The sequence below is a fragment of the Monomorium pharaonis genome, chromosome 1, assembly GCF_013373865.1.
Source record: "Monomorium pharaonis isolate MP-MQ-018 chromosome 1, ASM1337386v2, whole genome shotgun sequence".
NCBI classification, from domain to species: domain Eukaryota; kingdom Metazoa; phylum Arthropoda; class Insecta; order Hymenoptera; family Formicidae; genus Monomorium; species Monomorium pharaonis.
This window is the reverse complement of record NC_050467.1, coordinates 27,700,274-27,772,362: the sequence shown is the minus strand read 5'-3', so window position 1 is coordinate 27,772,362 and position 72,089 is coordinate 27,700,274. Positions and strand designations below refer to the sequence as shown.

The 72,089-nt window shown below is 35.4% G+C and overlaps 3 protein-coding genes across 3 annotated transcripts; 2 read left to right on the top strand and 1 right to left on the bottom strand.

Annotated features, from left to right (window-relative positions):
• Positions 1-35,969: 35,969 nt before the first annotated feature.
• Positions 35,970-41,183, bottom strand: LOC105840637. The gene is made up of 5 exons (XM_036290052.1): positions 40,383-41,183; positions 39,446-39,508; positions 39,160-39,363; positions 38,273-38,594; positions 35,970-36,205 (listed from the first exon to the last, which is right to left on the bottom strand). The coding sequence occupies exons 1-5, from the start codon at positions 40,929-40,931 to the stop codon at positions 35,970-35,972; spliced, it is 1,374 nt and encodes a 457-aa protein (XP_036145945.1). The 5' UTR covers positions 40,932-41,183.
• A 3,935-nt stretch (positions 41,184-45,118) lies between these two features.
• Positions 45,119-53,633, top strand: LOC105828196. Its single transcript, XM_036295377.1, has 5 exons — positions 45,119-46,059; positions 46,186-46,248; positions 47,881-48,084; positions 48,463-48,784; positions 49,536-53,633. The coding sequence occupies exons 1-5, from the start codon at positions 45,511-45,513 to the stop codon at positions 49,847-49,849; spliced, it is 1,452 nt and encodes a 483-aa protein (XP_036151270.1). The 5' UTR covers positions 45,119-45,510; the 3' UTR covers positions 49,850-53,633.
• A 4,559-nt stretch (positions 53,634-58,192) lies between these two features.
• Positions 58,193-63,759, top strand: LOC118647611. Its single transcript, XM_036292850.1, has one exon. The coding sequence runs from the start codon at positions 58,574-58,576 to the stop codon at positions 62,651-62,653; it is 4,080 nt and encodes a 1,359-aa protein (XP_036148743.1). The 5' UTR covers positions 58,193-58,573; the 3' UTR covers positions 62,654-63,759.
• The last annotated feature ends 8,330 nt before the right edge of the window (positions 63,760-72,089 follow it).

Genomic DNA, 72,089 nt, shown 5'->3' with positions numbered 1-72,089 from the left:
CTGGGCCTTCCGACCACGGGCGGCTCGGATTCCTGGATGGCTCTTTATGAAGATTTTCCACTTCCTCGCAACAAAAAAAAAAAGGTTAGGTTGTAGCCGGACGGTTCGCGTGAGGTAACGAAATCTTAGGAAAACTTGAGTTCTCGCGTGATTTCTTAAGTTACTCACTCGTGCTGTCTTGGTCGCCAGGTCGGTTTCACCTGAATAACCGCCAAGGTTATTGCTGGTCAGCTTGGCTGCTTATCCTTTCGCGCTGCCCGCCGGCGTCGTATCCCGCGTCTCTTTGTGCATCGGATGCCGCCTCGGCGTGGGAGGTGGGGAGAATGGTAGTGGTGGCGTGAATAATCACTCAAGCGTTGTATATAATTAACAACGAGTATATATTTCCCACTGTTTACAACACTTTGCTTCTCTTTGCGAGAAGACGCTCGCTCACACTCAATCACTCACACTCACTCTCGCTCGCGCTATTCGGAATTTGTAACGTTTCGTTACATGTCCTTCTCGAAGGACAAACGCGTTTTGCGTATCGCGTCGCGTTATTCTAATAATCGCGTAATAATCACGATTTCGGTGGATAACGGGATTACGAATTAATCGATCTTCTCACTCGCGTACGTCGCTATCGCGTTGTTGTCCGTAATCAACGAATGGAATGTTCCCGGAGATTCAAGCGTTGTTACTGAGACACGTCCGCCGCGTTCGCTGTCTCCACCCGAACTCTCATTGCGATGCGCTCGCCGCACCCGGTAACCCCACTCTTCGCGCAGTCGCGCTCTCCGGAATGCACCGCCCACTTTGCTCGCGTCGCTGCAGTGCTCGGGACGCTGCGCGCTCGCGCTCGGAACCGCCACTGTTACCTCCGCCGAACTTAGCGCTCGCGCGGACGCGGTCGATACCTCCGCGGGACTTAGCCGCTGACTCGAGTCGATCGTCGGTATCTCCGGTGGACTTAGTCTCCCGCGCGTCTCGGTCGACACCTCCGGTGTGTATAAGTACGCGGTCGTGACCTCCGCCGGACTTAGTTTTTCGGTCGCTCGTCGCGGTTACGGTCACGGTCGTTATCTCCGCGGGACTTAGCCTTTTTGCCGGCGCGCTTCGGTCGATACCTCCGACTCGATTACGGTTTTTCTCGTCAGACTTACGGTCAATCTTTACGCGCTCTCTGCGGTCGTCACCTCCGACTGAAGTTACGGACTTTCTCGTCGAATTACGGTTCTTTTTCGGAGTTTTTACACGGGCTTTCACGGGATGGTCGCGCATGCAATCTCTCGCGTTTCCGTCGCGTATTCATTCATATTATTGAGAAAATGACATGATTCGAACCCTTTGCAACGACATAGAAGATGTTGGTTGCAATCTCCTCGCCATTTAGCGAGTTTTTAGTACTGTAAGTGCTCAAAATGAGCTAAATGAAAAAAAAATAAGAAGGGTTGGAATTGTGTCGTTTTCGTACTCATTCGTACTTTTACAACTATCTTACGATCTATTCGCTTATTTACAGGTATCTATGCTACGCTGCTTAAATCCTATGTTCTATATCTATGCGTGGTTACAATATCTTAAAGGTAAGTATATATTTATATATGTATGTTTTATATTTGATAACTAATGTTAGTTTCTTTTTATTTACAGGTTTTTTACGCTGTGTTATATAAGGTAAGTATATCTATATGTGTATCTTAGTGATGATTAATAATATTTGTTCTTATTTACAGGTTTTGTACGCTGTGTACTTTATCTACATTAAGTATGTGTTGTGGTGTCTTTTGACTACTAAGGTAAGTATAATCTTTAATAATAATCTATATTTAGTGATATAGGGTTAATATATATGATAATATTTAATTTTTAGGTAAGTATACAAGGTAAGTATATTGGTTAATGAGTTATATGATTATAATGTTTTTAAACTACTAAGGTAAGTATTAATTTTAATAATATGTTTGTAATTTAAGGTTCATATATAATAATGTTTCATTTTTTAGGTAAGTATATTAATTTATAAGAGATTATTGTATATGTTATGTGTTATACACTATATTGATTATATGTTTACAAGTTTAATAGTAAATAAATCAAATTAAGAAATACTTGAGTATCTATATCGTTAGTTTATATGTTTGAATAAATCTAAAACTTATGTGCTATCGTTAAATGGATAATCATGTGTATTTTGTGACTATATAAGATAAGTAATATGATAAAGGTATGATATATTTTTTATTTTTAATTCTAAGTAATATAATGACTTAAATAACTTTAAGTAAGTTAAATAATAAATTGTGAGTATTATTTAATATATTTTTATAATAATAACAGTGATTTTAGGTCACGTCGGTGTTTTGTGTTATATTAATACTAATTGGTAAGTTGAATAATAAGTTGAGAATTTATCTCATGAAATATTTAATGAGTAATATATTTTTAACTAAGTTGAGTAATGTATGTCGCGAATATAACATTTAATTATGTAGGTTTTAATAATAATAGTGATTTGAGATCACGTTTGTTTTTATGTCTTACTGACAAAGTAAAATGAAAATAAAATTAAAGTTTAACGTTTGACAATGTATTATGTCAGTAATATAAGTTTTAAGAATTGATAAAATGTATCTTGGCATATTTATGCCTTTGTATCGTTAATATTTCGTGTGTAGATTTGAATAATAATATTATGCACTTAAATTTAATAAACGAATATTCTAAAAAGATTAATAATATTTTATGAGGTTAACTCTATGTTTCATTATATATATGTGTTTCTAATATTAAAATATAAAACTTAATCTAGTCTTAACTCTACATGTGTACTTATTCTATCTTAATGCTACGTGTAATATGTATATATTTACATTTGAGTGTCTTTTGATAGTGTCTTTGTCACTTGTCACTCTTGTTCTTGACCTGCCGTCGACGTGGATGGTCGTGGGTTGTTTTTACCTGACTCGTCCTCCGTCTTTGGTCGTTGTCCGGTGGTCGCTTGTGCTTCGAGCGTTCGGTCGGACTCATCCGGTGATCTTTGGGTCGGCTTGTTCATTTTATGGCTATTAATCTTAACGATTGCCACTTTTAGTTCTGGTTCTTCACTCTTTGTGGTTGACACGTTATTTTTACACGGTCGTGAGCTTGTCTAATTATTCGCTCCTCGATGATTTTCGGTTTTGACGTAAATTTTCCGCCTTTATCCCTTATATATGTTTCCGGATCGCGTATCGTACGTCCGTCAATCTTCTTTCCCTCTTCTCTTAATTGCCGCGCGCGTTCCTTTTTGGAGATGTCACCCCTGGACTTGTCGGTTCGCGTTTTATTAGGCTTCAACTCGCCTCGCGCCTTCTTCGTCTCTCGTTTATGCAATGGTGTCTCCTCGTCTGAACTCGCTGCACGTTTACTTTTTGACTTTCTTCGCGGTGGCTCGGGCGTTGATGCCTCACTCCTCGCCATTTCGTCGCTTTGCTGTATGTCAGTTTCCTCCTGCTCTTCCTCGTCATTGCGGTAAATTTGTCTTATTGTCAATCCATAGTTTGTATGTTGAATTAAAATTTCGAAATTCGTGTCTCTGGCTTCCGGATCTGGCATTATTTGGATCGTCGCCAGAATCTTTCCTTGTTTCTCTCCTGTTTTTCTTTTTAACTGCATTGCGTGCAGTTCGGATACACTCGCGCTCTGTCGGTGTTGGTTCATTAATTTGTGATATTGTTCCTTGGATTCTTGACTTACTCGTCTCATCTTCTCGATTGAAGCTGCGTCTGGTGCTTCTCTCGTTACTTTGAGAAATTGTCCTATTTAATATATACGGCATTGCATTTCCGCTATCTCCTGTTGTGCGGTCGTGACTTCCGAAACTTGCTGTCTCAGTTCACGTTCCTCGTCTATCAACTGCTCTAGTATCTCGTTCTGCATGTTGATCGTTTCGCTTAAATTTTTATCGCTCGCGAACTTTCGTTTCGACACGCTGCGCTGTGGCACGTCTGTCGCGTTTGACTGCTCGCTCGAGACTGCCTGCCGTATCGCGCGGTATTCGCGCTCAGGTGTCTCCTCGTTCTCTCTGCTGTCCTCGTTGCTCGGGCGTCGGGTCGTCTGTTTGATCCTCGCCGGTCGCTGTTGCTTCCGCCGCGTCGCTTGTCAACTGCGCCGCTCGCGTCTTCGTTGCTCTTCTCTCTCTCTCCATCCGTAGTTCACTGAATTTTTTGTGTAATTCGCCGCTGTGCGGCCTCGTTCTTTGTAAAATCGGGCTTTCGTCTACGACGATTACCTCCTCGTCTTCTTCTTCTTCCTTTATTACTTTTGTGACTTCGTCACAGTTTTGAATGTTCCATATACTTGAACACCTTTGTTGATTATCGGGATATTCGTTGTTACGAATCACCGTTTCTAACAAATGTATGGATTCGTTTGTATTATCGGTGGAGTCGGATTACGCACGGCTAAGCGTCTTATCGCGGTCGCGTGTGTACGTGCTAGAGCGTTGTACTCGAATCAAAGTTTTATTCGCTGATACTGTATTATTGATTGGCGCGTATATAAAATGAAATCTTTTTTTTTTGACAGGCGTTTTCTTTTGCGGTTAAACTTCGCGTTGCCTCGTTTTTTTTCGCGCGGTGTCAATTTTCTGCTGAATTATTATTTCTCGATCGCGTTGCCCTTCGCACGGGACATTACAAAGAGTGCGCAAATATTTGTTACAATTCTGACTTACATTAGTAGAACGGCGCGCATGGCGGTTGTCGTAGGTCAGCTCGCTGGATGGACTGGCGCGTACGGCGTTGTAGTAGGATGTGTTGCTTTTCCTCGTAGTCTACAGTTGTCTAGTCGTCGCCCCTTGTTGTGGTCCACCTCTCGTTGGCTAGTCGGCCGTTCCGTTCCCCGGCAGGGAAGCTCGTTCTTCAAGGACACTTAGCACCGTGTAGTGACGCGTTGGCACAGATCTTTGCACTCGCGCACTGAATAACACGATGGTGCTGTCTCAGCTCGTCTTACTGTCGGCTGGTCTTCTTCTCGTAGGATTGTGCTTCCTTCGAGTTTTTTGGATTTGCTGGTCCTTTGTTAGTTTCAGCTTCTTCTATCCGTTTTTCTATGTTTTTTGTCCTTGACGGCTTCTTGTATCCCACCGCTGCCACCAATTTTGTTGTGAGCGTTTGCTCGTTTTGGGAATTCTTTCCCGTCGGTAGTTGGGATCGTTCTGCCTGAAGGGTTGGGACCCAAAGGGTGATGGTTCGGCTTGGTGTATAAGAAAAGGAAGACGTTTCTTACGTGCTTGTTCGTTGTCTTTATTTCTGTTTCTTGCGCTTACAATCAGCTGTGATGGTGTTAGGTATCACTCGCGATAAGGTGTATAGTACGCGACGCGGCTCGGACGTTGTTATGTTTTCTCTCCGGCTCGGTCACGGCGTGGTCGCGTTTATATATTATGATATCTGGCGCAATTTCGGGGGCCAGTGACCGGGCGTCGGTAGCTTCCGCGAGGCTAAGCGTTTCGACATCGGAACGCGGTAGCCTTGCGGTTTGATTTTGCAGCGTAGGACCTATTTCTAGGGCGATACGAACTGCTTCCGAACGCGCTGTTGTAATCTCACGGAAGTTACTCGGGACTTCCGTGAGCGCGGCGGATTCTTGTGCGTCTTTCGAAAGAGGTGCTTCTTGCAACGTCTTTCGAAAGATGCGTGTCGCAATTTTAATAGATATAGTTGTAATCGGCTTACAACACTTTGTTAAAATTTTGTTTTATCCAACATTTAATTGTTTTAATTAAGAAACTTTTTCCAGTTCCACCTTCTCCACTAACATATAATCGTAATATTGAATTGTCCGACTTTACAGTATTAATAACTCTATCAAATACTCTTTTTTGATCTAAATTTAATTTTGCTATCATTTCAGAAACATCAATTTTCTCTATTTTATCACCAAAATCTTTAAAATCTTGCATTGCTTCACCTGCTTCTATATTTTGAATACCTATCGGATTATCAGGATCATCCTGAGACACATTTTTTTGTAATTTTTCATCTTCTTGTCGAATTAACTCTTTTGCATTTTCAAATGCTTTTTGCAATTCTTGTACCTTTTCGTGATATTGCAATGCTTCCGTAAGATGTAATTTTTCTTCTTCAAATGCTTGTGCGTAAGTATCACAACCATCTCTAAGTTCTTCTAAATTTCGCCATGGTTTAAACATAAGCAATAAGGAAAAGAAATAATCTTCCGGTCGTGTTTCAACATTGTACTTATAGTGATTAATAAGACATGCGCGTTGTCGCCGTTTAAGACAATGACTATTATTTATTTTATAATATTCAATATTGTTACTTCGTGATTCGATCGTCGTGATATCATACCATTGTACGAATTCATAAAGAGACACAGACTCCAATTCTTGCGATCTATTTGGATAATAATCATCTATTACAGATGGACAAAATATATCTGTAGATTCACCATCAAGAGTTTCAATTTCTTTACGACTTTTTAATTTCCTCTGTCGTATGCGATTAACGTTTAACCATTTAATAGTTGTATTGCGATCAGTCCCATATAAAGCGATACTTAACAATGTATCAGCAGCTTCAAGAGCTCCACATTCTCTATTAGTTAAGGATCGAAAACCAAAATTCCAAAGAACACTTGCCAATGACTTGCTTTTATTATTCTTAAAACTCTCAAGATCAAAGTCCAACAACTCACTTTTCCCTGGTTTATTCACGTATTTAGTAACATACCATGTAAGCACTGTTGACTTTTCACCAATATATTGTATATCCATATTTCCTTCCCATGCAGTAAGAAGAGCAGAATTGTAATCATTAATATCAACTTCATCAGCCGTTCGAGGAAGATCATACAATCTGCTTTGATGTTTTAATTGTTTTCTGCCTGCTATCGAAGTTGCTACATTTCTCATACGCAGTGTTTCAGTAACGGGACGAGGAAATCCAAAACGACAACAACGAATAACTTTACGTCCTACTTTTTTATTACAATAATCATTATGTTTATGTCGTTGATGCGTAGTAACACGTCTGTACAATAATGGCGAAATATTTTTATCTGGCTTTTTGCAGGTTATGTATTTTAAAATAAATTTAGAAACTTCTTCTGTAGAGGATTTACCGAAAATCGGTGCATCTTTAATCCAAACTAACAAGTGAAAATGTTGTATGCCTCTACCTTGATATTCTCGTCGCCAAAAATAGTGCGTTACTTCACCAATTGGACAATCTTTGGAACAAATAAAATCTATCATTGCTCGAAATTTATTATCAAGAAATCTCGACGTTGATACAGGATCTTTAGCAACAAGTTCACTGGTACTCAAAGAAGAGTTTTGCCATCCATTAACTTCACGAATATAATCACCTAAATCGTCCCATAACCATTCACTAGGACTTAACGTTATAAACCATGTTGCAGGTTCATAATGTCGGGTCATACAATCTAAATCATTTCTTGGTTGACGCCAATATTGCTCAGTATTTCGAAGTAAAGAAAATATAGTATTTAAATTAGATTCCAACGCATCTTTAGACATAGCATCTAAGTATTCTGCAGCCGTGTAACGACTTCGTGGATCAGTTATATTCATTTTATGATAAATTCCACGACTTAACTGACGAATATTCGCTTTATTTAACAAATAGAATAAATATTGTTGATTTAATCTAAATCGTGGATGCTTAGACGTTAAACGACATTTAATAAATTCATGCTCTTGAAGTTTGACCGGTCTTTTTTCATCACATTGTCCATTCGAACCGAATGGATATAAATTTGGAAAACACATCAAATCCAAATTCTTTTCGCGATTATCCAAAGATGAATCTTGAATTTTTAACATTTGATACAAGGCAGTCGCAGTTTTATTTTCTTTTTTTTCATACAATGGATATATAGTATATTGCTCGTAGTAACTGTCACTTTCATCTTTTTGAGTTAACATAGCCTCACGCTGATGCAATGTAACTTCCACGTGATCTGTTATCTCTTGCATTTGTAAATCTGAATTATTTAACGGTTTACATTCTTCATTAAATAAAACTTCTGTATCATTTTTTGTTTCTTGAATATAAAATTCTGCATTATTAAGATTTCCTAAATTTAATTTATTGTGAGTATTAGGCAATACAATACCAGAATATAAGAAATTATTAATTCTTAACCATTTTAAAGCTTCATATATTTTTTTAAGATTCACTAAATCTTCCCAGATGATTTTTGATTTGGTTGGAATATTTCTTACCAAAATACATAATTCATGATTTAAATTTATTGGATCAGTTTTAAAACATAATTTACCAAAAGTCTTCTGTAAAGGAAGTGGTAAATGAAAAGTTGTACCTTTAACTTTCTGTATTTTTTGTCTCTCAGGAATTTTTTTATTAAAAACTGTTCCCATTTTAACTACAGTTTGAAAAGCTTTAGCTCTCTGTATAAGCATTTTCTCAAATTGATTAAGAGACGATATTACCTCCGGTACATCATTAGCGAAGAGATTATTTAAAATGCAATAAGCAGGCAACAAACCGCTACGAAATTTTTTATCACAATAATGACATATATATTGCGGATTAATATTTTGTTGCTCTACGTATGCCATTAAATCTTTCCAAATTGGATTTTTTCTACGTGTCTGAAGTTTACTAATTTTAGAAACATTTTTTTTATAACAAAGTCTTTCACATGACACACAAATATACCGCGGTGTGTCCAATGAACGTTTTTTCAAAGCTATAAACGCATTATGATATTTAGAAATAATATCATCATCACTCAAAATTGTATCAGTTTGCTGATGCTTATACATATCTGCTTTTTCTTGTACTGAAGTTATAATTTGTTTTAATTTATCAACCTCACCAGAAGTTAACGCTTCATCTAGCTCTAACATTTTTTTATAAAAGCTGTAAAGTTGATAAAGCAAATGTCTAATATTTCTTACTTTTGGGAAATGAGGTGATAATAATTGCATTAGAATAGACATAGCTTTACAAAGATTTAAATCAATATAATAACTATGTGCATGGCCATTCTTATCATTACCTAATTTCTTATCAAAAATTGTCACAGTGCATTCATAAATTTTTTGCATCAATTCCTGTACGTTTTTCAAAGTACATTTATTTATAGTTTGTAAGAATTTTTGATATCGATCAATTAGAAACGGATTCTTAACTTTACATAAAATACTGCACGACCACGATTTTTTTGCTCGTGCTTCTATTAAAGGTAACGCATTAACAATTTGTCCTCTTGTATTTAATATTAAAGGTTCACTTATATTGACTTCGGATGAAGTTATATTATGATACATAGAATCCGTGAAATAATTCTCGGACGAAGCTGTATGTCTAGATATACCACATAACGCACTTAATTTATCATCAACTGTAGAATATTCTGCAGCAACAGTTAAACATGTTTCCGATTTATTTTTAAGCAAACTTAACGTTTTATGTATATTACGAATATAATTGTTTCTAATAATGAAACACCAGCGTACAATTTGTTCTGTTTTTAGTCGTTCTTCAATATAACCTTTACTACAATTTGTAATTTTTTGTACATGTAAAATATTTTCAACTAATGTGTCAAAAGAACCGCGAATTTTTATAAAATTTGTTGATCGAAATTTTAAGTACTTTTTATTAACATTTTTGGCAATATTGTAATTTTTCTCTGCAAATATGGACTCAGTTTTTCTTTTCTGATAATATCGCTTATTGTAAAGCCACTTATGATCAGAAGATAATTCTTTTTGTCTTTCTCGTTCACGCTCAGAATTAATAAAATAACGTATTCGTTTTTCTACACGTTGTTTTTCTAAAGTTTTTTGTAGTAACATCGTTTTTTAATACGATTATTATTTAAATCTCTTTTATAACGTTCTACTTTTTTAGCGCGATTATTTTGTAAGTCTCGTTTGTATCGTTGTACTTGTTTAGCGCGATTATTTTGTAAGTCTTGTTTGTATCGTTGTAGCTGTTTAGCGCGATTATTTTGTAAGTCTCGTTTGTATCGTTGTAGCTGTTTAGCGCGATTATTTTCTAAATCCCGTTCATATTGACATCGCTTTTTAGCACGATTATTCTCTAAATCCTGTTGATATAGTCTTCGTTTTTTAGCACGATTAGTGTCTAAATCCTGTTGATATCGGAGCCTCTTTTTAACACGATAACTTTCTATTTTTTCACCATAATGCGCTTGGTTACTGTGTTTATTGTTTTCTTGCTGATATTGTTTATTTTTATTAATATGTCCTAATTCAAAATTATATTTCAAATATTTATTTTTATTTTCTGCATTTGTATTGTAGGAAATCAAATACGCACACACTCAGTTAAAATGTAAATTTCCTTTATTACACTCGGAAGGATGTGACCTGCAGGACTTTCTCGCAAGGACTGCCCGTTCGATGCTATTCGCATGGATCGCTCGCAAAGACTGACTGTCCTTTTTTTTCTTGTCACCAGGCTCGCGAGTCCAGCTCCGCGGGCGCTATCGCATGTCCACTCGCAGGCAAAGAAAAAAGAGACGCATAAAAAAAAAATGCATCTGACCTCGCGATCGCCGTACTGACCCGTCGTGTTAGCGTCGGAAAAACTTTTTACGATCGGGCTTGTCCCGCGCCCGGCTCCACACTCGGCTATCCTGCTCTGGATATCCGCTCCGGATATCAGTCTTCTGAGCTGTCTTCATCGCTATTATAATCAGTTTCATTAGATATCCATGGTTTCATATAATCTGCTGCGGTCGAAGTTTTAAGGGGTCCCTCATGTTCCCCCTCGCGTTGTACTACATAGCGGTTGTTACGCAGGACTTGAATAATTCGATAGGGTCCGAAATATTTATTTGCGAATTTCAAACCCGGTCCTTGTTGTGTGCGTTTAATCGCCACTAAATCGCCCTCTCGGTATTTCGTCGCAGCTACTCTATTTTTATTAAAGGTACGCTTGTTATCACGCTGGATTTTGGCAATGTTTTCTTTTGCTGATTCCCTTAGTTGATCGCGTTCATCCCGATATGCTTCGATGTATTCTTTTTCTAATAATTCTCGAATTTCGAGATCGCCTCGCAGCCGCGCATGTACGCCAAACAACAAATGAAATGGATCGGTACCTATGCTTCTACTTAGTGTAGTATTAATACATTGTTGTGCAAACGCTAAGTATTTATGCCATTCTTCACGCCTCGGATTCGCAAGTTTAGTTAACAGCTGTATCAGTATACGGTTTACACGCTCGGCCTGACCGTTAGATCTAGGTATTCCAACCGTAATCAACACGTGTTCGATATCCTCTTTTTTACAATATTCAGAAAACTCTTTGGAAGTGAAGGCTGTTCCACGATCGGAAATTATTCTTCGCGGATTACCAAAGGTAAACGACTGTTTAATTAGTTTGTCTAAAACTTCGCTCGTGTTAGTAGTCTTTGTCGAGTAGAGCCACACAAATTTCGAAAACGCGTCTATAATTACAAATATATATTTATAGTTTTTCTTGGTGGAAGGAAGCGGGCCTAAATGATCGATATGGTATGTATCCAACGGGACCTCCCCCTTCGCTATTGGATTAAGAAATCCCTCCTGCTTGCCCTGCTTCCTTTCAGCAAGGATACACGCAATACAATTTTTAATAACCTTCTCTATCTTAGTTTCTATATTCGGAATCCAGTAATCGTTACGTAAAAGCGCTTTTGTCTTTGCTACGGAAAAGTGTCCTCTCTCATGTGCTTGCCGTATGATTTGCATCTGCATCGCTTTCGGCACTACTACACACAGATTACCGTTAATTTCTTTAAAGAGTAAGTCGCCTCTAACAACATAGTCACTCGAGCGTCCCGATTTCGCTTGGTCAAATACTTTCTTTACGTCGCTGTCGTTTGCCTGTGCTTTTATTAATCGCGCCGTAATTCCATTCTCCTGTTCCACGACGACATGACACTCCGCGATTGGATTGCGACTTAATGCATCCACATGACTCATATTTTTGCCTGGACGATGCTCTACTTTATAATTATACTCTTCGAGTAATAACGCCCAACGCGCAACACGCACACACGTCCTTCTTATTCATAGTTGCAACAAACGCGCGACAATCCGTTACAATTGTAAAGCGAGCGCCTATCAAATAAACTCGGAATTTCTTAAGGGCTTTAATTATTGCTAGTACCTCTAACTCGTAACTTGAATAATTTTGCTCGGCTGGTGTAGTTTTGCCGCTACTATAGTAAACCGGATGAAACATATTATCATCTGCGCTTTTCTGTAAAAGTATCGCACCGTATCCGAACATCGACGCGTCCGTATGCAGCTCGGTTTCTGCGCCTGTCACGTACAGATTCAACACCGGCTTACTAACTAACATTTCTTTTAGTTGTATAAACGCTGCATTCTCCTTTTCGCCAAATACATATTTAACATTTGTTTTTAGTAAGTCACTCAAAGGTCGCGCAATGGTGGAGTATCGTGGTATAAATTTCCTAAAATATCCGCTTAATCCTAGGAAGCTCTGCATTTGTTTTACATTAGACGGTACAGGAAATTTTCGCACCGCTTCTACTTTTTGCCCGGAAGGATATACTTTACCGTTCTCAATAACATGGCCTAAAAATTCGACACGACGCTTTAGGAAGCTAGATTTTCGCCAGTTTATTATCAGCCCGGCTTCACTCGCAACTTTTAATACAATTTCGAGATTAGTCGCGCCACTCTCATAATCTACAGATGGAATTATTAAATCATCTAAGTATGTTAATACTACTTTGGTTTGAATTAAATCTCGAAATACAATATTAATGAAACGCTGAAATACTGCCGGTGAGTTGCATAGACCGAACGGAACGCGCAAAAACTCATAGTGGCCGTCCGGCACTATAAAGGCTGTGTACTTTCGGCTCTGTACATCAATCGGAACGTGGAAAAATCCGTTTTTTAAATCAAGAGTACTAAAAACCCTTGCGTTTTGTAAAGAATCTAGCTGATCTTCTATGAGTGGTAAAGGATATCGATCTTTAATAATCTTTTTATTTAAGAGACGGTAGTCAACGCATAGCCTAACTGAATTATCTTTCTTTTTTACCAGCACTACCGGACTCGCGTACTCTGATAATGAAGGCTGCGCGATACCATCGCGTATCCACTCGCTTATTTGTGCGTTAACTAATTCTCTCTCCGACGCCGATAATCGCCTAGCTCGCTGATACACGGGTACTTCGTCTTTAAGAACTATGGACATTTTCAGATCTACATCTCGCGATTTATTCGGAGTGTAATTAGCGACTGCTTTCTGAATTCTATTTCTATATTCTACTTCCGGTATATGTGACACGTCTGTCTCGCCATTCTCCACAGAATCTATATCGATTTGAAAAATTTCAGGTATCTCCTCATCGACGCACGAAGATTCTGATACCTGCCGAATGACAATCTCACCCGCTCGCGCCGTCATCTCGATCGTGTTTAGAAAGTCCGCACCGATAATTAGCTCGTGTTTCAAAAGAGCATCCGACACTACGCGCACGAGAATGGAATATGTACTTCCGTCTATCATTAAGTTCGCATTGAATTCACCTAATGTCGTATTATCGCTCGACCCGATGCTGCGGAAGCGAATTTCTTTCGATTCTAATTTTGGAAAATCTAATTGTATATATTTATCGGATCGCAATAGACAAAAATCGCTCCCTGTATCGATAAGAGCCAGAACTCTATTACCGTTAAGTTCTACTTCTTTAGTATATCTCTTCGCACGCGCGTTAGCATGGATAGCTCTCACCGCTTTCTTTTGCTCCTCACACTTTGATGCAACATGTCCGCGTTCGCCGCACTGAAAACATTTCGGCCCTTCCGATTTCGTCGGGCAGTCTGCACTCATGTGGTCACGCAGTCCGCAGTTGTAGCAGCGTCTCACTGTTTCATCCTTCGACGCGTTCCTCCTCTCCGCTCTTCCTCCTCCGTGTTGCCGCTTATCTCCGTCGCCTTTCTGCTGCTCGTTCTTCTTCACGCTATTTGTCTGTGTTCGATCACGAAGCATCACTTTCTCAAAAGCTTGTATTAGCTCTGCTTTCGAGGAGAATCTGCTCATTCGTGCTTGGTCTCTCAAGTTTGCCGCTGGTATTCCGTCGATAAGATAGTCTATAATTTCTTCTTCGCTAATTGGCACACGATTGGCTAAAATTATTTTATCGTGAACGTACTGCTGGAACGTTCTTCCTTTTTCCACACGCGTTCCTCAAATTGCTTTCGTAGCGTCATTTTACTTGGGCGATGATCGTACATTTCTCGCATCTCGCTCACTAAAGTTTCTACTGGCAGTTCAATGTGTTGGGGCTTGGAATGCAGCCATTCTGACGCTTTTCCCTTTAGCCGCATGCCCACCAAAAGTCTCGCGTACTCGTCGTTCAAGCGATACGTTGCTCTCAGCAACCTGAATTGCTTCTCCCACGTCTCGTAGTCACCGCTGCCGTCGAAAAAACTGAGGAGGTCGGCGATGGCCGTTATACTGGGTCTCGGATAATCACGTGAAACATTCTCTCGATCCGCCGCCTGACTATGCTCTCCGATGTTTAATTGCCGCATCCCTCTGGCTAACTCTAGCTCCCTCCGCAACAACTGCAACTCTAGTTCCGCTAACTCTTTTTCGCGACGGTATAACTCGATCTCTCGCTCGTGACGGGATAATGCCCCCGCGCTAGCTTCGTTCGGGCCTCCTCGAATCGCTTCACCATCCTCCAATGTATCAGAAGCTTCCTCTGTCCACGGACCCGAAGGATCTGCCTCGGCTAATCGCGCAACTAAGTCGTTTTTATTTCCGGTCAAGGGAAGATTCAATTCTCGCAATTTTTCTTTCAACTGATTCACTGTAAAATCTGATAGATTCCTGGTACTCATCTTCACACACAATAAGTTTATTCGCTCTCACAACTACCCACAACTAGTGATAGATTTGCAAAGTATGCCTCACTATATCTTCGCTCAAACAAAATTCGCTTATTGCCTCGTTGTTCTCACTCTGCTCCTGCGGTCACTTTCACTCCGTCTCTCTTACTCAGTTTCTCGTTCGCTCAATCCCGGACGAGCCCCCAATTTGTAGGAAATCAAATACGCACACACTCAGTTAAAATGTAAATTTCCTTTATTACACTCGGAAGGATGTGACCTGCAGGACTTTCTCGCAAGGACTGCCCGTTCGATGCTATTCGCATGGATCGCTCGCAAAGACTGACTGTCCTTTTTTTTCTTGTCACCAGGCTCGCGAGTCCAGCTCCGCGGGCGCTATCGCATGTCCACTCGCAGGCAAAGAAAAAAGAGACGCATAAAAAAAAATGCATCTGACCTCGCGATCGCCGTACTGACCCGTCGTGTTAGCGTCGGAAAAACTTTTTACGATCGGGCTTGTCCCGCGCCCGGCTCCACAGTATCTTGAATGTTTATTTGTTCTTGCTTATTATCACTACATACATCATTATCAATAGTATTATTCATCTCATGATAAATATTTTCAATATACAATTCACTTTCTAATCCTTTATCAATCTTTTCAACATAAATATCATTTATTAATAATTGTACTTTTTTTCGTTTAAACTTTGCGTTTTTATTAAATCGTTATTTAATTTTTCCTTAGTTTGCCGAGAATCATTATTTTCTTGATATTGATTTAATTTTAGAGGAAAGTGCTCAATTTTATTGGATTCAAACATTTGTATTAAATGCAAACGCATTAAGCTAACGTCATATCTTACATTTTCGGGTTTAGTGTTAAAAAATAGCGAAACAGCAAATGCTATGGCAAAAACACCACAATCATGCGTATTCGGTTGTTCTTGCACAAAAAGAAATTTTACAGGACACTTAATGAAATCATATGTTGGAAATAATTTGTCCAAAAATTGTTTTTGACAGTCACTTAACATTTTTGAATTAAAAGAATCATAAATATATATATCCTTTGTATCATAATAACAACATGTCCAATGTAGTCCCAACCTCGTAACAGGTAATATCTGTATATGTTTTTTATTGGTTGGTATTGGTTGCACTCTATCTATTGTTTGTACTCGCCATGTTCCAACAGGTCTATAAGCTGAATACTTTTCTAAAAGGTAATTAAAATAATCCATATGCAAATCATTTAACCATTCATTTTGAGCAATAATATTTTTTTGTTCTGACGACAACGTCATTTCTCGTTGACATTTCTCTTTATTAACATGTTTGACTCCAAAATTGTTTTTATTTTGCTGATGATTATTAGAAAATTTATTTTCTATATCATTGTTTATGTCGTAAATTTTCACGTTATTTTTATCTTTGTTTTTACAATTGACATTTTCTACACACGATTCATTTTGAGTTTTATTAAACTGCTCAATATGTTTTGATATTGGTATGCTTGATAATTTTTTCTTAGTTTGTTGAGAATTGCAAATCTTTTGTTTATTTAATTTTTGTGATTGCGTTTTCTTACTTTGACGTTTTGCACGTAAACGAAACGCTTCAGCTTCTTTTGCTCTTATTATCGCTAATGGAAACACTGTCTGAGGCACACCATACAGTAGATCTTGAGGAAAGTGCTCAATCTTATTAAACTGAAAAAGGTTTAATAAATGCGAGCGCATTTTACTAACATCGTATCTTACTTTTTCGGGTTTAATGTTAAATAATAACGAAGTAGCAAAAGCTATTGCAAAAACACCACAATCGCTACAGTTTGGTTGTTGTTGCACAGTAGGAAATATTACATGCTTCTTATCAAATGGATAAAATGGAAATAATCGTCTTAAAACTTGTTCATGACGTTTGTGCAACTTCTTTTTATTAAACAAATCAAAAATATATATATCTTTTCTATCATAGTAAGAGCACACCCAATGTCTATTTGCATTCAATAGCTCATGTAACTTATATAAATTTAATGAACTAGGTTTATAAGTATCTAAATCAAAATCAGAACTATGTAAAATCTGTATATGTTTTTCATTTTCTGACATAGACGGTATTGTATCAGGAATATAAGTTTGCAACGTACTAACGGGTTTATAACTTGAATTACTTTTTAAAAGATGATTAAAATGCTCCATGTGCACATCTTCTAACCATCCACCTTGAACAATAATATTTTTTTCTTCTAACGAGAGCGTTACTTGTTTTGTTTTTATAGACATTTTTATATAAAATAAATAAAAAACAAAACAATTTTGTATTGGTGCACAGCAACCGTATTTATGTAGGTGCACAGCAACCTTTTTTTATAAACGCACAGCAGCCTTTTCTTATTGGCGCAAAGCAACCGGTTTTTATAGGCGCACAGTAGCCTTTTTTATTGGCGCAGAGCAGCCGTTTTTTTATAGGCGCACAGCAATCTCTTAATAAAAAAAAAGTATAACGTAGTAAAAAAAAGCCTTACCTCTCTTTTTTAAACCAATAAACACTAAGTATGTATGTGACTAAAAAACGTAAAAAAGATAATTATTACATATAAAAGCCTCATCTGCAATAGCCGTAGTAGTGAAGTTGTAAGCTCATTGCAACATAAAAATTTAAAGACGATTCAACAATTGTGTAAACGTGGTTGCAAATAAAAAATCAACTGATCACAGTTGATTATTCTTCGATCACTAAAGAAATAAATATGTGATTGATCAGTTTTTTATAATTTTACGTTTACAACTACGTTTACGCAATTGTAGATAGCCTTTATACTCATTGGCTGTCGCAAATTACAACGACCTTGCTACCTTATCACTACGGTTATTGTAAAACAAGGCTTAACATAGCGTCTCCAAAGTCTGACCCATAGACATATAGCGTTTTTGATTTGTTGACTCGACCCGACTCCGGGTCAATGGTCTGTTCCTTTTATCTTCATTTCTTGCACAGTTTATCACTTTTTTGCAGTGGAAAAGAACAAACCATTGACTCGGAGTCAGATCGGGTCAACAAAACGCTAATAGTAAGTATAAATCGAGCATCCACTGTATAAGCGTTGATGCATACGAAAAAAAAAAAGTAAGATGAGTAAGAGAGAGAAACTCATCTTATATCTTTTTGTCTTTCTTTTTGTATGCATCATCACGCTTATACAATAAATGCTTGGTCTATACTTACTATGTCTATGGTCTGACCCAAAGCTTAGAAACAGCTTTAAACATGATAAACATGTGAACTTGACTTTGAGTAACGTTGACAATCCTCCTGACCTTGGCAGCCTCCTGACCTTGGCATCCTCCTAACCTTGGCATCCTTATGACCTTGGCAACATCAAAGTCAAATTCATTTTTTTCCATAATATCCTACCTAGAATTCGTATTTAAAGCCGTTTCCGAGATTTAGGAAATAAGTCAGTCGAGACGCTCTGTTTAAAAATAAAAATATTATTGTAATATTTTTCCAATTTATTTTAGATAGAGGCAAAAGAAGATTGAAAACACAGTACTTATATACGTAAAGATACTTAGGCCGAAGGCAGAGAACAAGATATCGTCGATAACGTAGATATCGCAGTCGTAGTCGTAGGATAATAAGTCGTACATGTCGTAGTATACTATTCTAGACTCTAGAATAGTAGTATATTACGACTTACGTTGTTCTCTGCCTTACTTTACGACTACGACACCTACGTCTTGTTCTTTGCTTCGGTCTTACCCTACGACTACGACTGCGACATCTACGTCTCGTTTTCTGCCTCCGGCCTTAATAAATAAAGACTAACATAACCGTATTTTATTCTTAATGCTTTTATGTACCATTTGCTTTTATCTAAACTTTGAAAATAGTTACACATTTATCTTGATACTTACTAAAATGTTATTTTCAATGTTTTCTTCTTACCTTTGATTTAATAATCCAATTATATTGACAATTATATTGACAATCTGTAATCAATAATGATCAATATTGAAGACAAACCATAACCATAAACAATTCATCAACAATGAAGATACCATAGAAATAGTATATCTAGACCGAGCGTAATTTAAAACAATAAAGGCTGCGATCCATTTGACGCTATCGAAGAAATCCTCGATTGGTTAATACGCGATAACCAATAAGAGCTTTGCTTTTTTAAAAAAATAGAGCTCTCATTTGGACGCGTGTAAATCATTTGGATTTTATGGTTTATGGATTTTACGCTTATATGGCTCTGTGATTGGTTGATGACATCTTAAGGTAGTACTTAAGATGATCTTCTTGAATATAAGACCTGTTTATGAATACCAGCTTTAACGTAATAGCGTCAAAAGTGAAACGCAAATCAGTAAAGAGAAAAACATGGCGGCAAACGAGGAGGTCGAAGCACGGTCGCGGGTCAAAGAGATCGAAGAGATTGATGTGTAAGTATACCATGTCTCGTAAAAATAAATTAATTTAAGAATATATAAAATTAATCCATTTAATTTCAGAATGATGGATACGGATGACGAAGTTATAGCCGCTGCAGCTTCTCAGATTGAGAAGCTGCATGTGCAGGCTTCTCAATCTGAGAAGTTGCAGACTGTAAAAGATATGACGGCCCCGCCACCGTCATCGTCACCATCGATATCGGCCCCATCGCCGCCGCCGACGACATCGGCCGCACCATCGCTGCCGACAACATCGGCCGCACCACCGCTGCCGACGACATCGGTCGCACCACCGCTGCCGACGACATCGGTCGCACCATCGCTGCCGCCGACGCCATGGATCCCACCACCACCACCGCCACCGCCGGCAACGTCGGCCATCCCGCTGCCGCCACAGCCGACGATGACGTCGGCCCCTTCGCCATGGTGGTATTATCCATATTATTATCCATGGGGAGGATTTATGCCGCCTCCGCCTCCGCCATCGCCACAGACCTCAGAACTACAGCAAATAAAACGTAAGTAAAAAAAATTATAAAATAAAATATTTATTAATATTTTATTGTTTTTTTCTTTTTACAGCTCGTCGCTGGCAACGCGGTGGTAGAGGTCGCGAGCGAGGCCGCAAGCGAGGTCGCGGACGAGGCCGTGGAAAAGGCCGTGGAAGAGGACCACAGAACATTTATATAAGTTATAAATGAAAGATACGTAATGAATATAAAAATTATTGTCATGTGATAGTAGCTACGGATCATCAAGAAATTCTTTAATCCACATAAAAATTACTGTTATGTGACAGTAGCTGTGGATCATCAAGGAATTCCTTGATCCGCAGCTACTAGCACATCACAGAAATTGTTACATGTACAAAAACTGGGGAGTATCCCGTTTGGACACGTAACGATTGGACACCGCTCGATTGGACACGCACGATTGGACACGCACGATTGGACACGGCTCGATTGGACACCGCACGATTGGACACGGCACGATTGGACACCGCACGTTTGGACACCGCACGATTGGACACCGCATGATTGGACACAAACATTGCACGATTGGACACCGCATTATTGGACACCGCACGATTGGACACCACACGATTGGACACCGAACGTTTCGATACCGTATAATTGAATTACACTAATAAAACATCTATACCACACGATTGGACACTGTATTATTGGACACCGCATTATTGGACACCGCATTATTGGACACCGCATTATTGGACACCGCATTATTGGACACCGCATTATTGGAAACCGCACGATTGGACACCGCATTATTGGACACCGCACGATTGGACACCGCATTATTGGACACCGCATTATTGGACACTGCATTATTGGACACCGCATTATTGGACACCGCATTATTGGACACCGCACGATTGGACACCGCATTATTGGACACCGCATTATTGGACACCGCACAATTGGACACGAACATTGCACGATTGGACACCGCATTATTGGACACCGCATTATTGGACACCGCATTATTGGACACCGCACGATTGGACACCGCATTATTGGACACCGCATTATTGGACACTGCATTATTGGACACCGCATTATTGGACACCGCACGATTGGACACGAACATTGCACGATTGGACACCGCATTATTGGACAGCGCATTATTGGACACCGCATTATTGGACACCGCACGATTAGACACCGCATTATTGGACACCGCACGATTGGACACTATTGGATTGTTCTTTTTCGCTGCACCGCTACACTGGTGCAATAAGTTAGAGTGAGAAAAAATATTTTTGTCTTACTTTAATCTGTTGCACCAGTGCAGCAGTGCACAGCAGTGCAGCGAAAAAGAACAAGCCACGTATTATTGGACACAGCACGATTGGACACCACACGATTGGGCGTCGCACAGTCTTTTAGTGGAAAACTTTAACATATCATGACAGATTATCCAACCTTAAAAACATTACATACACGTACTTTTTTTTACCGTTTCCATGATTCTTATGGATATTTGTTTATTCCATAAACTAAAATAAGGCCTGTTCTTTTTAGCTGCACTGGTGCGATAAGTTAAAATGAGAAAAAATATATTTATCTCACTTTAACTTGTTGCACCAGTGCACCAGTGCAGCTAAAACGAAGGCCAATAGATACGTCGGTGCATGTTTAAAAATTATACAAAATCTATGACTACGTTTACACGACACCCTTAAACAACATCGATACTTCTAGAGCTGGCCAATCATAACCATTCCATTCTTCTGAGGAATGGCTGTAGTTGGCCAGTTTTATAACTCCGATGTTGTTAAACCCGACGTGTAAACGTAGTCTATGAGCTGTTTCTACCAACGTAGAATTACTTTAATCTCGGTTTAATTTACTTGTTATCTTATTCTAGTTTCAAAAATTAAAAAGAGATAAAGAATAAGTTAATCCGAGATTAAAGTTAATCTACGTTGGTAGAAATGGGCTTATAAGGGCCACCGCACAAACTCTTCCATAACGCGTTACGTTACGTTAAGTACTCCATACGAACCTAAGTTGTACTTAAAATTTAACTTAAATTAACGCACAAAGAAATCCTTAACGTAAGAACTTAAGAACTTACGTTAAAAGTTTCTTTGTGCGTTAATGTAAGTTTAATTTTAAGTACGAACTTAGGTTTATGGAGCACTTAACGTAACGTAACGTGTTACGAAAAAGCTTGTGCGATGGCTCTAAGTCGTAACATGTGTTTTGCAAGGTTAACTAATGTCACACGATTCATTTTAAGGCTGCATTCCAATATTCACTGCCAGTACTGAAAATCTATAGTTTACGTCACATACACTGTAGAATTTCAGTACTGGCAGTGAATATCGGAATGCAGCCTAAGTATATACACATGATTTATATGTTGACTGAAACGTATTTATTAATAATTAATAGAATATTTCAACTTTAGTATGTCATCTAAAAATTATTTTTATAACGGGCCATGAATAAATGCTTAAGACATGAAAAGTTCCATTAGTAGACTCGAAATGCATAACTAGTGGATAAATGAAGTAATTAGACTGTTAGAATATGTTTGCAAATTTTCTCAGAAAATCAAATTAACAGCTCATCAATCCTAAATTGAAATATGTAATCGTAGTGATTGCTTCACTAGATTTATACATTTCTGTAAATATGTTAAAAGTGTATGTAGCATTATATATTATATAAACAAAAAATTAATTATCTTACTCTATCTAACCTTAAAAAATATTACAAGTTAGCGTTTTTTTATATTTAAATATTTTTGTTCTTTGGACGTTTTTATGTAAATATTAACATTTAGAATTACAATATCACGTATGTAATTTTGATTAAGGCTTTATGTTTAATTATAATGTCTAAGTATTCACTTTGGGCACTTTTTACGTCAATATTTAAACATTTATAATTACAAAACAAAGCCTTTATTAAGTTTTATTATTCTATATCTTCTTTTTATTAAATTATATAGAATTACTTCGTAAATCTTCTTCCATCTGTAAATTTTCTTCCCAGACACTTTGTATATTATATATATTAGATATTGCACTTATATTGATGCATTTTTTTAAGAAATATTAGGCCTGTTTATTTTGGCTGAATTTTTTACACGGTTGTCTTTTCCTTCCACATTGGAGAAAAGACAATTGTGCAAGAAGTTTAGTTAAAACAAACAGACCCGTAATTGTTCTAGTTGACTAATAAAAAAAATTCAAATACTCATCAGAAGCCGAACAGCGCACTGAGAATGTGAATAAGTTACATATTCAATCGTTCAAAATTAAAACAATGTCAAAGATAACTATAAATTATGAAGTAAAAAACTATGGAGACGAACAGAGCAAAGAAACGCTACAATTGACAGCTCGAAGAACAATAAACGCTTAGAAGTGGGAGAGGAGTAAAAGATGAAACCTTACAAGGACCATAATGGACATAAATAACTTGGAATATCAAATGTTTTATTTTTTTTAGCGTTATTAATTAATTTTTATTAATATATTATCATTAATAACTTTTAAACAAGATTAATATCTTTTTGTACAATATTAAATGGTAATATTATAAACGAACAATATGAAAGACGCTAATAAAGAAATTCAGTTACATTTATCGAAAATATAATAGTTTTACATACTTAGTATATCTGAAATAATGTTGTTGCTTTTATAACACAAAGTACACTTTTATTTTATGTATCACATTACAACGAAAAATAAACGCAACGGTATGACAATACCTTTAAAAAGACAATGTCTAGCGAATTCAATTGGACGCACCAGTGCGCACTGGCGCACATTAAAGTCGTTGTACACATATTAACGGAAAGATATGTGTTTGATATATAGTGAATTTAAAAAATATTCTTACAAGAGATAATTTTTAAAACCTGATTTTTACTAATTAATGTTTGCTTAAAAAAAATAAAGTTTTAAAATTCTGCGTAAGACTAATTTTTATATTCACCATAAGTATATAAACGGGATAAATTGCAAAATCTTCAATATATCTTATTGTGCCATTTGGTAAAAGTATTTCATCATTCGAGATATTTGCATTTTACTTGCACACTTATATTAGATCAGTGTATATCGGCTTTAATGTGCACCAATGCATGCCAGTATAATTCAATCGAATTCACTATAAAAAAATTTTTCTTAATGTTTTTGCAATAAAGATAAAAAGAGAAAATGATCTGGTATTACATTACAGGAATGTAAAGCAAGACGCAGTATATGTTATAAAAATAAGTATTTATCATACAACAATACTTTAGAAAGACAAAGGCTGTAAAATTAACATTTTTGAAGTTGTGTTGTTTAAAGTTTCTATAAAACTAAGATTCTAGATTAACTAAAATTTAACTGTTTCTTTAGTTCCCTTCGAGTTGGCTTCGACTAATTTGTAATAAAACGGCCTTCATAAAAGTGAATCCAGTATTTTCTAACTACATTTTATAAAATGCTACGTGTTTCACTATGTGTAAATCTAGTGATTACGTAAATGAAATCTGGATCTAATTTGCTGTAATTTTTACGATCGCTGAGATTGTTTTAATATTAAAATTTGTATTAAAGCTCTCTTTGTAAGAGCTTGCAATACTACTATAGGGTAGATCTAACAAATCTAATGAGAAGCTGAATCTTTGAGAAACGAAAGTTTTACGACGCCGCGCTGCACAGTGGGAGGAAAACAAGATCTAGGGCGCCAAAAATACAACATGAATTCTCTTGAGAAATCAATTTGTAGAAACTTGTGAGTTTCTAAAAATTCTGTACACTCTTACATTCTTTATTTGAAACTACATATTATTTTACGCTTATTACTAAAATAATCTATCGATCATATACTATATGATTATTGACATATTTAAAATGTTGCAAATAATTTGGGAATTTCTTTACTGTTTTAATTTCAAATTAAATATATTATTTTAAAAAGTAGACATTCATTTTTTAATATGTAATGAGTAATCATAAAATAAGCTAATAAAATGAAAATTAGACTTCTACTATCTCCTACTTTTGTAATTCACTAATTTACAAATAAAATCTTCAATACCAAATTTAAAAAATATATTTAAAACATTGTAGTTTCAGATGCAAGATGTAAGGGTGTAACTCACAAGTTTCTACAAATTGAGTTTTTGCGAGAATTCATGTTCTATTGCGCGATCTTGGTTTCCTCGTACTGTGTGCCGTGTCGTTCCCTACATAAAGCTGCCACATAACTCTGCAAAAGCAAGATATTTCGCGCAACTATAGTGAAATTGACACCGATACATGGTCTTTGTCCATAATGAGAAATGGTAATGCAAATCGATTCAACGACCATCGTCACATCCACGGTCGCATCACTCTTCGTTCTTCTCGAAGTTCAAACTTCAAATTTGAAACTTTTAAAGAAATTAATTATAAAGTTAAGTTTTAAAAAGTACCTCAATCTTTCGTTTTTACTTATGATTTCGAATCTAATGCACTTATTCGAAATTTTTTGACTTTTGACGCTTTGGTATAAAATAAACATCTTCTTATTTTTCTTGTCTGTAATCAAATAGATGAACATAAATAAAAATTTATTTTAAAACTTATTGAAATAAATTTAGACAAAGATAAGTTATTTTTTTTAAATATATTAAATTAAAGTTAATGACTTATAAAATTAATTTAGTTACGTTAAGTTGCATAAACAAAACATCAACTCACAATCAGTTAAAAGTTGTGTTAAAATTAAATTAACTTAAGTTAAATTAAAGGTTAGTTTTGAAAAGTATTATTTATATTAAATTAAAATGTTGATTTTACAAAAATTAGATTACTTAAAGCAAAACAATAATATGGATCATTAAATTTAATATTTTATTTGTAAAATAAGTTTTTATAAAATAACAAAGAAATATTGTGTTTTATATAAGAATGTATAGTTTCCTTTTTTATAATTTTTTTAAAGTAGAAAAATTTGAACTTTGGAAAAAATTAATAAATTCAAATTTGTGTGTTTTAAAATAACCAGTTAAATTTATAAATTAACTCATTAAAAGTTAATCAAAGTTAAGTTAAAAGTTAACTTTAACTTAATTATTTAACTTTTAACCTTTTAATTAGTTACTACTCAATCCTAGATGTAAAAAAATTTTTTGTTTCTTGCTACTTCTATATCATTAATAAATGTTAAATAAAAATATTTATTTAATACAGATAAATAAAAGTCTTACCCAACAATTATGTTACGGTGTTATTATAAACATGTAACTATCAAATTTGTTATTGCATGCAAGACATTTTTCCTGTAATAATTTTTGTATGCAGTTTTTGCAACAACATAAATGTCCACATGGTACAAAAGCTATCTGAGATTTCTCGATTAAACATATCATACATATTCCTTCTTCATACGAATTACTTGTACTTATATTTTCCATACTTTTAATGGATAAGAATGGCGTTTCTTGTTTGTCTTCTTCTATGTTATTCCAATAACCATAATCATCATGAGGGACTTCATAAACATTTTCTGCAAAAATATTTGGTTTACTTTATGTATATGTACATTCAGGATGATTCTTAAGCGTTCTAAAAAATTTTAAAAAGTAATTTTTTACATTAATTCAAAACGAAAACTTTATATGACCATATCCGAAATTACTTAGTTTCAAAAATACAGGGTATCAAAATTGAAGGAAATATTTCGAAAATCGCTTATTTTCATGTCTAAAACATACACAAAATTTGTCAAATTGGTTTTCAAAATTTTTAGAAAATATGATTTTTCTTTCAATGTTGACATCAACATTGACATCCTGTATCTTTAAAACTAAGCTGTTTTCAAACATGGTCATATAAAGTGTTTGTCCTGAACTAATGTGAGGACTCTTCCCTTAAGACTTCTGAGTACTCGCTATAGTTGTCCTTGTTTAATCAATAAATATTACAAAATTAACTTGATATGGAACCTTCCTTTTTAACCAATCTTCGTCATGATTTTGTCAATGTTAATTCTGTAATATTTATTGATTGTTCGAGTAAAAGAAAGTATTTGGACTATTTTACAAGTGTGCTGAATTGATCTTAAATGTTATTTTCTGAATGTACCTTTTTATTTGAAAATGGTTCGCAAGAATTCTTAGCATGCGTTTTCTCGCTTTTGGCATCATTGAACAAGAACAGCTCTAGTAAGTACTCAAGAGTATTAAAATATTGTAGAACATTTAGGGACCACCCTATATATATGTATATTTGTTATGTATATATTATGAGTATTTGTGCGTACGTGTGAGTGTATGTAAAATGTAAATTTTATGTATGTCTTAATTTTAAAAATAATTATATTTAATTACCTTCATTTTCGTCACGATTTTCCTCAGTATCAATATTTTCAATTTCTACAGTTTCAGCTATTGAATAAACAATACGTTAAAGTACTATATTGTTAACAAACTTACAAAAATGTTAATCTCAAAATTCATGTAAATAATTATGACATTGGTACAAAACAATTCGATTGTTTATATTATATTATATTGTTTATATTATACGTTGAGCTTATGTAACTATAACTGAATTAAGGAATTTAGTATAAAAATGTTTGTTATTGAAAAATTATATTTTTTTCTTAGAAAATAATTCTTATCGAATTATTTTCAACAAAATATCTAACAAAATTGAGCTATATAGTCATCATTACAAAGATGTTAACTGTAATATCCAGAGTATTTGGGTAAGTTAATATTCTTTTTAACTAAATTAAGTTGAAATTAATAGCTTACAAAATTTAGTTTCGTTAAAAGTTACATAAACAAAAAACTAACTGTTAAAAGTTACGTTAAGATTTAATTAACATAAACTAAATTAATTTTGAAAAACATTATTTATATTAAATTAGAATGTCTAATTTTTTTAAGTTAGACTATTCAAAATAATTATAATATAGATTATTAAATAAGTTGAATATTTTATTTGAAAATTAAACTTATTTGAAATAACATAATTGTTTTTATGGGAATGTATTTTTTTTATAACTTTTTATAATTCTTTTAAAAAGTTAATAAGTTAAAGTTAAAATCTTTTAAAAATAACTAGTTAAAGTTAAAAATTAACTCATTAAAAATTAACTAACAAGGGAACCTCGCGAACCCAAAAATTCTGATTTTAATGAAACTTGGCATAAATGTAGAGGGGGTAAATACATGAATTTAGAAATTATAAGTTGGTGCTTATAAAGTGTTTAAAGGGTTGAAACCACTCTTCAAAAGTTTAGAGTTTTTGTCTTTTCGATATATCTCATAAACTAAACGAAATATAAAAAAATATTTCATACAAAAGTTTTACAGTATAAGTACTTCTATTTAATTATGCTATTTATTTAAAAAAAAAAACTTTTTCGAAAACATTTTTTCTTTGCAAAAATTTTTTTAGAAAAAATATATAGTTTCGTTTAGTTTATGAGATATATCGAAAAAAGGCAAAAACTCTAAATTTTTGAAGAGTGGTTTCAACCCTTTAAACACTTTATAAGCACCAACTTATAATTTCTAAATTCATGTATTTATCCCCTCTACATTTATGCCAAGTTTCATTAAAATCATAATTTTCGGGTTCGCGAGGTTCACTACTTACCATTCTGTAAATAAACAAAAATTATTTGTTTATTTAAAGAACAACTAATGATGTCTACATTAAAATAAAACTTTATATAAACAATGTTAAATACTTAAAATATTTATATTAAAAAATTCAAATTTCTGTCATTTTTAAATTTCCATTAGAGCACATTTCTACTTCTTATTGAAATAATTTTGATCCAGTCAGCAAATTGTTGCCAAATTTTCTGTATTACTTTCAAACACAAGATAGTAATTTTACACACAAAATAGTAAACAATCTGTAATTTTTCTGTATTTTGAAAATATGTGCCATACATCCTTAAAAGTTATTAATTTTTTAATTTTATTAGTTAATCATAAATATATTAAGAAATGTCTCTGAGAGTCAACACTGGATGTTCACGTGTACAATAATTTTTATTATAACAGTTTCCAAGCTCATGCGAATTGTGCGTTGCATATTTGTCTGTCTTGAAACATAGTACTTACTCTTTACAGTAGGAAGGAAAGGTGTTTGTTAACATCAAAAATTGTTAAATTGCCTGGCAATTTAATTTGTTATATCAGGATTCCGGCTTCATGTAAGTGCTGTATTTTAAAACCGACGAATATGCGGCGCACAGTTCGTATAGGCTTGGAAACTATTATAAAAATTATTGTACACGCAAACATCCAGTGTTGGTTCTCATAGGCATTTCTTAATATATTTATGATTTAATTTATCGGAGCCTGTTATTTGATTTTTTATTATTTAACTTTTAACTTTTTAACTAGTTATTAATCCTAGTAATACCTAAATTAAATGTTCTTAATCCTATATAACTCAATTATAAATACTCAAATCACTTATATCACCCCCCCCTTCTCTTCTTTACAAGCACACAAAATATTTCCCCATCTTTTTGTTACACCCTGTAAATTAATTATGTATTTTATGTATAAGTTTTTTTTATATATAAAGATAATAAAAACTATACTGAAAATTATAAATAATAATTATAAAAACAAAGAACATTTAATATAGGGAAGGCTGTTTTTAATTTTAATAATGAAAATATTACCAATTACTGTAGTTTGCTGTCAGAAATCTTATGTAAAATGTTATAGTCTTACCTGTATGTCTATTTAAATCGCTGTCATCCACACTTTCCATTGAAACATGAGAATTTTCGTTAATCTGCTCGACATTAGCTGTTACTAAAGAGTAAAATTAAATGTTATTGATAATGTAATATTAAATATATTTCATAACAAATTATTTTAAAATAAGAAATAAAAATGTTATTCTCTGTAATATTTTGGTTGTCAATAATATTTTCAAAATAAAAGATTTGATTCATATCTTCAAGAATTGTAACTAAACAAATGTATTATAATAATAACAAAGAACATTTAATATGAGGAAAGACTGTTTTTCATTTAATTAATGAAAATATTAATTAATGATACTGTACTTTGCTGTCAGAAATCTTATGTAAAATGTTATAGTTTTACCTGTATGTTTATTTAAATTGCTGTCATCCACATTTTCTATTGAAACATGAGAATTTTCGCTAATCTGCTCGACATTAGCAGTTGCTAAAAAATAAATTTAAAAAATTATCGATAATGTAATATTAAACATCTTTCATAACAAATCCCTTTAAAATGAGAAATAGAAATATTACCTTCCAGAATATTTCTGTTGTCAGTATTTTCAGAACAAGAGCTAGTGCTTTGGTTCATATCTTCAAGAATGGTAACTAAACAAATAAAAGCATTTAAAAAATTATTCTTTTTTAATATACACATTTTAATTTTATATTTAACATTAAATGTTTTGATTTCTGATTATGTTCAAAATTATTCAATTATTGTCATTGCTTATTCGAAAAACATATTATTTACACATTAAGTATTTTTTTTAAACATAATTTAATATGCTTTTATTTATTATTGTGATTTAATTTATTACAACACAATTTTAATCATAAGTTATAGGAATGGTAAAATGTTAACATATAATAAATTTAAATTAATACTACAAAATTATTAATAACTAATTAAATTAAAAACAATTTAATAATATATAAAATTGTAAATTTAAAGAAAAAAATTGTTACCTTCACATTCATTGAGACCTAAATTGCATCGCCAACGCCGTCTTCGTCTCCGGCGTCTAGTACTTTGTGGTGTGATTTTAACTGGCATTAATAAAAGCAAAGAAAATATTTTTAGAAAAAATTACAATAAAATAATCGCAACGGAATAGCAAATTAATCACAAGAAATTTTCCTCCTCGGATAAAAATAATGATTAACTGCCAAACTATAAGCTCGAGGTAGTGGGTGACGACGAGAAAATAAACACTTTAGACAATGTTACACGATTTCGTGTATTTAGTAAAGCACAGTATTACAAGGTGTCGATGAGTACAAAAGTAATTACGGTTGAATACTCGACGGTGGAGAGATATATTTGGATGTATTAACTGAAGAAGGAAAAATAAGAAAAGAAAGTGTGTATACGGTTCGAGTAATATGAGTATAATCGATAGAGTCGCACTCGGTATCGCGAGTGCTGGGATCGATTATTGGTCCACGTCGCCAGTGTTACCAATGGTGCAGTCGAGAACCCCTGCCGGGAGGTCTCAAGTGGATACCGCGTGATGAGGGCGGCCGTGTTGAATATCCAACACCCCCTCTCAATGTGGATGTTTTTCTACGGACACATTGTCTAGCCCCAGTCCTCGGACGCAAAGTTCATGTTTTCCGCTGGTCAGTCCCTTGGTGAGGACATCGGCAGGCATTTCATTTGTGGGCTTGTATCTGAGTTGTATGGACCAATTGCGGAGCGCTTCACGAATGAAATGGAATCGCACATCAATATGCTTCGTTCTGCCATGATATACCGGATTGCGGGCCAGTTCCCCTGCTCCTTGATTATCGTTAAAGATGACGACGTTGGTCAGGTCGTCGAGACCTAGTTCCTTTAAGAATCCGATGAAGTAGATAGCTTCTTTCGCTGCGTCTGTTAGCCCCATGTATTCCGCCTCGGTGGACGAAAGGGCGACCGTTCTCTGTTTGCGGGATTCCCACGAGATTGCAGCTCCGCCGAGAACAAATGCCATGCCTGTGTACGATCGCCTGTCGAGTGGGCAATTTCCCCAGTCTGCGTCGACGTACCCGTACAGACCTCTTGTGGTTGGTTTGAAGCATAGGGCTAAGGAAGAGGTGCTCTTCAAATATCTAAGCACTCGCTTAGCTTCCTTCCAAATGATTCGATCGTAACGTTGGTTGAATTGGCTTAACATGCTTACAGCATGACTAATGTCCGGCCTAGTGGCGACCGCCACGTACATTAAGCTCCCCACAAGCTCCTTAAAAGGCAATGACATGTCGTTGTCTTGGTTTATTGCAACCGGTTTGAAGCCTTGAGTCAATGGTGTAGCAGCGCCTTTACAATCTGTCATCTCGAACTTGGCCAGCAGACTCTTGATGTAACCTGCCTGGGAGAGAAGTATATTATCTCCGTTTCTGATGATCTCAATACCCAAGCAGTATTTCGCCACTCCGAGATCCTTGATGGCGAATTGTTCGCTCAATGCTTTGACGATATCGTCCTTGCGCTTGCTATCTTTGGTAACGATCAAGATGTCGTCGACGTAAACTAATAAGAATATTGTTTTATACTTGTCGACGTAAACACACGAATCGGCGTTCGTCGGGATTAGGCCAGCGCCTTTGAGTACTCGGCTGAGCTTAAAGTGCCATTGTCTGCCGGATTGACGCAGCCCGTATATCGCCTTCCGTAATAGGCAGACCTTATGTCCCTGTCGAAGGCTGGACAGCATCTTCCTTGCCTTGCTCTGCGTGTTTCTGTCGGAGACGTCTCTCGCGATTCTTGCAAGCATCTCGTCTAGAAGCTTTGGTACTTCCATGTATACCGTATTGTCCATGTCTCCGTGTAGGTATGCTGAGGTAATGTCTAGCTGGGATATCGACGCTCCTGTTTGAGCTGATATGGCGACAAGCATCCTCAACAAACTCAGTCGCGCCACTGGCGCAAAGGTATCCTGGAAGTCGATTCCTGGCCGCTGAGAAAATCCTCTTGCCACGATCCTTGCCTTTCTCTTCTCTAGGCTTCCGTCCGCACGGAATTTGTTTCGCAAGACAATTCGGCATCCTACGACATTGCAGTCATCGGGTCGATCAACGAGCTCCCACGTGTCGTTGGTTACAAGGCTCTCGATCTCGTCGTGGATGGCGTCCTTCCATTCAGAGGCATCCTCGCCGTTGATTGCTTGTGACAGCGGGATTTCACTGGCCAAAAATGCGTACATGGATTCATGTGGCTCCGTGTCATCGTCCGAAGATAGCTCGATGGCCGTAGACGTCGGTCCTTGACCTTGTGTACGACTCCGTAGATTGTAATCTTTGGTCGGAACGATTAATTTTCGCACAGCTCCCTTTGGTCGCCCGGCCTTTCGTTTGGGCGTGTCGACGATGTCTGTCTCTCCATCGTCCTCAGTAATTGCTTCGACTGGTTCATGATCGTCTGATTGGTCGTTTGTTGTATCTGATTGGTTCGGTCCTACTTCCGTTTCTTCGAATCTCAAGATCCTGGAACGACCGCTCTTCGTTTCTGACGTTACGATGTCCTCGAATGTTTCTTTCGTATTAAATTCATTGAAGAATTTGACGTCCCGGGAGACGTAGATCCTTTTGTCCTTGGGACTCCATACCCTGTACGCCTTAGACTTATCGGAATAACCGACAAAGATACCATCCTGTCCTCGAGGGTCGAATTTTCCCTTCCCTGGGGATTTGTCCAGAATGAATACGTTGCTTCCGAATATCCGCATGTGTGCGATGTTCGGACGTCGATCCGTCCATCTTTCAAAGGGTGTCCCTGAATCTATGCTCTTTGTGGTGCACCGGTTCCGTATGTAGTTGGCGGTCGCGATGGCTTCAGCCCATAGTGATGGAGGTAGTCCCGATTGAATGATCATGCATCTTGCTGCTTCCACGAGCGTTCTGTTTTTGCGCTCCGCTGTGCCATTCTGCTCGGGCGTATGAGGCACTGTCAAACGACGGGTGATGCCATGTTCCTTGAGTAATGCGTCCATGGTGGCATTACAATATTCTTTCCCGTTATCGGACTGAATGGCCTTGATTTTTCGTCCGGTTTGCCTCTCAGCTAAGTTCATGAATTCTTTGAATTTCTCGGGGACCTCGCTCTTGCTTCGTATGAAATAGACTTCACACCAGCGGCTGTAGTCGTCAATAAAGGTGACGAAGTATCGAGCTCCGCCCTCGGATTCCTGTCGCATGGGTCCGCATACGTCTGTGTGTACGATGTCCAATACCCCGGAGGTTCTTGGGCCTCTCGTTGGAAACGGTGCTTGTGTAAGCTTTCCCGCAGCGCATATCTTGCAGTCGATCGTAGTGAGATTGGAATCGAGCTTCATGCCGATGACCGCTTGAGTATTGTACATCTTTGCGACGTCCCTTGCGTTCAGGTGTCCGAGCCGTTCGTGCCACGTTCGGATTCGCGCATGCCCGTTGTCGGTGGCCGCGTATGCATGGTGTGGACTCTCCTGTAAATAGAACAAATTATTAATACGTTTGGCGATCATAGTTGTGTTACCTCGGGTATCCCGAACAACGGCATGATTCTTGGTGAAGAGCACTTCGTGTTGGTTGTCGACAATCTTAGCCACTGATAGAAGATTGGTTCTTATATCCGGGACAAATAGGGTGTCCTTGAGCCTTATCTTCCTCTCGTCCTTGCTTACTGAAGCCGTTATCCTGACGTCTCCCATCGCTCGGACTTTTGTGACCTCGTTGTTCGCAAGCTTCAATCCGCTGGAGATATTCGCGGTGTTGACGAACAATTCTTTGTCGTTACAAAGGTGGGAGGTGCAGCCGCTATCCAAGCACCATCCCTTTGATTTTCCTGTATCATCCGTTAATAATGCCGTTTCTGTCGCGTGACTCGTCTTAGATTCGGAGTTCCGTTTGGCAAAGCAGTTTGCAGCCTTGTGTCCACTCTTCTTGCAATAGTTGCATTTTATTCGTTTTTCCCTGGAAGGGGAAGAGCGCTTGTTTTCCTTTCCCGTCTTATTCTTATGCGTTGGCACTTGTCGACTAGACTGTTTTGCGAGCAGCGCGTTGGACGTCCGTTCTGGTGATCGTCGTTTCCTGGCTTCGCTCTCTTCAATTATCTTTATCTTTAATGTCTCGGCGTCTGGCAGATCGTCACGAGACTCTATGGCACATCGGAAGGTTTCATAGCTGTCTGGAAGACTATACAATAAGATGATGGCGAGCATGTCTCCATTGACTTCGACGTTCATGGATTGTAATTTGTCCACTGCGTCGAAAAGGTCGTTTAGATGATCCTTTACGTTCCCATCCTCTGGCATCTTTCGCAGCATGAGATTCTTCAGCAGGGCTGCCTTGCGCGCAGGCCCCTTGGACGCGTAGATTGATTCCAGCTTGTCCCAGACGCTTTTGGAAGTATCACAACCTTTGATTTGCTTTAATTCAGACGGATGTATAGAAAGGATGAGATCTGACCTGGCTTTGCGATCCTCGGTAGTCCACGCGTCGTATGCGGCTTGGGATGACGCTCTCGTGTTCGGGTCGGTTGACATGACTGGTCTTGGTTTTTCTCCAGAAACATAGCCCCAGGTATCGTTTTTTATCAGTAGGGCTTCCGCTTGTATCCTCCACGTGTCATAATTGTCCTTAGATAGGAGTTCTAGGCGAGTCGAGTTTATGGTGCTATATGCCATTGTCTTTGTCCGTGTGTGCGAGATTGACTGTACGGTTTTTGCGATTGTTGCGACCGACACTAAACTTCACAAGGCAGTTCGCTGTCTTAGTGACGCGATGCAGAAAAACGGATCTCTCGCTGTGCGACAAGAAGTGCGTTAGTCTGGGCCCATAACCTATAAGCTCGAGGTAGTGGGTGACGACGAGAAAATAAACACTTTAGACAATGTTACACGATTTCGTGTATTTAGTAAAGCACAGTATTACAAGGTGTCGATGAGTACAAAAGTAATTACGGTTGAATACTCGACGGTGGAGAGATATATTTGGATGTATTAACTGAAGAAGGAAAAATAAGAAAAGAAAGTGTGTATACGGTTCGAGTAATATGAGTATAATCGATAGAGTCGCACTCGGTATCGCGAGTGCTGGGATCGATTATTGGTCCACGTCGCCAGTGTTACCAATGGTGCAGTCGAGAACCCCTGCCGGGAGGTCTCAAGTGGATACCGCGTGATGAGGGCGGCCGTGTTGAATATCCAACACAAACAGAAAGTAATTAAAATTTTACCTGTTTCTACAGCTCCTTCTGCATGCATATCTGCACAAATTTCTTCATCATTATCATCTAGGAAATTTAAGTAAAAATTTTAAAGATAATAAAAATTATATTAAATTTTGTAAAACTAAAGAATTTGTTCATAATAATTGTAGAAAATATCAATTAAATGTATTGTAAATAAAATACATAATATATATAAATTATAAACACTTGCTTATTAGCAGTGCCATATCATATTGCTGACGCTTGGTATCCTCCTCAAACACCTGTAGAAATTCTTTTAATGAGTAGATACCAGTAGATAAATAACTTTGGGCTTCTTGGATTTTTCTATTTCTATATTTGTTGAACTGGCAACGATTTCTTGAAACTTGTAGACCGTTTACTAAACGATCATAATCGATTTCCTGATCCTTAATTATTTTTGAAATATTATCTACAAAAATAATTTTTTATGTGAAATGTTAAATAAATTTATTTTTAATACGTTTTAGACACTATATACGGGGCATTCCATACCAAATCGACCAGGTTCTCAATTTCCCAAATTTGGTCCGCGATTTTTTATGTTATACACTGCTTTAAAAAATAAGGAATCTTTTTCATATCCTAAAAGGCACGTATTTTTAAATTGCTGCACCTTAAAAAAAAATTAAAAAAGCATTTTAAAGCTTAAAGTTTTAACTTTAACACGCTAAAAACGATTTTTTAAAATTTCTTTATTTTCCTTGTTCTCTGCTTAAAAAAAATATACATTGTTTTGTTCGTTAAAATTATGTAACATTGACACTCTTTATAAAAAAATTTCTATTAAAAATATCTTAATTTTCATAAACTACATTTTTCTTACAAAAAATTTTTTTAAAGCTTTAAAAAATTTTCCTATGATTTTTTTTGAGTTATGTACTGAATTGTATATATAGTACATAGTAAATATGTATTGAATTTGAAACCAACATTCTTAAAAAATGACGTTTATCGCCAGCATTAAGGCCCTTGCACAATGCCAGACAACAGGAAATAGGAATAGGAAATAACCACAGACAATAGATTTCAACTTCCACGTCGTGCACTTTGGGTAACGCTAATACCAGCGGTAAACGCCATTTTGCAGGAATGTTGGTTTCAAATTAAGTCGTACCTAACTTGGTAAAAAAAAATCGTTGAAAAATTTTTAAGAAAGCGTTTTGTTTGGAAAATGTCATTTATGGAATTTGAAATATTTTCGAGAAATTTTTTTATCGATCCGCAGAGCGTCAAAGATACGTAATTTTAAAGAATAAAACATATGTCCTTTTTTTAAGCAGAGAACAAAGAAGATAAATGAATTTTTAAAAAACATTTTATAGCGCGTTAAAGTTAAAACTTCAAGCTTTAAAATGCTTTAATTTTTTGTCTACGATGATTTTTTGCCAAGGCGCAGCAATTTGAAAATAGCCTAATTTTTTAGGTATAAAAATGTTCCCTATTTTTTTAGCAGTGTAGTTTTAAAATGCGCTCAGTGTTTTTTACAGATTGTTTTTATAAATTTACTTATAATTTTTTTAAACAAACATTATTGGCTACAATTTGAAATCTGAAAAAATTCTCAAAAATCCTGTGTTAAATTCACAATTTTTAAGCCTTGACCCAGAACGGTCTGGCGTTCGGTTCTATTTTTGTTTTTTTTTTTTTAGAAAAAAAACATTGAAAAAATTAGAAGCAGAAGTCAGTCCACTGTAGGTTATTGTTTAAACATTTTTATATATAACTGGATTTTTTAGAATTTTGTTAGATTTTTCCGACGCAATTTTTTTATTCTTCAAAATTTTAAAATTATGTTAAAAAATAAAAGAATTGCATTGGAAAAATTTGAAAAAATTCTAAGAAATCCTGTTATATATAAAAATGTCAAAGAGCAACTTACAAGACTAATTTTTGTTTCTAATTTTTCAATGTTTTTTTTTTAAAGCACAAAAAAATAGAAGCAAATGCCAGCCCACTCTAATTTAAGGCTTAAAAATTTTTACATTTAATACAGAATTTTTGAAAACTTCAGATTTTTAAATTGTGGCCAACGATGTGTTTTAAAAAGTTATTAGTAAATTATTAGTAAATTTATAAAAAAGGATCTATAAAAAACTCTGAATGCATTTTAAAGTTGGAACTATAACATAAACATAAATAATCGTAGAAACCAAATCCGAGAAACCGATAGTCAAACCCTGGTCGATTTGATATAGAATGTCTCATATATAAATATATGCATAAACAAACATTATTTATTCTCTTTTGTTTTTAATTTACACATTATTTAATTATTTCAAAAAATTCAGTAACATTTTAGAGAATTAATTTTAGATAGTAATTTTTAAAGTAAAATTTATCTGTATTTTTACAGTGATTACAGAAATTAAACTAAAATTTTTACTTTCTCAATTATTTTAATTATCATAAATTATAGAGGTATAAAGGATTAAATATAGTTTCTATACTTGTAGTAAAAAACGTTATATAAGTATACCTAAGAATATCCAAAGATTGGGATTAACCGTTTGCATCTTTTGTGACATAATATTATGAAATGATTCGACAAGATTATTAGTTCTAACTGGACATCCATATACACTTATTTTTTTTGATATTGGAAGCCATGTACTCCTCATATATTTCATAAAAACCAATATGTTTGGAGAATTATCTGATTCTTTATCTGCAATTAGCTGCATAAGATTTAAACCTTCGGAAAACATTTCTGATGGTGCCAACGGTAATGTCATTGCCATTGATAATATTTTACGTGGTGTTTTTAGAAGCCCTAACCGTTTCCATTTTTTTAGAACAGCCTATAATGTAAATATGAAAAATAAATTAATGAACACACTATTAAAAAACTTTTAAATTAATATAAATATTAATTAAAATTAATATAATATTAAATTAATATAAATATTAATTAAAATCGAGAAAAGGCCAACGATGGTCATAGCGATCTTAGTGGTCAATAATATTTAAATATTTATGTATGTGTAAATTTATATACCTTTTCTTATTCTTCGAACTGCGCACCATTATTTTCGGTCTTAAAATGCAGTTCTTGAATTGAACTAAAATAGTAATATCACAATATTGAATTAATAATCAATTTAATAATACTGATGCTAACAAGCATCTATAAAATTCGTAGTTTGAAGAACTAGAAAATGTATATAAAATCAGTATAAATATTATTAGACACTATTGTAAGATCCGCTATGACCATCGTTGGTCTTTTTTCAATTTTAATTGTATTATTATACACCTCGCGGTCTTATCCTAATTATTATAAATATTACATTGTAAATGTCCATATAACAAGTAATTACAACTAATAGTTTTGCTAATAAAAAATATACTATATATTTAAATTACCTGACAATAGTGAAACCAGCAGCCTCGTAAAGATGCATGGGGAAATTGTTCATGAACAGCATTCATTGATGCTTTTTCATAATCACACATTATAAAGCGCAAATTACATTGCAGATTAGGAGCCAATTTGATAACTTCTTTCCATATAGATTTGTAAACTAATTGTGTTCTTGCTTCACACAAGATAAGTAATACTGCAATACCCTAAAACATAATATGTATAGAATAAGATAATATTTAAAGGAAAAACATATGTAATAAAATCATATAGATTAAAATAAAATACCTTATCCATGTATCGTACATGGACTGAGAACAACTGTGCAAAATTTGGTACTTTGGGTATAACCTAAAATAACGTATATTTACACTATAAAAATGTCTGCAAATACTATTCCAATAAAATAATTTATTTCAATATAGCTCATCAATAAAATAAACATATCTAAATCAAAATGTTTACTCAAATTCTGTAAAAAAAATTTTTTTTTAATTCCTAGAATTTTCAGGAATTTTATTCAAAATTCCAAATTAGATTAGAGAATTTCTTGCAGTTTTAAAATAAATTTATTGTATTATACATTTTTTAAATGTTCTTTAATCCTTTAAAGGCCGCATCGTCTAATGGCTTCTGCACACAGGACGCGACAAGGCTTGCCGTGTGACAAATTGTGACGCGGTAACCAATCAAACTTTTTCTGCGCGGCGGAAGATTTAGTTGGCTGCCGCGCGGCAAGCCATGACGCGTCCCGTGTACAGGAGCCATTATTGTCATAAAAAAAACTTTTTTGCCTAATTTTACTAAAAAATATCTTGTATAAATGTAGTATATATTAATGTAGCATATATTAATTGATATGTTAATTTTTTTAAAATTTGATTTTATCTTTGATATTATCTACTGCCTGATTCTCTTTTAACTCGTGAGTTACACGAAAATGTACGTGTGAATATACGTAAATGTATATGCCATATTTATTGCTATAATCTATTGTCGACATATTGCATTATCAAGAAAATATGATCAAAGAAATAATTTTATCAAAAAGATAAAATTTAAATTTAAAAGTAAAATTCCAAAAATTTCCTTGAGTATATATAAAATCACGATAAACTCTTGTGAAAATCCATGATTCTTAAAAGTAAAAAAAATTCCTGAAAATTCGGTACTTTCTCAGCAATAAACACCCTGTATATATTAAATAGTAACGGTTAATACGCACTGAAAATGTTCCATCTATAAAAATTTCTGAACTCTCCTCTAATATTTTTAGAAGTTTATCGCTAGTAAAGATGTAGGAACATTTGTTATCTTCAGATAAAACACAGCCTTTATAAATAAACTTTACAGGTTCGTAGTTTTGAAGCAGATTGTGAAAATCACACGCACTTGAAGGTAATGGGGGACGCATTTTGACTTTTTCTTTCGACAATACATTTCTCATAGCATTATACGAAATATAAGCTGCTGCTTTTGGATTTTTTCGAGAAACAGTATCAAATATTTCTTTGTTTGTCGTAGTGGTCTCTTTACACATTTGAACCATTTCACTTTTTAGGTTCAAAATGTCAGATATATAAGGCTCACTTGGATGATTATGATTATTTTCTAAAATAAACTCTTCATTTTCTTTAACTAGCACACCTTTACATGCTGCAGTACGTCTTTTTGCACAGCGATATATGTAAGTATATCTCTTATCCATATTGTATGTAAATCCTTCATATACATACAAATAACTGTCCTTCCTTTTTCCAGGTATTATTTCCATTTTAATGGTGTAAATATAAAAAATTTTAGGCTATATTTTTATATTTCAAATATCTCTTCTTCTGTAAAATTGACAAACGGCAAACCAGATTCCAAATGCAGAGGCATGCAAATTCCTCTCTGCAAATAGTGTAACAAAATATTTAGAGAAATATCTTGGTTTATAAGTTTGATCTTAAAAATGTTGTGGCTCTACAATACCAAGTAAAAGTTATCGAAATTTATAAATTGAAGGTTACTAAAGTTGATTCTTTTTTTGCCTAATCAACAACAAAATTTTTGATTGCGAAACCAGTTATAATAGCTCATATGCAGCAAAAATGACAAAATCTTACTGTAGTTTTAAATAACTTTTAAACGACGAAAAGTGGATCCAAATTAATTTTTGCACGAATATTTATTAGTTTTATTAGTATTAAAATTAAAAATTGATTTAATTCGTAATTGTACTTTTTCATCAAATTTGAAAATAAGTACTAGAAAATGCAAGTTTACATGACTCAAGAGCAAATAAAAAATTAATTAAATCAATAAGAAAATGATTATCACACTTTACACCCCCCCCCCCACACACACACACATACATCCCCCCCCACCCCCACACACACACACACACAATACAGAACAATCTAAAAAAATTTTCAAATTTTTACATTCCTATATTCAGAGAAAAACATTTATTTTACATTTATGTCGATTCTATGGACTTTGTGCTTGTACTCACCGCATTCACGTTATAAGGATTAGATTTTAAAAGATCTTGTACAAGAATCACCAGCGGTCTAGTGCTTTATGCTCGTCGATTTGAAAACCATGCGCTTGCTGCGCCATGAGTAATTCTGCCTTGTCTTCCACCTCAAATTGTTTTTGCTTTACTGTAAAAAGCATTATTGACATTAATTGACACGAGAAAACACAAAAAAATTCTATAAAATCTAAATTAAACTAAGAAGATGCTATATATAATGTAATTTACACAACAATATTAATTTACAACCAGATTCTTTCGTTTTGTACAAAAACGCGTCGAATAAACATATATGCGCGAACTTTGTGTAAACTCCTATTACTTTGTATAAAGTTCGAGACAGTTTTAATTAAAAAGAAAAAGGATTACCTCTGATACAAATTGCGGTGCAAAATGCGTTCTTCTTCAAGGCGTCGCTAGCGGAAGGAGACTCCGATCTCCAATCTGCCGCATGGTGGAAGAAAACAAGTGATCAGAGGCTCGATTCTTGAATTTATTTATAAGAGAAACATATGCGCAATATCCGTTCTAACAGAAAAGTTGCAAGTTTATTGGTTAAAAGCCATACGATAGTCAATAAATTTCCAATTTTTATGTAAAAACAGAATTTGCGAATACGTTTCTCTTGCGAATGAATTCAAGAATCGGGCCCCTGGGGCTCGATTCTTGAAGTCATTCGCAAGAGAAACGTATACGCAAATACTCGCTCTAACAGAAAGTTGTAAGTTTATTGGTTAATAGCCATACGATAGCCAATAAATTTCCAACTTTTCTGTAAGATCAGAATTTGCGAATACGTTTCTCTTGCGAATGAATTCAAGAATAGAGCCCCTGGGATCCGATTCTTGAAGTCATTCGCAAGAGAAACGTATACGCAAATACTCGCTCTAACAGAAAGTTGTAAGTTTATTGGTTAATAACCATACGATAGCCAATAAATTTCTAACTTTTCTGTAAGAACAGAATTTGCGAATACGTTTCTCTTGCGAATGAATTCAAGAATCGAGCCCCTGTTCTTTTTCGGTACACTGCTGCACTGGTGCAGTAAGTTAGAATAAGAAAAAATATATTTATCTTACTTTAACTTGTTGCCCCAGTATAACAGTGCAGCTAAAAAGAACAGACCAAAGGTGAGTTATAGCTCTAGTTTACACCGAGCACTTGGTACGCGTATCAAATAGTAAATAACTAGTGAATGTGTTTAATCATTGGCTGATCAGCTTAAATTCACTACTTGATACGCGTATCAAGTAGTGAATTTAAGCTGATCAGCCAATGGCCTAGTTTACATCGTGCATTTGATACGCGTATCAAGTAGTGAATTTAAGCTGATCAGCCAATGATTAAACACATTCACTAGTTATTTACTATTTGATACGCGTATCAAATGCACGATGTAAACTAGGCCAATGATTAAACACATTCACTAGTTATTTACTATTTGATACGCGTACCAAGTGCTCATTGTAAACTAGGGTATCGATCATGTAATTTTTCCTCTAAGAATCGATTTTACCAACTCCGGTTACCTTAACCGGCCGGTTATTCCATTGGAATTGACCAATCGTATTTGTCATTAAGCAAAATTAACAAATGCGATTGGTCAATTCCAATGGAATAACCGGCCGGTTAAGGTAACCGGAGTTGGTGAAATCGGCCTTAAGACGGAAACGTGAAAAGTGAAAAGTTTTATGTAACTATCTTTTTCTATTGTGTTGAATAGAAAAAGACAGTAACTTGAAATGTTTCACATTTCATGTTTCACCCTAGAGGAAAAATTACATGATCGATATCCAGGTCAATGGATGATACTAGAGTAGTTTACACCGAGCACTTGGTACGCGTATCAAGTAGTAAATTTAAGCTGATCAGCCAATGATTAAACACATTCACTAGTTATTTACTATATATTTGATACGCGTACCAAGTGCTCGGTGTAAACTAGGCATATGACTCACCTTTAGTCTGTTCTTTTTAACTGCACTGCTATACTGGGGCAACAAGTTAAAGTAAGATAAATATATTTTTTCTTATTCTAACTTACTGCACCAGTGCAGCAGTGTACCGAAAAAGAACAGGGGCTCGATTCTTGAATTTATTCGCAAGAGAAACGTATTCGCAAATTCTGTTCTTACAGAAAAGTTAGAAATTTATTGGCTATCGTATGGCTATTAACCAATAAACTTACAACTTTCTGTTAGAGCGAGTATTTGCGTATACGTTTCTCTTGCGAATGACTTCAAGAATCGGATCCCAGGGGCTCTATTCTTGAATTCATTCGCAAGAGAAACGTATTCGCAAATTCTGATCTTACAGAAAAGTTGGAAATTTATTGGTTATCGTATGGCTATTAACTAATAAACTTACAACTTTCTGTTAGAGCGAGTATTTGCGTATACGTTTCTCTTGCGAATGAATTCAAGAATAGAGCCCCAGGGGCCCGATTCTTGAATTCATTCGCAAGAGAAACGTATTCGCAAATTCTGTTTTTACATAAAAATTGGAAATTTATTGACTATCGTATGGCTTTTAACCAATAAACTTGCAACTTTTCTGTTAGAACGGATATTGCGCATATGTTTCTCTTATAAATTCAAGAATCGAGCCTCTGATCACTTGTTTTCTTCCACCATGCGGCAGATTGGAGATCGGAGTCTCCTTCCGCTAGCGACGCCTTGAAGAAGAACGCATTTTGCACCGCAATTTGTATCAGAGGTAATCCTTTTTCTTTTTAATTAAAACTGTCTCGAACTTTATACAAAGTAATAGGAGTTTACACAAAGTTCGCGCATATATGTTTATTCGACGCGTTTTTGTACAAAACGAAAGAATCTGGTTGTAAATTAATATTGTTGTGTAAATTACATTATATATAGCATCTTCTTAGTTTAATTTAGATTTTATAGAATTTTTTTGTGTTTTCTCGTGTCAATTAATGTCAATAATGCTTTTTACAGTAAAGCAAAAACAATTTGAGGTGGAAGACAAGGCAGAATTACTCATGGCGCAGCAAGCGCATGGTTTTCAAATCGACGAGCATAAAGCACTAGACCGCTGGTGATTCTTGTACAAGATCTTTTAAAATCTAATCCTTATAACGTGAATGCGGTGAGTACAAGCACAAAGTCCATAGAATCGACATAAATGTAAAATAAATGTTTTTCTCTGAATATAGGAATGTAAAAATTTGAAAATTTTCTTAGATTGTTCTGTTTGTGTGTGTGTGTGTGTGTGTGGGGGTGGTGGGGGGGGTGTATGTGTGTGTGTGGGGGGGGGGGTAAAGTGTGATAATAATTTTTTTATTGATTTAATTAATTTTTTATTTGCTCTTGAGTCATGTAAAATTGCATTTTCTAGTACTTATTTTCAAATTTGATGAAAAAGTACAATTACGAATTAAATCAATTTTTAATTTTAATACTAATAAAACTAATAAATATTCGTGCAAAAGTTAATTTGAATCCACTTTTTGTCGTTTAAAAGTTATTTAAAACTACAGTAAGATTTGGTAATTTTTGCTGCATATGAGCTATTATAACCGGTTTCGCAATCAAAAATTTTGTTGTTGATTAGACAAAAAAAGAATCAACTTTAGTAACCTTCAATTTATAAATTTCGATAACTTTTACTTGGTATTGTAGAGCCACAACATTTTTAAGATCAAACTTATAGACCAAGATATTTCTTTAAATATTTTGTTACATTATTTGCAGAGAGGAATTTGCATGCCTCTGCATCTGGAATCTGGTTTGCCGTTTGTCAATTTTACAGAAGAAGAGATATTTGAAATATAAAAATATAGCCTAAAATTTTTTATATTTACACCATTAAAATGGAAATAATATCCGGGAAAAAGAAGGACACTTGTTTGTATGTATTTGAAGGATATACATACAATATTGATAAAAGATGCAATTATATATACCGTTGTGCAAAAAGGCGTACAATTTCGTGTAGTGGCTCGTTAGTTAGAAAGGAGGAAGGATATTTTTTAAAAAATGGACATAATCATCCTAGTGAGCCTCATGTTATTGATATTTTCAATTTAAAAAATGAAATGATTCAAATGTCCAAAGAAACTACTGCAACCAACAAAGAAATATTTGATACTGTTTCCCGAAAAAATCCTATAGTTGCAGCAAATATGTCATTTACTGCAGTAAGGTCTCTATTATTAAGAGAAAGAATTAAAGTGCGTCCTGCATTACCTTCGAGTGTGTCTGAGCTTGACAATTTGTTTCAAGACTATGAACCTATAAAGTTAATTTATAAGGGCTGCGTTAGATCTGAAGATAACAAATGTTCCTATATATTTACTAGCGACAAGCTTTTAAAAATATTAGAGAAGAGTAGCGAAATTTTTATAGATGGTACATTTTCTGTGAGTATTTTATTTTATTTTATCATTATATATTTTATATGTAGTTTAAAATATATTATTTTATTGAAATATTATTTGTGGACGATTATGATTGCTGAATAATTCTGTATAAATGTGTTATTTCAGATTGTACCTAGAGTACCAAACTTTGCACAGTTGTTTTCAATTCATGTACGATACATGGATAAGGTATTTTATTATTCAATATAATTTTATTACATATACAGGGATGTTCCATAACTAGTAATACAATCGAGAAGACGGTGATTCTACATGAAAAAAATAAATTAAAGTGGAATAAATTTTTTTTTGTTTGATATGTCATTTGATGCGAAAAAATTGAATTTGATAATTGATATATTTTGACATAAAATATAAAATTTTTTTTTATAACTATATCTTAATCTTTTCATGCACAGAATAATGAGATTAATCAATATAACAAATATACAGTTGCTTTAAAAAATATGTACATATATAATATGCAATTACATATACTTTGTAAAAGCAACTATATGTGTTTGTTAGATCAATTGATTCACCTTATTATTCGTGCATAAAAGTATTAAAGTACGGTCAGGATTGTGAAGTGACGTATTATTTATAACGTCGTTACTGTTGTAGTCACTTTTTTAAAAATAACTAACTGATATTGACGTTATACTTTTCATTTATCATAATTGTAACTAACTATCGTGTTTATATTTTTTCAGTAACGGAAACGAATTTAACCGTTACTTTCATCGTTTTCACATTTTGAACCAATTTCTTATAATTTCCATTACGTATGTGTGTGTTGTATCTTCAGTCTCTCGAGCTGGTATTCAGAGTCTGTTATCTGTTATGTTTAAAATCATCATATATAAGTATGGTTTTAAGATCTCATAAAAACCATCTGTAGGAAAAAATTATGCAAAAATTACTGCACAAAAAATTCCATTTTGTGCATGAATTTCTGCAGTTTTTTGCAATATTTTGCAGAATTGTATGTAATGTTTTTTGAAGATTTTCGCTTTCAGAAAACATTACATAAAGTTCTGCCAAATATTCTGCAGAAAAATTCTGAAGGCGAAAACTTTGTACAAAAATCTGTAAAAACTGTAGAAATTCATGCATAAAAATATGCAACTTTTGTGCAGTAATTTTTACATAATTTTTTCTTACGGGCAATCATACTGTTGCATACATTTTAAAATATATTTTTAGTTTGAAATTATCATATTACAATCTCTAAACAAAATTGAGGATGCAGAAAAGTATAAATTTTGCTGTACTTAGTATAAATTTAACAAAAACCCAAATTTTTCATTTGCATTCTGAGCATTTTTTAATCTTTCTCTTACATTTTTTTGGTCATGCAAATTTAAAGTATAAAATAATTTTGTTTTATTAACATTTTAACAAGAAACATTACAGAAATAAATATTGTTTTATGCGATCTAATTTTAGCATTAAAAAAGTAGCCAGAAAATAACAAATTTTTTTTTTAATAACGGTAACAAGTTACTTTTTAGAATTTATAACAGTAATTATAAGTTATTCTTTCGACTTGGTAACAAGTAACGGTATTAAGTTATATGTAAAAAGTAACTTTCCACTCTTTGAGTATAATTATCAAATAATAGTTTACGAGATATTTTATATTTTGTATCAAAATTTGCAAATTTGATTATCTCAGAAATTACGCATCATACAAAAAATAAATTTACGTTTTTAACTTTTTTTTTCATGCAGAATCATTGCCTTCCCAGTTATATCAGTAGTTATGGAACATCCTTTTTTCTTTAAATGTAATCTTAATCTATTAATACTATCTTTTAGGGTATTGCAGTATTATTTATCTTGTGTGAAGCAAGAACACAATTAGTTTACAAATCCATATGGAAAGAAGTTATCAAATTGGCTCCTGATCTGCAATGTAATTTGCGCTTCATAATGTGTGATTATGAAAAAGCATCGATGAATGCTGTCCAAGAACAATTTCCTCGTGCATCTGTGCGAGGCTGCTGGTTTCATTATTGTCAGGTACTTAAAATATGTACTTTTTATTAATAAAATTATTAGTTTATTTATAGATTATGTATTGACAGTTATATATAATTATATATTTATATATAAAAACAGTAATAATTTGAGGTAGACCGTGTGATCCCACAAATCAGTAAAGAAGCACCAACTACAGTTGAGACTGGATCTTGGTGGCTTATATTATTTTATATGTAAATTCTTGCACATTTTCAGTTTTATAAACTGCGCGCCGAACACCGTACTTAAAATTTACATATAAAATAATATTAAGCACTAAGATCCAGGTTCGATCATAGTTGGGGTTTCTTGTATTACTTATTTGTATAATTTAAGTCTTAATAGTTTATTAATATATATTTTGTTTACACATTATAGGCTGTTTTGAAAAAGTGGAAACGGTTAGAACTTCTTACTGCTCCGTATAAAATTGTATCTATGGCAATGACATTAGCATTAGCACCATCAGAAATGTTTTCTGAAGGTTTAGACCTCATGCAGACGATTGCGGTAAAAGAATATGAAAATTATCCTAACATAATGCTCTTTATGAAATATATGAGAAGTACATGGCTTCCAATATCAAGAAAAATAAGTGTATATGGATGCCCAATCAGGACTAATAATCTTGTGGAATCATTTCATAATACAATGTTAAAAAAAATTCATATGGTTCATCCGAATCTTTGGATGTTTTTAGGTATAATTTTTATCAGATTTATAATTATATGAAAGATATTTAAACAATTTTTAAATATTTAATAATTGGTTTCTCTAAATTTACAGTTGCTACATAATAAAAAAACTGAAGATTATTGTTTAGTTGATAATGTGTGTGATTGTACACTGAGAAAAAAAAGTTGTTTACTTGACTAAATTTTTCAACTTGATTTAATTTTTTTAGTTCAAATATTTATGTAATGAAAATACATAAAATAGTTGAATTTCAGTTTAAGTATTTCTATCTTTAATTTAAATATATAAATACTGAAGAGATATAATTAAGTTGAAAAATTTAATCAAGTTAACAAATTTTTTTTCAGTTTAGAGATATATAAAAATTTGAATTAAGCATTACTAATTTTTTGATTAATGAAATAATTTATATGTAATATATTAACTCTCCATAGACTATTCTGTTTTTTACTGTTTATTGTTAGTCAGACTATCTGAGTAGGCTTTAGTAAACGGTTGTGTTTACTAAGGACTACTCAGGATTTTTGGGCTTTAAGAAGTTTGAAAAAATTCTGATGTATTTTTTTAACATTTAAGAATACAATTGTACAATATAACTCAAAATATTTTTTATTTTTGTTGTACATGTTCGAATTTGACATAATCGATAGAATAAAAAAAATTATCTAGAACGATTCTGACTCGGGTTAGTCTGCGAAAGATTAAATGCATTGAAATATTTTTGTACATGTATCAAAAATTATTAATCTTTGCAGATAACATTTCCAAAATAATTCTGGATCAAGAAATTAATTATGATCGTTTAGTAAATGGTTTACAAATAACAAAAGATCGCAGTCAATCTAACAAATATAAAAATGAAAAAATTCAAAAGGCACAAATTTATTTATCGACTGGCATTTATTCATTAAAGGAATTCTTGCAAATGTTTGAAAAAGAAAATTTACATAAACAATATAAAATAGCATTGTTAATAGGTAAGTGTTTACAAAGAAATTTTTATTTTTTTATTTGTTTTATTATATTACTGTTAATATATATTCTATTACTATTCTCAATTTGTTTATAAATATTAAGCATAAAAATTATGTATGAATATATATATTTAGTCCTTATAAATTTTATTATTACATTGTTATATTAATTGTATTGTATTATGGTATGTTATACTAATTCAAGGACTTGTTGCAACAGTAGACTAACCCACATTTTGTAAAAACGGAGAAAAAGCTCTAAAGTTAAAATGATTAACTTTTATTTTCTCTGTTTTTACAAAAAAATGTGAGCTACCCCATTATTCCAGCAAGCTTTTCGATTATATTAATATACATTAATATGTTAATGTAATCATATTAGACACATGTATATTTAAAGGTTTTTACATATTATTTAATCAAATAATCGAAAAGAGCTTTACTCGTTCTATATTATCCCAGCTAGGATATTTTTGCAATAAATTCTTTTCAAGATGCTTATTAGCTTGTTATTCTTAGTATTATTAAATGGCTTGTCAATTTATTTTGTGATATGTACTCGAGCTTCAGTTTAGGACTGAGTTTTAAAGTTTTAAAGTTTTATTGTCACCAAATAAGACTTTCTTCGCTTATTTGTGTTTACATTGTTAATCGATTTTTATTATTATATATTATACTACGTAATATGCAGAAATAATACGCATAATCCCCCAAAAATTTTTATACATAAAGAAATAAATCGCAAATGTAAAATTACATTTTTTTGCATAAGGCTTTGTATTTGAAAAAACTTAAATAATACTTGAAAAATATTGATTAAAGTTTTACATATGTTTTCTAGGTTGAGTGATTTTTAAATATCATGTGCCATATCATTTAATTTGTCTTTTTACAATGACCAGTAATAAATATAAAAATACAGAAATGTAGAAATATATTTGATTTGGTAAAATGTAGAGTAATTGAAGTTATTTACACTAAAAGAGTTATATACACAATTTAGTTTAATTTTATTTTTTAATATATTTAAGATAATTTAATGCACCACAAATATACCTTCTATTTTAATTCATAAAATATATTTATCGAGATAAATGTGATAATATATAAGATTATTAGAGATTATTTAAGCATAAAAAAGCGTAATTGTAATACATTATACAACTCTTAATTTTTAAAAATAACTTTTGAAAACGCGGCCATGTTAATAAATTATTCCAAACTTTTTCAACTTACATTTTTATACAGATTCACTACACTTTCCCGGTTATATATACTGCTTAATTATTGTGAAATAATGTATATACTATTTAATTATGTTAATTTTTTTAGATGATAATGAAATGGAAATTTATGACTTATATAAAGAAGGAACTGCCAATTCAGGTAAAATACTTAATCTAATAGCTAATTTTTTTATAAAGTATTAGCTAATGTTTATATATATTTTAGAATAGGAACATTATTTCAAAATAATTACGATAAATAGTTTTTTAGACAGATACTTTTCCATTTTCTTTCAGCTCTAATAAATTTTATACATACATACATTCATACATATATTGTGTGTGTGTGTATGTGTGTGTGTGTGTACAGAGTGTACAAAAAGTCCAGACCTTTTAAATATCTTGAAAAACAAACATTCCGAAAAAACATTTTATACAAAAGTTGTAAAGTTTTAAGTGGCGTATTACATAGCAATAGTAGTGTGACTTTGTATACCATTGTCAAGGTCATGTAAAAAGCACTTTGATATTTTTTAATGGTAACCCCAATTTTTTATTACATATTCTTACAGCTGACCTCAAGAGTTTTTCAAAACACTATAATACAGCCTTTTTTATCAGTATTTTTAAGTTATGACGTTTGAAAGTTACAGTACTGTCGATATTAGCATTGCCTAAGGTGTATCGCATGGAACTTGCCCGATCAGATTTTTAAGGGTGCATTCCGATATTCGCTGCCAGTACTGACAACGTGACGTCGTAAAGCAGTGTTGACGATGCGTTCCGTAATTGCTTATAACACTTTCTTTGGCCTATAACGGAACGACAATCACAGTACTGCACTGTGAATGCCTTACCTCGCCAACCGCAGTAACAAAAGCAGGAAGTGACGACAAAATCTATGACGTCACACGCTTTTACAAGTTCATCGAAAGTTTACTGCAGCGCATTTTGGAACGTACTCAGCACTATCAGTACTGGCAGTGAATATCGGAATGCACCCTAAGTCGTGTGTATGTGCTTTATGTAATGCGCCACTTGAATTTATAACTTTTGTATGAAACCTTTTTTCAGAAATCTTATTTTTTAACATATTTAAGGAATCCAAACTTTTTGTACACCCTGTATATAATTCACTATTTTATTTTACTTTTAAATATTATCTAATAATTTTTTAAATAAGTGTTTAAACAATCTTTTATAAAATTTTGTAGAATATTATGAGAGCAAGGAACAATTTTTCAATGGATTGCTTACAGAAAAAACACTTAATGCAGCTAATATTTTTAAAATAATTGATTGGAGCATTTTGTTTACAGTTAATTGGTCAAATTCCATAGATAATAAAATTTTGTCATTTTTTTAACATTCTATTTTTTAGTTTCTAATGCTGATGTTAAAAATACGAGTCACAAATCCTTAATAAATATTTACTCAATACTACACTTTACTAATGATCTAAATAAATCTAATATTCCAAATGATTCAAATAAATTACTATACTATATATGATATATATATATAATATATTATATGGAACTAATAATCACGATTTTTTAGATAATAGGAAAGAATATCAACAATGCGAGGTTATTATTAAAAAAATAGACACACAACAGATAATGCAGAAAAGAAGACCATTATCCACTATTAGGTACGTTATCACAATTAGTGATTTTTTATAAAAACTTAAATAAATTCTTGTTACTTCTATTATTAAAGTTACCTTTTTAAATATTTCAGTACCACAAACAGACTGCCTAAGCAAGTTAAACGACGAAGTTTATAAAATATATGTAAGAAAACTGGCAGACAAAACTACTTTGTTTTTTTCCAAGTATGACTACATGCGGCATAATCTGCGTACGCGTAATCTGCGTATTCTAGAAACTTGTAAAAAATTATGCCATTCTGAAAGTACCTATTTCACATGGCGCGCATTCAGCGGAACATCAAAATAATAACCAATCGAGAATGTATTTAATAATTCTGCTTTATTGTATAACAGAAGGTTTCATCTGTTATTGGACAGGCTTGACGCGCTTTAATAAAATTTACGCAAAATACGCTTCATGTGAAATAGGTACTTTCAGAATGGCGTTACTTTATAAATTATTAAAATACGCAGATTACGCGTTCGCAGGTTACGCCGCATGTAAAGTTACCTTAACTGTAGCAGATCTTAACACATCTACACCACCACATCACAAGTAAAATAATTTGGAATAAGTGCGTTAGTTCCAGTGCAGCGATTATGTAACTTTTCTTAGGGCGGTAACGTAAAAAGTGAAAAGTTTCATGTAACTATCTTTTTCTATTGGTCTTGAATAGAAAGAGACAGTAACTTAAAACTTGAAACTTTTCACTTTTCACGTTTTTGCCCTAGAAGAAAAATTACATGATCACTATCTTGAATCGTAAAATAAAAGATTCAGAAAAAGATACTTTTTAAAACTTATAACTTTATAATCTTCAAAAGTTTCGTAAACTTTATCTTTCTAAAGTATTGTCATATACTGCGTTTTGCTTTACATTTCTGTAATGTTATACCAGGGGCCCGATTCTTGAAGTCATTCGCAAGAGAAACGTATACGCAAATACTCGCTCTAACAAAAAGTTGTAAGTTTATTGGTTAATAGCCATACGATAGCCAATAAATTTCTAACTTTTCTGTAAGAACAGAATTTGCGAATACGTTTCTCTTGCGAATAAATTCAAGAATCGAGCCCCACTAATAAAATCTTTAATACAAAATTTAAAAAATATATTTAAAACATTGTAGTTTCAGATGCAAGATGTAAGGGTGTAACTCACAAGTTTCTACAAATTGATTTTTCAAGAGAATTCATGTTGTATTTTTGTCGCCCTAGATCTTGATTTCTTCCCACTGTGCAACGCGGCGTCGAAAAATTTTTTCGTTTCTCAAAGATTCAGCTTCTCATTAGATTTGTTAGATCTACCTTATAGTAGTATTGCAAGCTCTTACAAAGAGAGCTTTAATACAAATTTTAATATTAAAACAATCTCAGCGATCGTAAAAATTACAGCAAATTAGATCCAGATTTCATTTACGTAATCACTAGATTTACACATAGTGAAACACGTAGCATTTTATAAAATGTAGTTAGAAAATACTGGATTCACTTTTATGAAGGCCGTTTTATTACAAATTAGTCGAAGCCAACTCGAAGGGAACTAAAGAAACAGTTAAATTTTAGTTAATCTAGAATCTTAGTTTTATAGAAACTTTAAACAACACAACTTCAAAAATGTTAATTTTACAGCCTTTGTCTTTCTAAAGTATTGTTGTATGATAAATACTTATTTTTATAACATATACTGCGTCTTGCTTTACATTCCTGTAATGTAATACCAGATCATTTTCTCTTTTTATCTTTATTGCAAAAACATTAAGAAAAATTTTTTTATAGTGAATTCGATTGAATTATACTGGCATGCATTGGTGCACATTAAAGCCGCTATACACTGATCTAATATAAGTGTGCAAGTAAAATGCAAATATCTCGAATGATGAAATACTTTTACCAAATGGCACAATAAGATATATTGAAGATTTTGCAATTTATCCCGTTTATATACTTATGGTGAATATAAAAATTAGTCTTACGCAGAATTTTAAAACTTTATTTTTTTTAAGCAAACATTAATTAGTAAAAATCAGGTTTTAAAAATTATCTCTTGTAAGAATATTTTTTAAATTCACTATATATCAAACACATATCTTTCCGTTAATATGTGTACAACGACTTTAATGTGCGCCAGTGCGCACTGGTGCGTCCAATTGAATTCGCTAGACATTGTCTTTTTAAAGGTATTGTCATACCGTTGCGTTTATTTTTCGTTGTAATGTGATACATAAAATAAAAGTGTACTTTGTGTTATAAAAGCAACAACATTATTTCAGATATACTAAGTATGTAAAACTATTATATTTTCGATAAATGTAACTGAATTTCTTTATTAGCGTCTTTCATATTGTTCGTTTATAATATTACCATTTAATATTGTACAAAAAGATATTAATCTTGTTTAAAAGTTATTAATGATAATATATTAATAAAAATTAATTAATAACGCTAAAAAAAATAAAACATTTGATATTCCAAGTTATTTATGTCCATTATGGTCCTTGTAAGGTTTCATCTTTTACTCCTCTCCCACTTCTAAGCGTTTATTGTTCTTCGAGCTGTCAATTGTAGCGTTTCTTTGCTCTGTTCGTCTCCATAGTTTTTTACTTCATAATTTATAGTTATATTTGACATTGTTTTAATTTTGAACGATTGAATATGTAACTTATTCACATTCTCAGTGCGCTGTTCGGCTTCTGATGAGTATTTGAATTTTTTTTATTAGTCAACTAGAACAATTACGGGTCTGTTTGTTTTAACTAAACTTCTTGCACAATTGTCTTTTCTCCAATGTGAAAGGAAAAGACAACCGTGTAAAAAAATTCAGCCAAAATAAACAGGCCTAATATTTCTTAAAAAAATGCATCAATATAAGTGCAATATCTAATATATATAATATACAAAGTGTCTGGGAAGAAAATTTACAGATGGAAGAAGATTTACGAAGTAATTCTATATAATTTAATAAAAAGAAGATATAGAATAATAAAACTTAATAAAGGCTTTGTTTTGTAATTATAAATGTTTAAATATTGACGTAAAAAGTGCCCAAAGTGAATACTTAGACATTATAATTAAACATAAAGCCTTAATCAAAATTATATACGTGATATTGTAATTCTAAATGTTAATATTTACATAAAAACGTCCAAAGAACAAAAATATTTAAATATAAAAAAACGCTAACTTGTAATATTTTTTAAGGTTAGATAGAGTAAGATAATTAATTTTTTGTTTATATAATATATAATGCTACATACACTTTTAACATATTTACAGAAATGTATAAATCTAGTGAAGCAATCACTACGATTACATATTTCAATTTAGGATTGATGAGCTGTTAATTTGATTTTCTGAGAAAATTTGCAAACATATTCTAACAGTCTAATTACTTCATTTATCCACTAGTTATGCATTTCGAGTCTACTAATGGAACTTTTCATGTCTTAAGCATTTATTCATGGCCCGTTATAAAAATAATTTTTAGATGACATACTAAAGTTGAAATATTCTATTAATTATTAATAAATACGTTTCAGTCAACATATAAATCATGTGTATATACTTAGGCTGCATTCCGATATTCACTGCCAGTACTGAAATTCTACAGTGTATGTGACGTAAACTATAGATTTTCAGTACTGGCAGTGAATATTGGAATGCAGCCTTAAAATGAATCGTGTGACATTAGTTAACCTTGCAAAACACATGTTACGACTTAGAGCCATCGCACAAGCTTTTTCGTAACACGTTACGTTACGTTAAGTGCTCCATAAACCTAAGTTCGTACTTAAAATTAAACTTACATTAACGCACAAAGAAACTTTTAACGTAAGTTCTTAAGTTCTTACGTTAAGGATTTCTTTGTGCGTTAATTTAAGTTAAATTTTAAGTACAACTTAGGTTCGTATGGAGTACTTAACGTAACGTAACGCGTTATGGAAGAGTTTGTGCGGTGGCCCTTATAAGCCCATTTCTACCAACGTAGATTAACTTTAATCTCGGATTAACTTATTCTTTATCTCTTTTTAATTTTTGAAACTAGAATAAGATAACAAGTAAATTAAACCGAGATTAAAGTAATTCTACGTTGGTAGAAACAGCCCATAGACTACGTTTACACGTCGGGTTTAACAACATCGGAGTTATAAAACTGGCCAACTACAGCCATTCCTCAGAAGAATGGAATGGTTATGATTGGCCAGCTCTAGAAGTATCGATGTTGTTTAAGGGTGTCGTGTAAACGTAGTCATAGATTTTGTATAATTTTTAAACATGCACCGACGTATCTATTGGCCTTCGTTTTAGCTGCACTGGTGCACTGGTGCAACAAGTTAAAGTGAGATAAATATATTTTTTCTCATTTTAACTTATCGCACCAGTGCAGCTAAAAAGAACAGGCCTTATTTTAGTTTATGGAATAAACAAATATCCATAAGAATCATGGAAACGGTAAAAAAAAGTACGTGTATGTAATGTTTTTAAGGTTGGATAATCTGTCATGATATGTTAAAGTTTTCCACTAAAAGACTGTGCGACGCCCAATCGTGTGGTGTCCAATCGTGCTGTGTCCAATAATACGTGGCTTGTTCTTTTTCGCTGCACTGCTGTGCACTGCTGCACTGGTGCAACAGATTAAAGTAAGACAAAAATATTTTTTCTCACTCTAACTTATTGCACCAGTGTAGCGGTGCAGCGAAAAAGAACAATCCAATAGTGTCCAATCGTGCGGTGTCCAATAATGCGGTGTCTAATCGTGCGGTGTCCAATAATGCGGTGTCCAATAATGCGCTGTCCAATAATGCGGTGTCCAATCGTGCAATGTTCGTGTCCAATCGTGCGGTGTCCAATAATGCGGTGTCCAATAATGCAGTGTCCAATAATGCGGTGTCCAATAATGCGGTGTCCAATCGTGCGGTGTCCAATAATGCGGTGTCCAATAATGCGGTGTCCAATCGTGCAATGTTCGTGTCCAATTGTGCGGTGTCCAATAATGCGGTGTCCAATAATGCGGTGTCCAATCGTGCGGTGTCCAATAATGCGGTGTCCAATAATGCGGTGTCCAATAATGCGGTGTCCAATAATGCGGTGTCCAATAATGCGGTGTCCAATCGTGCGGTGTCCAATAATGCGGTGTCCAATCGTGCGGTTTCCAATAATGCGGTGTCCAATAATGCGGTGTCCAATAATGCGGTGTCCAATAATACAGTGTCCAATCGTGTGGTATAGATGTTTTATTAGTGTAATTCAATTATACGGTATCGAAACGTTCGGTGTCCAATCGTGTGGTGTCCAATCGTGCGGTGTCCAATAATGCGGTGTCCAATCGTGCAATGTTTGTGTCCAATCATGCGGTGTCCAATCGTGCGGTGTCCAAACGTGCGGTGTCCAATCGTGCCGTGTCCAATCGTGCGGTGTCCAATCGAGCCGTGTCCAATCGTGCGTGTCCAATCGTGCGTGTCCAATCGAGCGGTGTCCAATCGTTACGTGTCCAAAAGGAGGTCACCCTTCTTAAACCGCCACCTATGATGCGAGCTGACGTTTATAATGGAGGAAAACGTCCTCCAGATAATAGTAGGGATATGCCGCATAACAAACCCCCTGTTGCCTCCCAAGCCCCTTTCATCAAACCCTTGATCCCGGGACAACCAGGTCCCAACGCGCCTCAGATTTGTTTTTACTGTAAATCACCAGGTCATTTTATGAGAGATTGCCAGAAACTTTCGTATCGCAGAGCGAACGGAGGCGCACCCTCAGCTTCAGCCGCTATGCACGCAGGTTCGGGAAACTTAAGAAGCGCCCCGGTAATGAGCGGCGTCCGCCGGGATGCAGCTCCTATAGGACGCCCGTCAACGAGCGTGTTAACTGTGAAGGAACCGGAAATTGCCCCTCTGCCTACATCGCCCGAATAAATACGGAAATTAAGACCAGCTGTTATCCAATGGTGACGCTATCGTCCCCAGATCTTCTGAGGCGATGTGTCTTTATGATTGACTCTGGCTCAGGAGTAAACCTCCTCAAAGAGAGTTCAATCGATATAACGATCCCATGGGAAGACGAACGATCACACCTGCTTCACGGAATATCTTCCCTACCTGTCGGAACTTTGGGATCCGTTTCAATACAACTTATGGGCAAACCTACGCTTTTTCACATCGTTCGAGATTCTGTTGGATTTGTTCAGGATGGAATTTTAGGCAATCAATTTCTTCAGGATCGAACTGCTAGCATTAATTTCAAGGACCGTTATCTTCATTACGACAACAGCGCTATTCCGTTTTCTGAAATAACTAGTACTAGGATAACGAAGAGAACTATCTCACCCTTCTTCGTGAATGTTACCAACCCCGAGGAAACTAGTGGATACATACCTCGTACCACTCTGACGAAAGGACTATTCTTTGGAGATGCTATCGTAACGAATGTGAAAGGAAGAGCTTACTTACCGATCGTTAATACGACGGACACTGACTATAAGGTAGAGATTCCCTCCTTAGAACTGGAAGACTTTGATTTGGTTGACCCAAGCAATATTGATACATGCAACTCGAGTGATTATAAAGAAGAAGAATCTAAAAATCATTCTGCCCAGACCCTAGGGCACGGGGCGGACGATTCTTGTGTGATAAGAAATAAAATTCACGAGTCGAATGATACTCTCGTTGGGAATTCGTTAGCGGAAAACCGTGCTAAACCCGAGTCTAACGGTACTCTCGCTAAGAATTTGCCCGCGGAAAATCATTTTGAAGCAGGACAGCTCACTGAAACCCCCGGGAAAACAGGAGCCGTGGCTGTTTCCAACCTTTTGTATTTTTGCGAGATAAATCAGGACAACGAGGATCGCCTTTTTGAAATAAAAAACTTGTTGCGCTTGGATCACTTAAACTCAGAAGAGAAAGATAGTATCTTGTCTCTTATTGCTAGACACGCGGATAGATTTCATCTTCCGAAGGAGAACCTTGGAGCGACTAATGCCGCTGAACACTCTATACCCACAATTAATGATGTTCCGATACATACTAAGCAGTATAGATTTCCCCCGGTACATAAAGCAGAGATAGACTCTCAAGTCAATAAACTACTGTCGAGCGACATGATAGAATATTCTAGTTCTCCGTACAACTCCCCCGTGTGGATTGTGCCAAAGAAACCCGACTCCCTTGGCAACAAACAGTGGCGAATGGTCATTGACTACAGAAACCTTAATGAGAAAACCATTGGAGACGCTTACCCTCTCCCGAATATAACAGACATTCTAGACCAGCTCGGGAGTGCAAAGTATTTTTCTGTCCTTGATTTGGCATCGGGATTCCACCAAATCCCTATGGCCCCGAAAGATGCGCCCAAAACGGCCTTTTCTACTCCCTACGGGCATTATCAGTTTAAGAGGATGCCCTTCGGATTAAAGAACGCACCCTCTACGTTCCAAAGATTAATGGATAACGTACTTTCAGGACTTCAAGGAAACGAACTATTCGTGTACATGGACGACATAGTAATCTATGCCCGATCACTAAAGGAACACGAGGTAAAATTCGAAAGACTAATGAAGAGGTTAAAAGCAGCTAATCTACAGTTACAACCTGACAAGTGTGAATTTTTGCGTCAGGAAGTCGCCTATCTAGGGCACATAATTTGCGCAGATGGCGTCCGCCCCGATCCTAATAAGGTCGAGGCTGTGATCAAATTTCCCGTCCCCAAAAACGTTAAAAACATTAAGCAATTTCTCGGACTAGTTGGATATTACAGAAAATTTATCCCCAACTTCTCAAAAATAGCGAAACCACTGACAGACCTTTTAAAGAAAGATACGATATTTAATTGGCAACAGAAACACACCGAAGCTTTTGATATCCTGAGACTTTCATTGTGCTCAGAGCCAATTCTGCAATATCCTGATTTTAACAAACCCTTTACCTTGACTACAGATGCTTCCGGATATGCGATCGGTGGAGTCCTCAGTCAAACATGCACCGGACAAGACCTACCCGTCGCATACACGTCGCGAACGTTAAACAAAGCAGAGCAGAATTATTCCACTATCGAAAAGGAATGTCTAGCCATCATCTACTGTATCAATCATTTTCGACCCTACTTATATGGACGGAAATTTACGATCGTAACCGATCACAAGCCTTTGGTATGGCTTCACTCTGTTAAAGACCCTTCTTCTAGACTCTGGAAATGGAGAACAAAACTAGCCGAATATGAATATGAAATAAAATACAAAAAGGGACAATTGAACTATAATGCGGACGCCTTATCTCGGAACCCTCCAGACGTGGTTGCACTACCACTGAGCACCAACGACGTGACCCCTCCCCGACCTCCCAGCCCCGACGTGATCATCGAAGAATGCAGTGAGAACGGAGATAGTGATGACGAAGATAATGAAAATGGGAGCAGCCATAACGAATATGACCCCAACCAATTCACTGAGACAGATAACGAAGGCGACGAACCCTCTTACGAAGAAATAATTGAACCTACCCATATACAACGCAACATTGTCCCTACGACTCAAGGAGAACAACCATTGGTCAGGTTAACCGTAAAGGAAACTCGCGATAATTTGCTAGATCGTCCTGATAATCATGTTATTTTTATACATTTGAATGGAACACCCTTTGATAGCGGCGCTCGCGAATACCAAAAACGAAATCTGTTACCCAAATATCAAAATCTCAACTACGAGAGAGCCAACGTTATAATGCGAAAAAGGAAATACGTTTTGATATCGATACCAATAAAATTTAACCAACGTACTCCAATTGAACCTCAAACCCTAGATAATTCATTGCAATCTCTTGTCGATGTTATAACGGAGTTACAGCTTACGTCTCTTAGCATCAGCAAGACAAATTTTTTCGACGATCTTCCATGGCAATACGTGGAAAAACGACTTCGAGCCCACTTGACGGACATCCCCTTGAACCTTATCATCTGTAAAAATCTAATACGAACACCTGACCCACAGACCCGAGAGGCATTGATAACTGAAAGCCACGCATCCGCGTGCGGCGGTCACAAAGGAGTGACAAAAACATATAATCGATTAAGGGTTAATTATTACTGGAACACTATGAAAAGGGATATTCAGAAATTTATTCAACGGTGTCGGCTATGCCAATTGAAGAAATTAACTAGGGTAAAAACCAAGCAACCAATGATTATCACCGACACCCCTGGGGAAGCCTTTGATAAGCTCTCCCTCGATATCGTGGGACCGCTTCCCATTACAAGGAACGGAAGTCGCTATATACTCACCATGCAAGATCTATTAACTAAGTACTCTCTTGCTGTCCCTTTGGGAGAAGCTACCTCCCTGACTATAGCTGACGCTTTCGCAAAAAAATTTATTTGTATTTATGGCACACCTAAGGCTATTCTGACTGATCAAGGAACAAATTTTCTGTCATCGTTAATCCGTAGTCTCACACGGAGATTCGGAATTCAACATTTCAAGACTACGGCATACCACCCTCAGTCTAATGGATCGTTGGAGAGATCTCACCACGTGCTAATGGAATATCTACGCACGCAGGTAGAAAAAGAGGAAAACTGGGACGAATATATGGAGTTAGCTATGTTTTCATATAACACTAGCGTTCATGAGGGAACTCAATACTCCCCTTTTGAATTAGTCTTCGGAAGACTAGCTCGATTGCCCTCAGCACACCTTCCAATTGACGAAATTCTCGAGACTACCTATTACGAATATTTATCTAATCTATTTAATAAATTACGCGATTTACAAGAAGACGCTCGACTCAATCTCACTAAGGCAAAACAGAGAAGTAAGCACTATTACGATAAGAAATCACACCCCCAAAGGTTTGAAGTAGGTTCATATGTATTTCTATTAAAGGAACCTTTTAAGGGAAAATTTGCCGCCCAGTATCGTGGACCCTATCTTATTACAGAAATATTGCCCAACAACAATGTCAAATTGCTAATTGGCAGGCAAACCCGCATCGTGCACACGGACAAATTAAAAATTGCGCATATAGATCCTGGATAAATTTTTAACATTAATTTATATGTTCACAGATGCCAACGGCGAACCGCGGACCCTTCAAACTTCTTGATTTTGCATCGCCGCCTTCGCTAGTAGTAAATCACTATTTGAATTTCGCTCAATGTTGCCGAATCTTCGGTTACATCGAGCCCGGGAAAAGCACCTGTATATGTCAAGAGTGTCTCATACGATATGTTTCCCTTCCAGATCAAGAATTCTACGAAAAAACCTTAACCCATTTTGCCAAAGATGGACCACAAGAATTTTATATATACTGTACCATCTGTCGCGCGGGGCTATTAATTCAAAACCCCATCGCGTGTTGCCCCGACTGTACACGTGCACACGCGCTCATGTTATCACAAATCAGGCTGGACGGCCGTGATTACCGAGCCTTGAATTTTGGAGTATTCCTCCACGCAGGGCAGGATTTCCGTGTATCACCGTCCTGGGAAGTCCTCGTCCAAGGGCATAACTCTTAAGTAATACTATTGAAATCGGAATCTTACAGGATGTGTCCCCCAAGCGTCGGTCGATCCTACACAGGATTGCTCCGCAACTACCCAGACATTTACCAGGTCCGATGCATAAAAGGAGCAATATACATCCGGACTGACGTCCCGGAAACAATTAGGCTATGCTTGAATTGCTGGGAGAAAAACCCTATACCCACATTTAGCAGGAATTTTTATCATAATTTTACGTACGGTTACATAATCCGCCATAAATGTTTTGCGTGTCACGAGTTCCTTGTTGCTGAAAGACCCCTCTCGGAATGTCTGGATTGCTTGATCGGGTACATATGTTGTATAAACCACTTCAGAGCTCAAGGGACGTCCCTTGACCGTATTACCTTTCTATTATTTGACACTAAGCGATCCGTACTTCTTAGAGGCTTAATAAGGCCTAGCGACAACGACAATATAGGCTCCGAATCTAGATTAGAACCATATTACATGTAAACCTTTAGCTATACTTACTACCAAAAACAAATATTATCTAAGCGTACTCTATTATATATATTACAATACACAACTATAAAAATGTTAACTACAAACTTATTTACATAATTATCCTCGCTTCTATCGATACACATTACGCATACAAAATAGAAATGATAAACACAAAAACAACCAAATATTTGCGTGCGAAATAATGTACGTGCATATACATGTAAACAACATACCATGCTAACAATACCTAAGTATATACGTTATTTACGACTAATAAATTAATATAAAAAATTATATCCATCTTTATTTATAAATCTTATGTATTCCAGATTATGTTATTCTATCTTACGTTTGTAATATTCATATCGAGCGGAAGCGCTCTTATGGGTTTCGACTGTGGTGGGCAACACCTAAATGTAACCACAATATCGCTGCTTGACGTCGGGGAATGCAATCTCAACATACGGAAGCCAAACACCACCCAAGTGTATATCCAACTCCTGCAACTCTCCGAGTACCGTCACGCTGAAATCATGCAATGCAAGGTGGAAATTTCACGAACCATATACAAATGCGGAATGTTTCATCACATTTCCGTTGTGAATAATGGACAAGCTGATTATGTCCAAGAAACCGGATACGCCCAATGTAAGAGACTGCTTCAAGACGGAACCATCTCTATGGGTGCAGAAATCTATTTACATGGAATACGAGTGAACCAAACTACAACCCGGAGCATCACTCTCGCCGGAAGAATCGACTCAGATGGCAAGTGCCATACCGTGCAGCAATATTCTGACCCTTACGGAACCTGGGATGACGTAATGGTCCAAGGTGTTGTCAAGATCACTTTAAAGTCTTCTTACGTTCCCGTAAACCTGGACGCGGGGAAAATAATGCTGAAATCGGGGACGGTGTGTCCACTGAAGGACGGATTCTGCATTGATTCCGAAGACGGGTACACTTATTGGAAACCCGTCCCAGTAACGACTTGCGATTTCCATCAGTATGATGTCCTATATGAAGGTACAGCCTCTAAAACTCAAGAGGACATCGACGACTTGTCGTCACCTGTAATATATAGCCTGGTTGCACAAGATATAACCTTCGCATTAACTAAAACCAAGGAACTGCAACTGTGCGGATACACCCTCTTTCGCACAGAACACCCTAAGCTGTTCATACTTGAAACTAGGAGAGGAGACGCTCCTCTCCGCCGCGAACAAATCGCCATGGAAAACTTAGACATCTTCACGTACATGAACTCCAAATTCGTGTATGTCGAAAAACATCTACGTCAGCAAATGGTGACGCTGTATCACAATGTCATGCAGCAAAAATGCGAGTTAGAAAGGCAAGTCATTACCAATACCTTATCTTTCGCTACTCTACAACCTGACGAGTTCGCCTACCGACTCATGAAAGGCCCCGGATATATGGCAGTCATGTCAGGAGAAGCCATTTTTGTTATTAAATGTATACCAGTCGATGTCAAGATAAGGCATACCAAAGAATGCTACAACGAATTGCCAGTAACTCTTCACAATAAAACGTTCTTCCTGACTCCAAAGTCTCGAATAATCACCAAATATGGAGTCCAGAAGGAATGCGACCACAAATTACCTACGCTATATCGTGTCGACAACATGTGGGTCCAGTTTACGCCTGATCCACAGGAACGTCAGATACCTCCTCAACAGTTACAGCCGATGACCAAACTTACATGGAAGTATTTAACACCTGCTCCTCTTGCTGACAGCGGAATCTATTCCAAAAAGGACATCGAGAGAATCAGAGAACACATTATGTTTCCTGCAGAGAAACCAGCTCTTCTTAACACTATCGCTAGAGGACTTGTCGGACATACATTCGACTCCAACAGCGTCTCAGTATCCAATTTATTGGATGAAGCGTCTCTCAACAAAATCGTTGAGAGCGCAACTTCCAGAATCTGGAAAGGATTCCTAACATTTGGATCCGCCACCGCCGGAATTTTCGGCATATTCCTGATCATCCGCATCATAAAGCTTATTATTGACACTGCTATCCATGGATATGCCCTCCATACCGTCTACGGATGCAGCATGCACCTCCTTGGAGCTATATGGAGCTCTCTAACGCACCTGCTACTCCACCTGGCTCACGGACCGCCCAAAAAACTTGAAAACCAACAGCGTGACACGACTCAGGAGCTACTCCCTGAAGCAACCCATCCCCAGGAACTTCCCACGTCAATACAACCCACACCAGGCCCCATGTACAACTGGAAAGGTTACAGCGATAATGTGCCAACTGCACCTAACTCTAAGTACAATACGTATACCTATAAAAATCTGTCAGAACGCCTAGATATGGTAGAACAAATTCCTCCGAATACATCGGAATTTGTTCAAAAATAGGGGGGAGATGTGACGTCCCGTCGTCCCAACCCCTCCCCTTTTTCTTTTTTTTCCTATTTCTATATTTTTACTTATATTTATCCTCTATTAACCCCATGGCTTTCCCTGATACTAATGTATACCCGCAAAATAAGAATTAAGGTCCATTTGAATGTGACAAAGTACAGACTACTAGAGTAGTATTGAACTGACTCAGCATGACAATCTGAGCAGACCTAAGACCCCAGATGCTTATTCTTGAATCATACTCGGGGAGCCATCTAGCGTACTAGAAGTAAACTAACACGCGATTCAGTCCTATATTATTGATACCTTTTCAATTTTACTACTCACGCTTATTTTAAAATTCTGAATGATTGCTTTTCGCAATTATGATGGTTATATCAAGCTTAATATTGTTTATGGGAAAATTAAAATTATTCACGAGATATAATCATTTAAGGGTCTTACTCGAGACTACATAAGCGAAATATTAATTAACGAATGAAAATCGTTATTAAATAAATTAATTTTACTAATCTTACCAAACTAAAATAACTACTCTGAGGTTTATTATACCAACTCTTCGTGAACCTAACTATTAATTATCTAATTGGTTATTGCTAATAAACAATTAGATCTTATAAAACTAAAGGTACAACTAGTAAAATTAATGACAAATTACTGCGCCGACCCTGTGCAAATAAGAATTATGTTTTATTAAATAAGAATTGCATTTTATTAATTAACTCATTATTCTATTAAGTTTTAAAAGATATTGCACCAGCCTTAAACAATAAAAGTCATTGTTATAATCAATCTAACTATGAAACATTGAAATCTTATAAAACTTTATCCTTTTCTGACGTAAAAGGTCTCACTCAAAATAAATCTTGATTAGCTCTATGGTCTATGAATGCAATTATCACAGATATAATTAATTAAATAACAATCACTTTTACTATACTATCCTGCGAATCTTATATTAATGCTGAAACTCTACTATAAGTTAAGAACAAATTTTAAGGCTTCTGCAAAATATTCGACAAGGCATATAAAATTGTTAAGGCGCATACAATTGTGAATATTAATTAAGGATAATTTTAATCGGCCGAAACGTAATTAATAATATGTATCGGCACATATTGCTTATAAATCGGCATTACTCTTGAAGCCTGAGAAATAGTAACTATTTGAGAAATCATCCGCGCCAATTTGAAACATGGTCAATCCCAAAATCATATTGAGACAAATTCCATTAATAAGACTCGAGAGAATTAAATAATATTTTCTATTAAAAGGCTTCCAAGAACAAGATGCTGCACCGCGACAGGTGATGCAATCGATGATACATACTTTAACATTGAAAAATCTGACATCGAGACTGTTTAGACTATCTGATAACTTTGATATCGATATGCCGCCGATTTCACCCTACTCATCTATGCATCGGAACTAGGGCAACCGATGCAGGCGCGGGGGCGGGTAATTAATATGCATTATAATATAAAAGACGGTACCTTATCCCGGCGCGACACTCTCCAGTATCGTTACAGTAACATCTCCGTAACAGTTTCAAGTAATCGCGATATTTCGGAAAAGAATTTCGGTGATAGTTCGGAATTCCACAAGGAGCAAGGTTCCGGCGATCTGTCGGAATCCGAAAAAGGGAAAACAAGATCTTAGATTGTGGCCCTTGCGGACCCAGAGTCATCCGTAAGTACCAGCAGTCTCATTTAAATTAAAAGTTATTATTGTTAGTGTGACTTTATATTGTCTTGCGAATTTATTGCGTGAACCTCATATGTGATTATATATATATATATGTGTGTAGAACTTATATCTCAGTGATTGATCAAGTTATCTGTGCGAATCAGAAATAATCTTAAATTTTGTGAAGTTCAGAACCTTTCAACTAAAAGATAGTAATTAATCATGCCCAGCTTGAATTTAACAACAACACTATTAAGGTATGATTAATTACACACCGTCTAGAATATTCAAATTTTGACAAAATGACCATTAGTAATTAGAGTTAGCAAAATTGACGACTATTAAGTGATACAGTATTATTCTGATATGAACAAGAGAGATAATCAATTCTATACGATCTTGATCGATCATACCCATTGTGAATTATTATTTCGTCGCATGCACTTGCGAACTGTCTTATCGTACGTTCTTGTGAATTTCTTGTTTTGCCCATTATTTGTGAATCTCTATTTCTTTTGTAGACGCTGAACTTTATTATTTTTCTGTTATGCATTGAATATTTTAGTGGTCTGTAAATCGTGAATTATTGCTGGTTGTCTTATTATACTAACCTTATCGAGAAGACGAACAATGATGATGAATTAATTATTACTCGTGCGCGATACCTCGTAAAACTATTAATTATCTTGACGATACTAAATTTCTTTGCGAATTATTAATTTAGAGAACCAATCATTCCGGTAATATTAAATATTGTTGTAATTTATGATGTTGAATAATTTCTGTTCCAGAAATTATTGTAAATAATTATGCTAAACGTTTTTATGAAATTATTACTCATCTCGTTAATATATTATATTGAATATTTTCGGAATCTAATTGTTCAAATAATATTGAATATTTTCCCTAAATTAGTACATTAAATATTTCACTGAGTCATTACTCGTCTTATTAATATAGAATATTAAATATTTTCGTGCTTTGGTAGCTCGACCCTATCTTGAACTTATCGTTTAATTACTCTTGCGAACCTATTATTCCTGTAGCATCGAATTTATCCAAATTATTATACCCAAAATATTGTTGAAATTATTGTTACTTAAACAATATTTCCCTGCGAATTACTAGCATGATAATTATCTAAAATTTATTGTAACTTTATAGTATAATTATTATAAATTGTTTAACCTTATTGAATACCATCACAAATAATTATTTTGAATAATTCTTGTGAACCTCTTAATCTTCATCAAATTAAACGTTACTCTGAGTCTATTTCGTTGAATTATTACTACCGAATATCCCTGTATATTGTCATTTAGAATATCATTCCGAATTCAACACATTAATGGCAACACCTTTAACCATTAATTATTCAACATCTTTTCCGCATCCCTGCCATTATTCAACCTGAGTCCCTCTTAGTCCCCAATAAATTCGTATTGCTTGAATTTTCCTGCAACCTTGTTTGAACGCTCTTTATCGTCCGACGTAGATAAACATACCCAATAGCCATACTATTTGTCTTAAAGATTTCGCAACTGTGGTAGTAACGGAAAACAGGCCAACGTCCGAACGCGAGACAAAAAGCCTTGTGTCCGTGGTCTATGCAGGTCCTCAGGTTTGCATGTGCTGAGAGACCCCGGTAGAAACGCATCCGCCTATAACCGAATAGTTGCTTGCGGCGAGCGTAGATCGGCATAGACAAAGTTGTGAATCCTTTCTTCTGCTAATAGTATGGGCTTACGCGAATAATAACAACTATTAAGAGCAAGACATAAAAGTCCTTCCGTCTCCTTTCCCTACAAAACACTAAATCATTCAATTTTATCTCTCCTTAGGACAGCAAGCTCATCTATCATCCTAACTTTAGTCAAGACAGGGTAAGGTTTCGACTATCCTTATTCAAATCCAAGTCCATTCACGAAGTTCCTCATTTTTTCATTTATGTAGATGACGCCACCAGCAGACTACACGCGGAGGAGGCGCTTTTTCCGCCGCTACGAGCAATACGTGGGGGCGCGCTCGCGCATTCTACGCCTAATCCGTTCCATTGATTTAGATGTTCCCCACTTATTCAATCTAACTCACCAAGCCGCTCAAATTCAAATAGCGTTAAACTCAAGTACGAGAGCCTGCTTCGGGTTAACCCCCGTGGAGGTGAATGAGCACCAGGCCACCAACCCCCAGCCCACCCCCCAAACCTCAGACGCCAGCACCTTAACAGACGACCTTCCCCTCATCGATTACTCCCCCCTTGAAGCCCTTTCACCCCTAACGCCAAATGACTTCGACGACCTAATAGGCTCCCTTGTAAACCCCGACCCTATCACGGAATAGCATCGCACATGTACCCCTACCCCCCCCCCGCTTTTCTTCATTCCCCTTTTATTATAACTTGTTCCCCCTTTGGTAGTAAACAATAAAGAAAGTAGCAGTATAAAACAAGAGTAATTGCCATAAAAGTCATTCTATTCGCCTACGCACTAGTCCTCCTATACCGATCCTAGCTCTCGACATCCCGAGGTATTGCCGGCCCAGCAGGTAGCCTCAAAAGCATAGAGAGCGCCACTATTTTCAGCGACTTAGGTACGCCGGAAGTAGGAAGGTCCGTCCTCCGGGACGTGACACACGACTACCCGGCAACGAACGAAACGACCGTCGCTCACCGGAAAGGGATAGCGACGACGACGACGACGACTGCGTCGTTTGGCCGCAACACCGAGCACCAATCTCGGCAACGGAACCGATGAATCTGTCCCTAACGGGTCGTGCCTCGGAAAAGTGGCACGAATACATAATCGGTTCCATAGACGACAGACCGTTGTGGATGGTCTTCCAAATGGACGAGGACAGCGACTTTTGGGAGGAGCACTCGTCGGTCGACGCCACCGTCAACGAGCGATTTCGCGCGATTGCCTCCGCGTTCGCCATGTTAGTGATTTCACGAGCGGCGTCAAAGCTGGACCCGTATACCGAGACAGCCATGACGGGACTAAAATATCTCATGTACGACGTACAGCGTACGTACAGTATAATGCAGAATGACTTTGCTACCTTCGGTAGCCTTTTCTCGGAACAGCTGAGATCCGTCGATCTGAGGCGGCATTGCGGCATCAGAGTCGCTTATTTTTACTCTTGCGTGCACGGTATGCGGTTGACGAAGGAAACGGCTTTAGAGTTTATAAACTCGACGATCGACCTGAACCACAAGCACGTTGAGATAGTTCAGATACATCGTGCCGACAACTTAACATGCGAGGACGAATCCAACAACGCCTTGTTGTTAAAGTTGGACGGCTCGGGCGACGACTTACTAACGTCATTCTTTCGCGATTCCATTGTTCTTGGCGACAAACTGAAGCAATATCGTACAGGTTTCTGCAGTAATTACGGGTACATGACGTACCTCGCGTCCCCAACCATCGGTAACAACATCGTGACCCACGTGCAGGTTTATAACTCCGCTGCAAAAATGGCACGACCACTCGAATCAGGATTCCTGCCAGCATTTGTAATATGCCGAGGCTACGCGGACGGCGATAAAAGCTTACGCCGTTTAGGTCCGCAAACAATGCAATACGTGCGAGACACGTTGCAGTACGGTGCGCATTACGTCAAACGCAATCACACCATGCGCATCGAGGAAGTACTGACGTTCGACGCGCTCCGCCTACGTAACGCGGGTATCAGCGTAACGGAGAGCATGCGAATCCATCGTGTCTTTGACAATCGGGTCGCATGCATCACGACCAACGGACCTAATGAAACGGCGTATAATTTACCGAATGCAGAATTGGCAGACGCACGTCAGCAATAATATACAAGGCGATATGGACTATTTGAGAAAATTGCTGACGGACAGAAAACTGTTGGACGCCATGGCTTGGGTGTCGCCACTCGTAGTCACGCAAGCGATACGCGCGGAATTCCGCACGATGTATTTCCTTCACGGAAATAGCGTACGGTACAACTTCGCCGTGAAACAGCACATATTCCTTAACAATTCGAAAATGGCTTCCGTCGATTCGGTAACGGGCCTCGTACGATTGAGACCGTTAATGGACCCAAAGGACAGGTTTCTACACCCGATTTACACAGATAAGCTACAGTCGCTCGAGTTGTGTGCTCTCAAACACTGCTGGTACGCGGTTAATATTATACAACCGTTTCGTAGGGACGAGGAGCAAGCTCGCGCAAACTGCAACAGAGAACCATTGAGGTTCCTCGTCACGCTACATGCCACGTGGGCATACGGAAAAACGGCGTCGTTGGACATCGACGCTGCCGCACCGCGACGCGCGGAACGGGTCACGTTGGCCAACCGACATCTGGCACAAGCGACTTATTTATACTTTGAGAATGCTTTTACGTTTGATACTTTCTTCCAACGAT

Bases quoted from the DNA above. Each gene is read 5' to 3' on its own strand.
- LOC105828196 (XM_036295377.1), top strand. From the start codon at position 45,511: ATGGAAATAATATCCGGGAAAAAGAAGGACACTTGTTTGTATGTATTT. The intron at 46,060-46,185 runs GTGAGTATTTTA...GTGTTATTTCAG, and splicing joins TTATAGATGGTACATTTTCT to ATTGTACCTAGAGTACCAAA. The intron at 48,085-48,462 runs GTACTTAAAATA...TACACATTATAG, and splicing joins GCTGGTTTCATTATTGTCAG to GCTGTTTTGAAAAAGTGGAA.
- LOC118647611 (XM_036292850.1), top strand. From the start codon at position 58,574: ATGGTGACGCTATCGTCCCCAGATCTTCTGAGGCGATGTGTCTTTATG.
- LOC105840637 (XM_036290052.1), bottom strand. From the start codon at position 40,931: ATGGAAATAATACCTGGAAAAAGGAAGGACAGTTATTTGTATGTATAT. The intron at 39,364-39,445 runs GTATTTTATTTT...ATTATGTTTTAG, and splicing joins ATGTACGATACATGGATAAG to GGTATTGCAGTATTACTTAT. The intron at 38,595-39,159 runs GTAATTTAAATA...TTTACATTATAG, and splicing joins GCTGGTTTCACTATTGTCAG to GCTGTTCTAAAAAAATGGAA.